Below are 72,089 nucleotides of genomic sequence, written 5' to 3'. Positions count from 1 at the left end.
TAAGATGCTCTAATTGCTTCATTTTGTTTTGGCAAACCGTGCCGGCGATCAACGATCATTGCTGTTCAGGAGCATATTTGAATCGGCGAGTGGTAGATGTATCAGACGACACCCGGGTGCCTTCGGAGACCTCGGGCGCCGCGGGCACATGCGCTCTCCTCCCGCGGCGGAAAACAAACAGTTCTGCAGGTCGTCGCAAGGATAGCAGCGCGCACGTTCACCAACCTCCTCTCCCAGGGTGAAATTATCGCGGCGCACGCTTCTGCTGCCGAATAAGTCCCCGAAAAAAAAATTGGTCTGAACCTACGTGTTACACAGTAAATGTCGTCGCAAGACGATAGTCTTGCGTCTGGAGAGAGTGAACAAGACGTTTATTGGATGTTCGGCGCAAGAAAATCGGTGAATGGTATTTTGAAGGCGCTGCGTTAGAGTGCCTAGAGCGTGTAACGGAGGCGAACAAGCGCTTCTAGGCACGTTAAACGCGATCGCCATCTGGCAGTTATCTTCGAAAACGAAGGCATGCGCGACCGCGGAGAAAGTCACGGAGGTGATAAGATGTAGAATGGAAAGCGACGGGCAGGTGCCACCACCATGCCGTCGTAGCAAAGCGTTGGAAACACCTTCTTGAGCATCGCGTTGCAGTGTCAGCACAGCGCTTTACACGCTATAGCCCTTAGAGTGTTGTGTGTGTGTCCTTTTCTAGTGTAAAGGCAGACATTGAAAACACAGACATGTTGCTATGGCGCCAAAGATATGCGCAATATTCGCTTTTTTTAATTGACAATCGCACAACTATGAAAGCTAAACCTTGAGCAATATTGGTGGGCGCTGCGGATGTGGTTGGCCGTTCGGTGCCGTTTGAGGTATCGTTAGGGTGGAAACACAGGCAAACTCTGGCGCGAGTTTGCTGGGCAACCATTACGTGCCATATACACGTACGAATAAATAGGGCAGGGCTACTTTAATGCTTACGTGCCATATACACGTACGAATAAATAGGGCAGAGCTACTTTAATGCTGGCAGGCAAAGCTTGCTTGGTGTTGACATAATTGCTATTGCGACAATAGAATCAAAAAAATTTATAGCACAACGGTGGTATCTGATGGTCGACAGAAGTAGACAAGTAAATAATTTCCATTATGCAGCAGGCTAACGCTGCTGTGAAACTGCCATTCGTATGGGAAAATGCGACATCCCAACTGTACTCCCTTAAACGTGTCGGCCTGCGAAGCTGTCGCCCCTTCCCTCAGGCATCCAATTCTAATCACAAAATTTCAGAATGTTTTGAGAAGTGTTCTAGTTACCTCATATAATCGGCGATGACATGCGTTGACATTACAGCGAAGGCTACTGAGGCGGATTGTCTGCATGCACATTTGCGTTCCTCCTCAAGAAGTAGGGCAGCTGCTCATTTCGTTTGCACTAACACTCATCGATAATGCGTTTAGGGCATTACGCAAACATTTCGATTGTTCATTGTACATTTTAGTGATATTGCTGTATATTGTTTTTCGAAAACAAAACAACGTGTTTGCAGCGACACATCTATACAATATGTCATAGACGCCATGTTCATATCGAAAGAGGGCATGCTTGGGATGCTTTGGTGACTTCTAAGAAGTGGGGAAAAAAAGGAAGGCGTTCTTTAAAACAGAACAACCACTGTACCCTGGCATCGCAAAGCGGCGGTAATTTTTATTCGTGTCAGTTCTAGCATTTTGTAATCCTAATGTTAAGGTGTATGCGTCTGATAGCCAGTTTATAGCATGTTCTATGGCGGTGCCCTGTATTATGATTGGCCGAAATCATCACGCCTTCGTGATGGCAGGCTACTAATAACATTTCCAGAGTCGAAGAAGACCTACGCACAGTTCAGTGGTCTCGCAACGCAGCATAGGCTTCGCCTTTTTGTTCTGTCGTGAGATTCGCCCTGTATGAGCAGGTGCGCTTTCCGAGGGTTTCTAATAAAGTTGTCCATTCATCGAAACTTAACATCATAAATTATATCACGCCATACCTCGAAGACTTTGCATCTGTTGGAAAACCTTCTGCTTGTCGCGTGAAAACAGGCGTGAAGACGGCGGACAAAGAGGAAGAGCCAAACACACATGCATCCCTGTGTGTGGCTGTCTGTCGTTATGAGAACCAGAAAAAAGATCGAGGATTGAAATTTCGCGTTATTCGAACTTTTCGCTTAGTGCCGGCAGCAAGATTTCTATACAACTACCTAATTTCCTTCAGATTTATCACATAACTATTTGAAGTAACTTCTGCTACACTTTAGTTGGCCCGGTCATTATTTGGTTGTCATTCAGATTTCATCACAAGAATAGTAGCTAATATAATCCGCTTATTTTGCTGACTGAAAGCAACGGTCCTGTTCTTGTAGACTGGATGCGTACAGGTGGTATGCGAAAGATTATTAACGACAAAGTCTTGAATGTCTCATGAAGCGCACAACTTGACCTACCGCCTCGGCCAATTTTGCATACGACCAGCAAATATACAGCCTGATACAAGTGATGTGTTATCGAGTACTCTAACTGAAAAACATATGAAATGCAGATGACTAACATTACTGAATACCTGAAAGTGCCAACGGGAGATAATTTTGAGCCTGCTAGCACTATTAAGGACAAGACAGAATAGACATGCGCACTTTGTTTTTGCATCGCATGAAAATGCACGAGACCGTCCTGAGAAAGACGAGTTAGTCAGGTGACTCACGATCAGTAAAATGACTTGATGCTCACTATATACCAGTACGTTTTACGTACGCAGCAGTGTGACCCTTTTCAGTATGTTTTAAAATAACATTACAAGTGCATTATACAATTTGAAATGAACAGGCAAGCGAAACAAATGACTGCTCTTTGAAAAGTCACTACACACTGCCTATATATATTTTCAGATTTTTGCAAGGGCCGCAATACTATGTCAGTACTCCAGATGCAGAGTAGCGAAAACAAAACTTCTCTACAATCATATTGCGTCGAGTGGGCAGTTTCGTTCGACGCAATGACCATGCACGAAGATCTTCAATGTGTTGCTAACACTCAAGTGCTATTTTATAATACGTGCCACGTGCCCTGTACAATACTCTAAGCCACGTTTTCAACAACCTAAGATAGCATAGCACAGCAAGCATACAAAAAGTTGTGTAAACACAATACTTCGCGTTTGCAACAAACAGCGTAATTGATGTTTAAGAAAAAAATATATTTCCACTTAAATACATATTACATGTCCTGAATGATTTATGAAAAGAAAAGCAGCATAGAGTCGACCCATTTTACATCACCGTATGCCGCGGCATAGGTTTCAAGGCTGCGTGTTTTACAAATTCAGTGAACAACATGTAAAATCATAGTGATTGTTAAGGTAATCGTAAAACCCACTGGTAAATTAAAGAGACCTATTGAGGTATAAAACTTGACCTTACCTCTTTCAATTCATTTTCCTTTATAAATATCGAAAAGCCATATTGCAAGATATAAGTCGTGGTAAGAACAACTACAAAAACTACGTCCCGTATTATCATTGTTGCACTGCTGACGCACACTGAGAAAACGAGAAATAAACGCGTATCACACATGGTTGCACCTTTAAATGTAGCATATGGCTACTAGAAGACATTTAACGTTGTTATTTTAAGCTTTGTTTCGACTTGTTGTCCAAAACAATGATTGCCTTCTGCTGTTTCGTGGAAATGTTCAAGAAGAAACAGTTGGTTGTACCAGTGCGAAAGTTTGTATCAGAGTATCTATGACATACGACGTTCCTTGAACAATGGTGAATCCACTGCAGACAGTTTGCACATGTGCGCAATCTTAGGCAAGAATAACTGGCGATGCCTTCCTTATCAGCACAATCCTATTATGAGCAGCAATAGCGTGTATGGGCTTTACCAGAAATGTATTCAGCAATATAAAGAAGCTTCGTAAGAAAACAAACACATATCTCCGGTAATTTTCATGTAAATTTTTCAATAAAAATTGGCCCCGCATTTGCATGTTTCTCGGCAAGTGTTGAGGAACGGGATTCTAATTACAATAAAAATACAACGTTAAATATGATTTGCTGCGCGAGTACATCGCTTAGTAGTATTCTTACCCCCGTATTCACAAACGCTTATCGAGTCGACTTTCACCCTTCACTTGACAGAATTGAGCACTGCGCCATTGCTCGGCTGAAAATGACGCTGTCGTACTCAAGAATCGCAGTAAATTATCTCTGATATGTAGTGCCTTGCCGTTCTTAGAGATGGCACTCCCATCGGCTTTCTCAGGTGAAGGTGAAGCGTTGAGTGAAGGTCCGTTCTAGAATACTGGGGTTAGTCTAGGATCCCATAGGAGCGGGCCACGGTCCTCGCACGTTTTCCGAGGGCCTCTTAGGTCTTCGGACTCGAGGTGGACAGAGCGGCCTCTCATGCTTCCGTGTTGCGTTGTGTCCCGGGTTGCAAAGGAGTTGTGTCGACATTCCCATACTGTGTGGTACAGGGTAGCTATTTTATTGGCGCAGAAGCGGCACTGTGGTGCGCGTACATGTATTGGGATCTATCTTTGACAGTACTCACGAATTGGGGTAGAAATATCAGTAGAGATATCAGCAGTCATGCAGACGCGGCGGAATCAGGGGGCCAACAAAACATATATAAACATCATGGAAGAAAAATTTCGAGGATTAACTACCACCATTGTGCTCCATAAACAAAGCGACAGAATACCAATCAAGAAGGGTATAAGACAAGGGGATACATTCGCCCCAATGTTATTTACCGCGAGCTTACAGGAGATTTTCAGAGGCCTAGAAGGGGAAGAGTTATGGATAAAAGTTAATAAGGAATACCTTAGTAACATGCGCTTCACCGTTGACATTGCCTTGCTGTGTAACTCAGGAGACGAATCGCAACTCACGCTTAATTAATCAGACAACGAGAGCAGATCGACAGGTCGTAAGATTATTTACAGAAAACGAAAGTACTGTAAAACTTCAGAAGAGAACAGCGTTCGAGATAGGTAATACTGCCCTTAAAGGTGTTGAAGACTACGTCTACTTACGACAGGTAATAACTGCGGAGCTGAACCACAAGATTGACATGACTGAAAAAATAAGATTGGGGCGGAGCACATATGGCGAGCACTCTCTAATTCTGATGGGTAGATTGCCGCCATCCCTCAAAAGGAAGGTATGTACCAGCTGCATCTTGGCAGTTTTTAGCTACGGAGAAGAAACCTGGAGGCTTACAAGGAAGGTTCAGTTTAAGTTGGTGACAACGACGCGAGTGATGGAAATGAATATGATAGGTGTAACCTTAAGAGACAATAAGAGAGCAGAGTGGATAAGGAAACAAATCGGGGTTAAGGATATCACAGTTGATATCACGAAGAAGAAATGTACATGAGCCTGGAATGCATCGCGTAGGCAGGATAACCACTGGTCACTAAAGACCACTGACCAGATTCTCAGAGAAGGCAAGCGGATTAGAGGGAGACAATATTAGGTGGGCAGACGAGATTGAGATATTTGCGGGTATAAAGTGGCAGCAGGAAGCAAAGGACCGAGTTGTATGGCAGATCATGGGAGACGTCATTGTCCTGCAGTGGACGTAGTCAAGATGATGAATATGATGATGATGATAATGATGATGATGACGTCTTGTGGTAGGACAACCTTTGTAGGCGACGGCACGCTACCTGTCAATTCATACGGAAGGGTTGCCATGGGTGTAAAAGTTTCTGTCGTTCGAGTCTTTGGTGTTCTAGAATCATCGCATACGGGAGAAGCGGGTCCATGACCACAGCTGAGGGCGGGTGCGATATGCTGGTTTGGAGGTCTGGAAGAGTAATTTTCGGGCTGAGGCATGGGCGAGCTCATTGCCTCTAACTCTGAATTGACCAAGTATTAATATCAGCTGTTGCGAGTCTCCCTCTGAACGTGGTGCTGGTAGCTGTGTAAGGGCTCGGTTCGAAATTGGTCATGTAGCCTTCATAGAAATTTCAGTAGATTGGTTGTGATTGTGTGAGAATAAAGGTGGGCCCGGGTTTCGTTGAGCGCGGGCAATTCCTGCTTCTTCCATGCTAGATGTGCCCCGGTGCTGTGCTGATATACAATATATCTGTTTTCCTAGATCAATAATGGTTGCCGTGTACTTGCCGCTCACTGGTCCAGCTGCATCAACAAAGAAGGCGCCTTCAGTGTCTTAGTACTTTTCGTGAGCCCATGCCCGACGTCGATGTTTCTGGAATCAAGGATGCATATTCCGTGGTAGTGGTTTTATGATAATGTCCTGCCTCCATTCAAGTGGCGTACGTTGTTTCCGCCTTCTGCGAATGGAGACTTCGCTGCCAAATTCTGATAATGTTTGCCGTCTTGGTTTATTGACGGCAAGGTATGTGTCTTGATCCATGTGGTGGGCTTAAAAAAGTTCAGACGAGGAATTGGGAAGCTCCATTTGAAGCATATGTTCCCATAGTGTGAGCGGAGAAAGGTTCAGAGCTTTGTTAAGAGTGACACGTATGAATGTCAATTTCTCGCTCGTCTGCTTTCAAGATCCTCAGATAAGGAAGTCTATAGGTTATGCGACTCATAACGAAAACCTGAATGAGTCATGTGATGAGGTTTATGGAACTAGCGAAGTCACAACTGGGTCTCAACGTTCGTGGTCTTTATGTCATGTACTTTCATCGTTCGGTGTCGATTCGGCTCACGGATAATCATAGGAGAAATGTGAAAACATGGAGTTCTTAGTTTATGTATTGCAAATGTGTTGTTGCCCTGATTATTGAAATAGGTCCATAAAACTCGGATGGTTTCAACCTCGTTAATTCAAGTTCCAATTTTTTAAAATGTTTTTAATTGTAACTTTCGCACCCATGTAACAAAAAAATTCGCAAACACTTGTTTGGTCCCATAGCCTAACTGGCTTGTAGAGGGACCAATTGTGTGACATACCTACATACTTGCGCAAGTGGTTACACAGCGACAAAGGACATCAACCTGGATACAATGTTTAAAAGTAGAAAAAAAACATGATTGAAATATACAAAAAACATAGCGCAGAACATAGCTACTTATTGCACAGAATATTAATAGCACTAGAATAATAATAATCATAATAATAATAATAACACTAAATGACCATACAGTCGTATTACTTAGAAAGTTCGCATGTACGTTGTAGCTGTACGTTGAGAGAGGTAGTGTAAGGTGCCTTACTTCTATATACAAGGATTTCGGATGTTGTGGGGGAGCACTCCAGACCACTCTTGCGCCTCGTCTCTTCAACGAAGGAGGCACCCCGTTTAAGGGTTCCTTCTATCTTGTCTAGATTGGCCGAGCGCCATCAGATGTAATGTCATCAGAATAGAGGGCATAACGTGCGTCTCAAGTTTATTCAGGGCCTCTGGGAGGCGCATAAGGGCAATATGGAAGATGAGCGGTGAAAGGATAGCCCCTTGAGGAACACCTATATCACCCGTCGTAATGGTCCTCGATATTAGGTCCTCTACGCGGATGGTGACCCGTCTGTAAGTAAGAAAGTCCCGCGCATTTGCGAAAAACTTGGGGCCACACTAGCGTGACCGTAAGCTTTAAACGATTCTTAAGTGCCGAGCGTTGGCAGAGGAACCCTTGAAATCAATTGCAAGAGTGACTCCCCCCCCCCCCCCCCTCGTGAGTGTTTCAACTGGGCCAGTGGACAATCTCATGTTGTATGTAGAGACGGATGTCTTGCACCGACAGATGGGGATGACAGCCGTAAATGGTGTCAGACAGGAGGCTCTATTCTTCTAGATATTCGGTTAGCCTTATTTGTATCACTTTTTCCCGTGTGCTCAGATTTGCGTGCATGTTAAAAAACCCCAGGTGGTCTAAATGTCCGGAGCCCTCCACTACGGCGTCTCTCATAATCATATAGTGGTTTTGGGACGTTAAACCCCACATATCAATCAATTTGTATCACTTTTTCTATTACCTTACCAGTGCATGACGAGAGAGGTATCGGATGAAGCTTATCAATGTTGAGCGCTTTGCTGGCTTTCGGGATGAAACTAAGCTCGGCAGATTTCCACTTCATAGGAAGCGTTTCGGCGTCTCAGTAGTGGTATATCTTATCGATTAGCAATTGCGTCATGTCATCGCTTTGGCTATAGGTGTAACCCTATCTATGCCTGATTGGGCCTCGGGGGAGAGCACTTTCCATGCTTTGTATCGTCGCTTCAACTTCGATTACCATGAACAGTTTTAAATGTTCGGGATTATCAGGGCCGTCATACAATGATGTGGGCACGTGATGCTACGTGGTGTTGACGTACTTGTACTGCACGGCGTAAGTCCATGTTATCGCCAGGAAAGCCACGTAGAACCCCCTGAAGGCGTCTCTGGTAGAATACGGGTGAATGAGGTGGCGCAGGAGGTGCCAGAAAGATTTGGTATGGAGATATCGCGTAAGAGAGTCATGTTTCGAGAAATATTTTTTTATCGAGTGCGATTGCGTATTTCTCTGCCTTAGCGGCGAGGGTGGAAATATGTGTCTTCAGTCGATGATTGAGTCTCGGTCGTTTCCAGTGTTTCGTGAGCCACCACCGTATCGTCTTAGCAAAGCAGAGGAAACACCCGCTTTTTCGTGCATATATGTTGTTGAATTGTCAGCGCAGCGTAATGAACGCCATGTTTATTAGATATATGTAGGCCTTTTATATTTTATGGAGAAACACCACAGATATTGACGTGTTGTTGAGCCTCAGACACGTCCAATATTTCCCTTTAATTGACAATATGCCGACGTATGAACGACGAAACCAGATAAATGATAGTGGGCACTGCGGATGTGGTTGGGTTTCAGCTGCTTCGGGTGACACATAGGCAAGTCGACCGATAGACAGAGAGACTAAGTTGTTTGTGTCAAAGTAACGCAAAAAAGACTATCATCTTCCAAAAGCTGCCAGGCTGATGCGGTTGGTAAGGGCCCCACTGATGACACACACTTGTGGGTTTAATCGTGCCCATGGAGGTGCAGAAATACACGGAGGTGTAATCGGGGTGCATGCGAGAAATCTAGAGGTTTTAGCTATAGATTCAACAGTGTGCCGAAGGAAAGCTGGGTAGGCAAAATTTCCGGAGCCTTTTTTACGGCGTATCTGAAACCATACCCTAAACCTTGTTCAAAAGTTTCAAAAATCACAATAATTCGTACATGCACATGAACGACGCTTGTTTAATTAAAGTGAAAAGCACCTTATTACACGTACAATGCTTGTTTGATGTTATTTATGTCACTACTTCTTTAAACACCAGAGCCGCCCATAGAAAATCAAGCATATGTCTGCGTAAGCTTGTGCGATAGCCAGCGCATTGCCTTCAATTACTATAAGCACATGCGGAGTGCTTCATCTGGGTGAACGAGAGAGGCCAAGGAGAGGAAAAAATAATTGTTGTGTTGTTTTTTTTTCTCTAAAAGTATTGACATACTTTTCTTACTTGCTTACGAGAGGTGAAAATTGACCTGCGGCATTTGTGCGGCTCAAGTGTGAGCAGACAATAGTTTCACCAGTAAACACAGCTGTCCGTCCAACAATTGGATACAGGGCCGACAAGGTGATTGATTGATTGATTGATCTATATGTGGGGTTTAACGTCCCACAACCACCATATGATTATGAGAGATGCCGTAGTGGAGGGCGCCGGAAATTTCGAACACCTGGGTTTCTTTAACGTGCACCCAAATCTGAGCCCACGGGCCTACAGTATTTCCACCTCCATCGGAAATGCAGCCGCCACAGCCGGGATTTAATCTCGCAACCTGCGAGTCACCAACCGAATACCTTCACCACTAGACCACCGCGGCGGGGTGGCAGACAAGGTGTAATGGTGCTGCGTGAGTGAAACAGCCATTGTGCCTTAGGTAGGAAGTTGTGAAAAGTGGCGTTAGCATTGGGAAACGACCCCGGAAGCATCTTCGCTTTAAATTCTGAATCTTGACAAATAGACCGCGTACAGTGAAAATAATCCCGCTGGTGGCCCAACCGAAAAGTTCACGGAATCTATCGCTCAGTGCACATGACGAAAATTAAATATATATTCATTCCAGAATTAAAAGTCGGATGATGAACTTGAGGGAGTTTTTTTTCTTTAGAATGATTGATTTTGTGGGGTTTAACGTCCCAAAACCACCATTTGATTATGAGAGACGCCGTAGTGAAGGGCTCCGGAAATTTTGACCACCTAAGGTTCTTTAACGTGCACCCAAATCTGAGTACACGGGCCTACAACATTTCCGCCTTCGTCGGAAATGCAGCCGCCGCAGCCGGGAATCAAACCCGCGACCTTCGGGTCAGCAGCCGAGTACGTTAGCCACTAGACCACCACGGCGGGGATTTTTTTCTTTAGAATAAGTATTCAAAACTTTGTGAGCGCGACTTCATTATGTTTCACTTGCAGAAAAAAACATTGTGCACATAAAATTTCAAAGAGCTCATGAACTTCCATTTTTAGAATAGAATGCTATAGCGTAATTAGTCCCTGTTCACACCGTTTTCTCTTTCGAGCACCCGAATAAGCTTCTTGGGTGTTTCCCGAAGTGTGCCTTAAAGAAAGGAACATATGTGAGTCTTTATACTGGCCTTTTCAAACTTTCATGGAATGTCTACTGTAGGTACAGTTGTGATGTCACAGGGCTGTGTACCTATGAACTTCTTTCCACTACGTATCAGTAGAGCGATACGCGCACCTGCGCAGCAGGACACGTTTATGATGTTGATAAGGAGAGCTAAATATTACAGTGCTTTCAAATTGATGTGTTTAAATCTATCAACCTTGACGGCTGGAGTGGTTCTACGCGTTTTACACAATAAGTTACGTGCGTTGATGATACTTCTTGAATTACGCAACATCAAATTCTTCACAAAGCGAATCCAAGCACAGGTATTGGCTTGGCCTGCTCTGTAAGATTTCTGGATTTAATTTGCGTGTAAATTGAAGATATTTTCATTCTTTCATTATTTGAGTCTGCCTCAAATTTTCGTCACAGACAGCACTGATTTTCGGCTCGCAGCCTAAAACGACGGCGCTGACCCAGGAAATTTTGTGAAACGTGTTCGTTCATGCTTTTGCTTTAAAGAAAGAACTATGAAGGAGGGAATGCTACTGTTCTCTGCTTGCGTATACCTTTTCAACGCATCTATCAACATTGCTGTGCAGCTGGGTTAGAAGAAGAATAGAAATGGGTTAGGGCATTAAGTTCGCGTGGTTGATTGCGCTGGCCTACCTCAAGAAATACAGATGGAAGCCGTTTCGAAGTATCAAGTGCGCCAGTCCAACTTCCAGACACCTTGACTATATTGTTGTCTCAAATGCAAATATAGAAAGAGAATCTCATTTTCACGAGGAATCACCAGACGTTCGAATGTACATAAAATTATTTGAGGTTTGCCGCGCTGGGATATAGCAGCCCATACGGTTATCGTTCTGCATAAAGAACTCCTTCGAAAACAGCGTTGTAGTTACCTCACCGTACATAAAAAATGTTTTTTTTGCTAACACACAAGCGTTCTGTTTAGGAAGAAAAATGTTTTTAGATATAAAGCATCTCTTGCTCAGGATAATGTCCCGCATTGTCGGCGCGGCCATCCGCATTCACATTACGCATGCATAACTCTCCTCCTTCATCTCCCCAACAGCTTCGCGTCACTCTCTCCACTTCTCTCCTAGCACCTGCTTGCGCTTGCTTCCCTCTCTCTTCTCTTGGTGGCGGTGGTGGTTAGAAGAGGAACAAGGCACTTAACTTCTGCAGCCCAGTAGAGAGCATGACACAGTGCCTACTTGGCTTCCCTCCAAGTAGCATTAACACCCTCCTTGCGCATGTGTGTCACTCCAACGCCGACTAAATTTCAAGGCCGAAAGGCTGCCGCAGTGACGTCAGAGGTTGGGGGCCCAGTTACGCCACGAACGCGGCGGAAAGCGTGTGTTTCAGTCACGTTTTAGGAGAACCAACGCTCCCGCTCTCGCAGCTGCTGTGGCTTGATTGGGCCGAATAAAAGACGTGCAAAAAAAAGTCTTACTGAGCATGCTCAGTTGGGCGACTGGGCCCCCCAACCTCTGACGTCACTGCGGCAGCCTTTCGGCCTTGAAATTTAGTCGGCGTTGGTCACTCCCGTCTGTCGCCTCGTAACGACAACACGCTCGAAGAAATAGCAGAAGCCCGAGAGAGAGCACAGTTTGCAAGGTTATCTACAACAAGGTCGGGGAGAATGATCCTGCAGGAGCTGGGCCAAAACCCAATGGCAATCAGGCACAATTACAATGATATCCCCGACAACATCATGGAGAATATCACGGTGTCTCCTATACCAAGAAACATGCATCCAGAACACAACGTCGGAAGAAGAGTGGCGAGGGCCAGGACTATACTTCGTCAAGTCTCAAACGAGGAACGGGGGGTCGTATTTGTTGACGCGGCTTCCTACGCCAATGGGAAAGCGTTTGTGGCAGTGGTGGTCGATGGGGCTGGCCATGTCGTCAACTCAGCGACGGTCAGGACGAAAGACCCAATCATTGCGGAACAGGTGGCCATCGCCTTAGCACTCAAGATGGATAACATTGAAGTCGTCTACAGTGATTCCATGGCAGCACTACGGGCGTTCGCCAAGAAGACGGTCTCTGAACAAACGCTGAGAATACTGCAAGGCAAGAACATAACGCATCATCTTCTGAGTTGGTTCCCAGCTCACCTTGGGCAAATCAACGATTCCCCTCCCAATCTCAATGAAGCAGCATACGAGGCGGTGCGAGAACTCTCCAACCACGCCTCCCCGGGGATGCGTTCTACCGGTGAAGGGGATAACCGGGAAATTCTTACAACATATAACGAGCTCACTAAACATTTCTACCTGTCTAGAAGGATTTTCCCTCCACCTCACAAAAATCTAACCCGGCCCCAAGCACTTACATTAAGGCTTTTGCAAACGCGGATGTACCCTACTTTGAAAATGTTACACATCATGCACCCTGACCTATACCCAAGTAATCTTTGTCCACATTGTGGGGAAATAGCTTCATTAGAACACATGCTCTGGCAGTGCACCAAATTCGCTCATATATCGAACATCACCTCTGCCAGATGGGAAGCGGCAATCCACAGCTCGTCCTTGGCAGATCATCTCAGTCCCCACGTGGGAGCTGCCCGCAACACAGTGATCTGTGTTTTGGAGGACCAAATAAAAGTTTATCCAATCCAATCCAATCGCCTCGTAACGCCGACGCCGGCAGCGTTTGCTAGCCTACGCTCGCCCTCACTCTCTCCAAGGCAATCCTTCCTTTGACGTTTACACCTCCATTGCGCATTAGCGTCCCCTCCCCCTCTTTCACCTCACAACGACGACACAAGCAGCGTCTGCTAGCGAGTTTCTTGAATGAAAAAATTGACAGATCCCACGTACAGTGGGAATCTATGATATGCGAAGCACGAATAAAAAAAGTTGATATGTCGCTTTAAAATCTGCACAACGTTCTGAGGTGGAGGTAAATTATGCCGTACATGACTTCCGTGTCATGATTATCATGTTTGAATGTGTCGGGGACCTTCGTCATCTATTCACGTCACGTGATACCAAGTTTAGTATATGTGGAGCTAGCGAAATGGTTATGAGCACGCTATGAGCGTGGTATATTGTCATGTTCTTACATGATACGCGTGTCAGGTTTACAATGTTTGCACCAGTAATATATTTTGCCATTCATTGACGTCACGTAACACCAAATTTGGCATATGTGGAGCTAGCAAAACGGCCGCGAGCGCATCATGAAGCGCCCATTATACTCCAATGTAGCGTTGACGCGCGCGCACGCTGGGCACAGCAACGCTACGTTAGCAAAACGCGACCACTCTAATAGTCCGACGCCAGGCGCGACCAGCGTCAGTCGGCGCGGGCCGACGGCAACCGGTGCAAAATGCGACATGTTGCATTTACCCCAACTCGAAAGTTATCATCACGGACTCCCGGAAAGCATGTGCTCATTACTTGGTAGGAGAGATATCCCCCCTAGCCAGCCAAATTCTAAAACGGGCTCTCGCTGATCCAGCCCCGAAACGCATCGTATGGGCTCCTGGCCATCAGGGCTTACGAGGTAATGAGGCCGCTGAAGCGGCCGCTCGAGCGCTTACCCATCGGGCTCCTCACCTTGGCTCTTATGACTCGGAGGCCAATACACTGCTGCTGCGGTTCAAAGAAATTCTGACCTATTATCGCGACACTCACCGCCTTTACTCGGCTCCTGCAAAGGGGCTGAGTAAGGCGGAAGAGCGAACTCTAAGGCGCCTGCAGACAGGTACTCTACTCTGTCCTGCAATCTTAAAACATTTCGATGCGAACACAGATGGGTGGTGCCCACACTGTGGGGAGACGTGTGGTATCTTCCACATGGTGTGGGCATGTCCTAAAAATCCCCACCTACCCCCTTCCCCTACCCCTTCCCGAGAGGCATGGGAGACTGCCCTTTTCAACTGCTCATCACTAGAGTCTCAACGGGCTCTGGTGAGACGGGCGCGAGTAGGGGCCTCGTCATGCGGTGTCCCGGACTAAGGACGCCGACCATGTAGCGGGGTCATGCTTTGGCCCCGCACCTCTCTCTTTTACAATAAATGTTTTTCATCATCATCATGTTGCATTTCGCGCCGATTCGTTACCTACACAACTCTGCGTCTCCCTCTTTTCGTGATAGAGGGACGCCGGACGCGCTGAAACGCACATGCGTCCAAGCAACGCAGCGCGGCGTGGATTGATTGATTGATTGATTTGTGTGGTTCAACGTCCCAAAACCACCATATGATTATGAGAGACGCCGTTGTGGAGGACTCCGGAAATTTTGACCTCCTGGGGTTCTTTAACATGAAGCGCGGCGTGGGCCTGCGAGTTTATGGCAGGACCGGCGCCTGGCCTGGCAACGCCACGTGATGCGGTGAAAGGAAGGCCAGCGAGCACGTGGACCGCGTCACGTCGCAACGTATTGGCACCTTGACTGTGGCATGTAGTAATGTTCTCGTATGTCACGCATCTCAGTATTATCATGTTTGCACCAGTCGCATACCTTCCTCATCCATTGGGGTCACGTAATACCGAATTTGGGATATGTGAAGCTAGCGAAGCAGCCGTGAGCGCATCATCAGTTTGGCATCTAGTCAGTGCTTCTGTCAGGGCTTCTGTCAGTCCCCTGAATTGTGCCCCTGCGACGCCAGGACAGCTACAAGAGGACGAGAGTTATAGCGCGAGAACAAAACGACGACACAGAGACAAGAAGGACACGAAAGACACGAGCGCTAGCACTTGTGTCTTTCGTGTATTTCTTGTCTTTGTGTCGTAGCTTTGTTCTCGCGCTATAACCATCGTCATGCCATACCAACTAGCCCAAGCTGCCGCACTTCTAAGCTACAAGAGGTGAAACGTCAAGAGCGAACATTTGATTGTGAACAGCCCCGTCAGCTTTTGGTGGTTCTAAAAACAACTCTTTGAATAAGGGAGGGGGGGGGGGGCACCTGTTGATTGGCGTGCCACCGGGTCACAAAAAATGGCACTCCATGACAAACACTCACAGAGCATGGGTTAGTGAGAGCTCTTTTAAGACCTGTTCACCTTATTACGACCCTAGCACATAATCTTGACTGGCCCGCCATTTTTACAGAACTTGGGGCATATTTTCATTGTCCTCTTCAGTTTTATTTGCTTTCGGGGTGCTGTGTTTTGTTCAACCTCATATTTTATAGGTTAATAACACCTAGGCCGACCACAGTGCGATAACGTGTTAACAACGAACACATGAGAGGATTATTTAGAGTAGTGCACAAGTTATTTATAACATGCAGCTATAGGCGTTCTTCAGAAAATGCAGAAATACATATCTGCGTTTTTCTCGAACCCTCGGCCTCTGTTCAAATTCAATCCGAACATTCGTGCTCTTACTCCATGGGGAAGTTCGGCAGACATGAATGATCAGTGTCATCCCTTCGGCTTTTTAAACTCAGCATGATGCCACTGGCGAGAACCCTAATATCAATACTAGACCTCAAATTTCCACCAAATGCACATTACAATATGCTCTTTATGAGAAGGAGCGCTTATGGTTCAAATAAAGCGACTCTGCGGATTGCCGCTGACGAAGTGGTGGTTTGTGCGGGTAACGTGAGTTGGGTCTGTGCACCCACTAAATCCAAACTGATCCTCCACCCTGCCCTTCGGAGCTCTAGAAAGCAGAATTTCGGTGTACAAATAACTCTGAAGAATACACCCGAACCCAAAGCTTACAGGCTCAGGGTGTTTAGACTACACATGCAATGAATTACACTAAACACAAACATGGTTCAGGCACTTCAGACAGCTAAGGACCACATCCCAATTTTTATAGGACGAATAAATAATAAGTATAAAGGGCTTTGAGAGGTAGAGCTCTTCCACCTCGTCTAAGCCTTTGTCCTTAATATTCTAACATATTCTCTCCCTTATCTGTCCCTTCTAAACTAGGAAGAAAATGACGTCGACGCGCCGTTACACAAAATCCACCGATTCGCTTTTGGGGTCTCCATTCGAACGTGCACCGCACGGCTCGTTGCGACAGGTACATTCAACACCGTAACTCTGTTAGTTGAAGCATACCTGCACCTACAATACGCCGTCTCATCAACACACAAACCCAGAGAGAGACACCTGAAACTCCCAGTATCAGAGACTCTTCAATCACTAATACCGAGCGCACTATTCCGCATGAAATACACATTATTTACATATTCCACGGCTGCCTAAAAACATGAACCCTGTTCTCCACGAGCAATGGTGACGACTACGTGCAAGAATTCTTGAAAAACAATTTTCTACTTCTAAAGAAGGGCTCTTCGTCGATGCTGCCGAGTACAGTAACCGTCCTTTTTTTGCCCTCTCAGTTGTCAACTCAGAAGGTCCGATAACTACTCCTGCTTCTATTTCAGCTCCTCAAGAGGTGGAGGAAGCAGCCATTGCTCTAGCCCTTACAATTTCAAGTTATGTGCCTATTATCAGCGATCACAGCACTGTCATCTACAATTTAGGACTGGGTAGGGTGTCTAAAACAACACTCTCCCTCCTGCTGGTCTATGCCCCGCAACAAGACACCGCTTCAATATGAACTCCCGCGCATGCAGGCCTTGCCGTTAAAGAAGTGGCTAACGCCAGCACCCGAAAACTTATGGTCCGGGCACAGGCGTTGGGAGAGCGAAGTTCCGTTTCGACAGTGGCACCGCTTGGTGCACTGAATCTTCTTCTTGCATTTAGCGACAACTAAAACCACTGCCGTCTCTTTCGTCGAACATTACCGCCGCTACTAAACAAATTCCCGCGAAGGCACGAAATACTATGGCTACAGCTGCAGACTCTAACATTTCCCTGTCGTCACCTTCTTCAACTCATGTATCCCTCTCTTTACCCATCCTCTTCCTGTAAATATTGTTCTTCAAGGAAAGCAGACCATAATTATATAATGTGGGGATGCCCTAAGCACCCGCCCTCCACGTCATTCCGAAAAAAAAATTCGCAGATCTCACATACAATGGGAATTGATGATATGCGAAGCATGAATGAGAAATTTTGATATGTCACTTTAAAATCGACACAACGTTACGAGGTGCAGGCAAATGATGCCGTACATGACTTCCATGTCATGATTGTCATGTTTGGATGTGTCGCATACCTTCGTCATCTATTCACTTCACGCTATAACAAACTTAGTATATGTGGAGCTTGCGAAATGGCTGTGAGCATGCTATGAGCGTGGTATGTTGTCATGTTCTTACATGACACGCGTGTCAGGATTATCATGTTAGCACCAGTCATATATTTCATCATGCATTGACGTCACGTAACACCAAATTTGGTATATGTGGATCTAGCAAAATGGCCGCGACAATAGTCAACCCCACATACTCCAATGTAGCGTTGACTGGCGCGCACGCTGGGCACAGCGACGCTACGTTAGCAAAACGCGAACACTCTATAGTCGGACGCCAGGCGCGACCGGCACGACCAGCGTCCGTCGGCGGCGCCAGACGGCAACCGGTGCGAATTGCGACATGCTGCATTTCGCGCCAAATCTTTACGCAGACATTACTGCGTATCCCTTCTTCGTCAAGGAGGGTGGCCGGACGCGTTAAAATGCGCATGCGTCAAAGCTACGCAGCGCGGCAGGCGCCTTCGAGTATATGGCAGTACCAGCGCCTGGCGTGCACCGCCAGCTTGACGCGATGAAATGAACGCCGGTGAGCACGCACACCGTGTCACGTCCAAATGTATTGGTGCCTTGACTGTGGCATGTAGTCATGTTCTTATATGACATGCATCTCATGATTATCATGTCTCATGATTACCAGTCACATACCTTCGTCATCCATTGGCGTCACGTGATACCAAATTTGGCATATGTGAAGCTAGTGAAACGGCCGCAAGTGCATCACGAGTGTGGTGTAGTCATGTTCTTACATGACGCGCATGTCGTGATTGTTATGTATGGATGTGTCATTTACCTATGCCGTCCGTTCGCGTAGCGTAATATCGCGTTTGGTACACGTGCAGCTAGCGAAACAGCCACGAGCGCATCATGAGCGTAGATGTTGTTGCATGACCCGCATCTCATGTTTACCATGTTTGCTTTACTATCATACCTGCGTCATCCATCACGTCCCGTAATACCAAATTTGGTATAAGTGAAGCTACCGAAATGGCCGCCAGCGCATCATGAGCGTGGCATTTAGTCATGTTGTTACATGACACGCATCTTATGATTATCATAATGTCACCAGTCACATACCTTCGTCATCTATTCACGTACCGTAACACCAAATTTGGTATATGGGACACTAGCAAGAGAGCCGTGAGTGCATCATGAGCGTGGCATGTAGTCATGTTGTTACATCAGACGCATGTCATGTTTTTCATGTTAAGCTCTGTCGCTTGTGTTCGCTATGCAATCTTGTCATATCATACCAGTTTTGCAACATGCCATGTGAACAAAACCACCCCAAAAGCTGCAGGACTACGAAATGTATATCATGACATTCATGACACACATGTTATGATTTTCATGTCATCACAAGTCGAATATGTTCTACATACAGTCATGTTATGCCATACCAAGTTTGGTATCTATACCATCCTCTAAACGGCCAGGAGAGGGAAAAGTCATAGGCGGCTAGATAGATAGATAGATAGATAGATAGATAAATAGATAGATAGATAGATAGATAGATAGATAGATAGATAGATACGCTCAAAGTCGCCGAAGTTCGCTAAGAAATGCTTTGCATTTAAAATAGTAAATGATGAGGAGCAGTGAGAGGCTGCCTGGCGCAACTTAAAAACTGATGTTCAGAAGGTCATCCTCGATTGGGCAGACAGGATTGCGTAGGACTACCAACTGTAGCAACCTTCCCTCATCTCTGTCCCCTTGCCAGTTTCTTTTCAAAAGACAGAAATATTGTTTTTACCTGCCTACCTACCTTACCATGCAGCTGGCGTAATCAAGGTGATAATGTGATGCTTTCGCTCAAAACCTGTAAGATATTTTCTGTGGCACTACCATCACCTAGTCTCGCCTTTTTATGAGCCACCACATACGAACACCTTCAGTGATGCTGCACCGTCTAGAAGTTCATTTTTATCCTATATCACCCTGCGGCAACAATACGAATTTCCCAGTCGTTAACTTCGGCTGTATGCTGACAGTTTCTGCTTTCATTGTGAGTGATTTCGTACATTATTTCAAACCTGTTGTTTGCGTATCTGTGAAGCTCGGCATATTTATGTTGCCCGTTGTGTTTTGCTTGAAATCTGCGGCAAACTCTGTAAGTGCTGTGCGTATTATATCACACATAGGAAATGCGACAACGATTCGTTCTTTTTACCAAGGGGCATTTAGTGCACAGGCTAGACAAGTTATACATCTCTGCCTCCAGTGGGTCTCGTGAACCACTAGATAAAGCTGTGATGTGCTACATACTTCCGCAGTACGCTTGACAGTTCACACGCTCGTGCTCCTGTATGTCTGCGACGTCTTCTGTCCTTGAAGATTTTTTTGTTGATGCGGATGCACTTGATAGAGGAGTTTTTGGCATACAGGCTCATAAGCTAGGCGTCCATGCTTTGCTTCAAGTTGAAAATAGTGTGAACAGGTTATCGAGGGGCGGCGATATCTTACAAGCGAGGCATTCCACATTCTCAAGTCATACCAAGCCTGTCCTGCAAAAACGAAAGCGTACTTAGTCACGTCTAGAAAAGAACACCTTATCGTAAGAAACACTGTCTTAAGAAAAAGCCGAATGCAAGAGTAACATGGTAGGATTGCCACCGTAAAGAAACCTAGGAGCAAGAGTACAGGACGTACCAAACAACTAATTCGTTTAATTTGTTATCGTCTAGCGCTCGCCGCAGCCCATTACCAGGCTTGTTGCTGAGAGTTGAAAAAAAAAACGCACACTGAACAAATACTACCATGGCATCGAGTGCAGTTAAATTGGAAGTATTACCGCCTTAAGATATTTGTATAACTGCAAGAGCGAACACCCAGATGTTATTTTATCATAAGACGCATTCTGATTTACTTAACCACATATTTGTGTTTGCTGAGGCTGCGACAAACTACCTCAACTTCATGAGCCTTAGTGAGTGCACGTAACTTATATAAAAGTGTCTCTGACAACACTTTCAGATGTACCATTTTCGACGACATTGTAGTTTTGCGTGAAGATGGATCTGACTTGCCCCGTCAGTCAGGCATCAACTTGCCAGCATTTCCTCAGGCAGCGCAAGATAGATTTGACGCTATGGCTATATATCCATCTGAGAATACAAATCTGAGTTTTCGGCGCGTGGCCGCTTGCTCTAGAGAGTCCGCGCCTAATGTCATCGCTCAATGAATTCAATGAAAGTCGGATTGGTGCTTATATTGGCAACTTAGCCCGAAGTTGACATCTGAAGAGTCGGTGGTCAAGTTTGAATCCGGGAACTTCTTGTTGTCAGCCAGACATGTACATTGGTGCAATCTGGTGAACTTTGACGGCGTGGTGAGTTGTTTAGTCAAATAAAGAAGGCCATATTATTTCAACGTGTCTATTGATGACAATGTGATACTTCAATGAGGAAGGTGCCATTTAAATAATAGTTAATGTAGCCGTCATTCGGATGAGTAAAAAATAGTATGATAAAGCGTGTTTCATAAGAATGATTATTAATTTCCTTCACATAAACATATAAAGCTAATTTTAAATTGTTGACTCACGTGGTCTGAAACGCTTTAACAAAATACATATTCTCAACATTATCTCGCTTCGCTAAAGAATAATTTTCGTTGTTAGAACCGCAGTCCATTGAAGCAACCCCAGTACTTCGTAGTGCTGCTCAGCCATGTGTTTAAGAAAATTGCATTCCCTGATGTCCTTTCCAGCATGAATGAAGCCCTGCTCCAATTTTAGATAAAACAGTTCTGTTATAAGTTATGACGTCGTGACGGTGCCAAAACAACAGGCTTCATAAGTGTGTCCTTTAATCATTAGATGAACATTGAAAGCCAATTGAAATATATCTATTGTATAGGACAGATGGTGGAGTTTGGAAGTTTAACTCATTAAAGACCTTAAAAGAATTACTGGTTGAATTAAATTAAGCTTTTGTGAATTTAAATAAATGCAATATACTACGACACAAACAAGTTTTCATGGAGTTTCTTAAGTTTCGCAGTAGTTATAATACTGTACTTTAGAAAGCACAATGGCCCAAGAGGTAGCAATAGAAAGCTGGTGAGGTGCGAGAATGGAGAGTACGCTAGACTTTTGCTAAAGAAATACAAAGGTCATCTTGGTTCAATCAAAGTATTGAAGCACTGACGCCTTATCGAAAACGTAACGTCACACTTTTTGCTACAATATATTTCAATGTATTGTGGCATACATGCATTGTTCTCTAAGCTCTGGGAAATAAAATGTAGGTATGAATGAGTTGAATATGGAGCACAGCGGACGCTAGACTTTTCGTGACACTTGTTTTAGCGACAAGAACTGTAATTGAGTGTCTTGATATTATGCTACTGAAGGACAACAGTCAACGCGTAAGATGTCTGCTGAAACATACAGTGCAGTTGCAGATCCCGTATGTGTTGTCTGCAAGCATTTGAATCATCTGGATAATTGTGGGCATTCACCACTACGTCTCAGTGATGAAATATCTCTAGTTATTAGCAGCATGTTTGAGGAGCTCAGCCAGTTCCGTGCCAATATTACAGCCGAGGAGAGTTGGTAATGTCACTATATTTTTCTCATTTTCTTTCCACTGGATAGTCACGTGGTTACGTAACATAAATACTACTTTGTTCTGGTGCGGCAGTATAGCAACTGTGCGTTTGTATTTGGCCTTAACAAAACAAAACTGAAACTAAAACTTAAACAATAATCCCCCATTTTTTCATTTTTTATTGTTCTCAGAAAGCACCCTTTGCGCCATCATCATTTCTCTTCTCCTTCTAAGAGAGAGAGACAGCAGCAGAGAGACATCTTAGAGACAGCAGTGACTATGGAAACGTCAACGGACTCTGGCATATTCACAGAATCTGTCGGAGCCTCGTGAGCTTCAGATAACAGAGAAAAAAAAACAGCATTCTTTTATAGGAAATAGCGGGTTCCATCTAGGAGGCAGCGCACAACATTAGGCATGTGTGTACTCCCACGAAGTCCCATTGTACTGTAAAAAGCACATGTTACACCTCCCAGTAAAGCTCTGCACTCTACACTCTTCTCGCGCTGTGCAAGGAATATATTGTTTTTTTCTGAAGCACAAGCAATTTCTAATTTAACGCAAAAATTGTAAAACCTGAAACAAACCAAATAAAATAAATACGGACCACGTCCGTTCAGCGGGCACTTGTTTTACTTACGATTAATGACCCTTGGAATGAAAAAAAACACATAATCAATATGCCAAGTTAGCAGCTGCCTTCCTCGACCCCCGAAATTCCAGTGAGAAAATCAGATTATTATTTTATCAATTTTTGTTCCCGAATAAGGAAGTGTACTTTGTAAAGTAGACTGCTTCTCAATGGTCTAATACAGATATGCCAATTTGGGAGAAACGCAACATAATCCGTAAGCTTAGCTCAAACATATGAGCAATATCACGGAATAATCACAATGACACGCTGATCTTTTACGAAGACCTATGGAACGAAATTGCAGTCAAAGAAAGCAGGCTATATGGAGTTGCAACGACTCTATAAATTTAAAACTTGCTATGTAGCGTACGCCATTATACGAAGTGAACAATAATAGTATTCAAACACTTGCGAGAGATCACTATTGAGATAGTAATCATTGACACATAGCTTGCAAGAAAACATGAACACTAACCACGATTAGGAAGCTTTGGAGTAACTTTAATCACAGCACAGAAGTTGTCCACGTCGAGATACAGGAGTTTGTGCCTGAAAACCACCTTCGAGCCTGAAAAAAAGGAGAGTAGGCTGTTATTATGTGGGTTACCAATGAATTGCGCAACAAGGTGCAATTCATTGTTGCATGAAATACTGTCACCTCTCATATTCTCTGATATAACTAGTTCCAAAATATTTCTCTATAACAATTTTTATAAAGGTATCTAAGCACGATTTCTTTTGTCACGTGACCCGACATCTTCTAAATCATTGTGAACTTGGCCGCAATGATGCAATGAAAACCTTTGATTATCAAACTCTCTAACATCAACCTAGTATGAATAGCAACACAATCTGCCGAAAAAAAAAATTACGCATTTACCACATGGATGAAGCAACGAATGCGACCACAGCAAATTGAAGTGTTACACGAAGTCAGGCTGCGAGCTAACTTTTAAATCCGATATCGCGCAACTTCAGAAAACGCTGTTGTTGAGGAATACGGCTGCTCTATCGAGATATTCCCTTTTCGTACAATCTCTTCACGTTGAGAGGGCGCCACGTAGGAGAGTATACAAGTCGGAAGCTGATGACTGCCGAGATAGCACATGCACCAGTGATGGCAATCACGCTTTTATAATCAAAGCTCGCAGTTCCTACTCGAGTGAGCGATTGCTCACAGTTGATCCTCTTCAATTGGAGAATGAAGACGGTCGAGTGTGGATTTCTCGATCCTATGTATTCTCTGCTGCGTGCTTCCCAACGTCCTACAGAACAAAGCCTTCTGCATTATCCGCAATTTTCAAAGGGCTCAACGGTTATTCCTAGGCATTTCAAAATATTTTTCCACATAATAACTGATGAAATGATGAAATGTATGTTACGTCATACGTACACGCAATCTCACATCAGGTTGAAAAGACAGGCCAGCCGTTTGGCTTGAAGGTAGTTCTTGTCTGCTATAAGAACAAGCTAGGCAGGCTATGTTAATTGGTCGGCAACAAGCTCGATAACGTCCGGACAATTGGTTGCACCATTACCCACTAAATTAGGTTCGTGTATTGCAAGGCCAACGTCATTTATTGCATCCCTCTGTCGTGTGGTCATGTCTATATTGGCCAGACAAGTCAATGTTTAAACAAGTGTGTAAGTAATCTTCAGTCGTCCTTGCGAGGGAAACCCCTTGCGCACATGTCCATACACTGCGCCTAATGCCAGTGCTATGCACAGTTCACCGCAACGGAGATATTGTTTAAACACCATGATCGCACGACATGAGAACTTGCTAAGGCTTTACATACATATTCACACGAAGGCTTCTATGTGCGTGAGTATTCGTTCTTTGGCCTTATCGGAAAAAGCAGTGAAACTACTCAAGGAAAAAGGGTGGCGCGTTTGGGGGGGGGGGGGCTGCAGCTGGTGTGTTTCTTCTGGATCGCCCACGAAGCGCATGTGCAGGTTTTAGTCAATCGTCAAGTTTAGATGCTATGTATTTTTTGTTCAAGCCATAAAGCTTTCAGTTGTGAGTAAGTGCTTGTGGTGTTCACTTTCTTGTCCCTGTCTTTTTTTGCGCTATATACTTCTGCACCACATTGAAAATTTGTTGTGGTGTTACCTCCCTAAGCATCTACTTGCATAACAGGTTTATTATCTTTCGCTATGTGCATTATCTGTGATGATGAGGAAATCAACTGTTGGGTATCTTTTATATCTCACTGCTGGTACATTACATTGCGGTAAAAAGTAATGCCAGCTCTTCGCAAGCCGGGCATGGAAATGTCAGAATCTGTTACCCTATCTTTTGGGGCCATTACTCTGGGATACTGCAATTGGAATATTTTCGTCGTGATTTAAAAACTAATTAACGAGGCTAAAATATTTTCTACCTGAATTCCTTGCTTGGAAAACTTCATTATTCATAACTAGTTCTTTGAATCAATGTGTTAACTATAGTGTCTTCCTAAAATAAACTAGAAATACAATTTGGTAAATTCACCCACTATTCGACCGGTTCCTTTCATTGGTTCTGATCCACGACCACAGAAAAGGCGCCGCCATGGTCGTGAAGTGGCTATGGTACTTGGCTGCTGACGCGCAGGTCGCGAGATCAAATCCCGGCTGCGGCAGCTGCAATTCCGATGAAGGCAGAAATGTTGTAGCCCCGCGTGATTAGATTTGGGTGCACGTTAAAGAACCCCAGGTGATCGAACTTTCTGGAGGCCTCCACTACAGCGTCTTTCATAATCATGTGGTGGTTTCGGGACGTTAAAACCAACATACCAACCAGCCAACCACAAGAAAAGCCAGCTACAACTAAACTCGACCCTACTTCTCGAATCTTATAGTGGCTATGTCTCGGCTCCTCGCCGCTTATTCGCTTACAAAACTTGTGGACAATGATAGAGCTAAGTGTTGAGATTTCCTGGTTTTCATACTATTCAGTTAGACGTTGTTACTTTGAGCGTTCGAAATCGAGAATACGTTTCGCAGTGAGTTGTGGTAACGAGTTATGGGCACATCTTAAGTATGGTGGTCAGCCATGGATTGTGTTAGTTGTATGCTTGTGCAGCGAACAATTAAAAAAACTATCGCTGCTCTGCGAGCATAGACACAATATTTCATGAGGTCATGGCATGGACTACAACATAAGTAGGCTTGTTCACGGTGAAACTCTGTATTTGGCTGAACTTGCAGCAGAAAAACGGAAACTCAAACTAGAGCAGGATATAAGCGCGCTGTACACGGACATGGGCGAACCAAGTGTCATCCGTCGTCGATCTGATCCGCGGAAAAGGGCCTGAGAATTAGTAGACAAGGCGTCAAAAGTTTGAATGTTATCGCTCGTAGTCTAATTTACTGCAGAATTGACTAAGCTGCTCGCGTTGTCTCCTTCACACCGAACAGATGATGAGAAAGCTGGTTTAGAATAATTTTAGACATTTCGGCGTGAATTTTACAGGAAGTATTTGCCCGTCCAATGTGCCCGAAACGTCAAATGAAGAAAGGAGCACGTGTGGCAATATAATATACCACGTTTGGGAGTGTCATTGCATGAACAAACTTCATATATTCATTACCTTGTGGTGTGGCAAGCATTTTATTGCTATATTTAAAGGCGCCTTCCATTTCAACGGAAACCCTGCAAACAAAATATACATGTTGAGTTGTGCTCAGGAACATATTGTGAAATAACACTATACTTTTGTTTCATCGTGGGGTCGACGTAGAAAGAGTGACAATAGAGGATATTTTCTTCCAGCATTTTTGTTGTGACGTCGACAATGCAGAAATTCTTGTTGTTCTTGTTGGTCGTGTTGACGGTCCATATAGGTTGCGTTGTGTTTAAGAACTGAAATAAAATGAAAGCCTATTAATTCACGTTGCTATTTGGCCTGTTAATAGCAATCTTACCTTTAAAGCACACGTTTCAATGTTTATAGAGGAAGTGTGGTTGAAAAAATCCTCGACATTTTGTGGATACCCCTTAGCATATACGCAATAGGTTCAACAAAAACAAGTGCTAGCATTGTGCAACAGGAGGTTCTCGTTTTGATGAAAGCCAAAAGTAAGCATGCTTTAAATGCATTTTAATCTCCATTTATCACTCCTACGTCAATAGTGTTACGTCGTTCGTTGAAATATGTCGGGCAAGCGAACTGCTATTTTTCATAACGAGTACAGTTGTATGTCAGAGAACCCACCATGCGAAAAAATATTTTTGTATTACTCATGTTACAGCATATTCGCTAGAACAAAGAGGGTAGGTGAACTCATTTTATACATTAAGTTGATCGTCATGGGATGGTGGCATTTTAAAACAAAAAACAAACTGGGGGAGCTTCGTGCTACTAGGGGCCCAGAAGAAAGCGAGTGAAGATCTAGGCAACCTTCGTTGTTTCTCGTGTGTTTTATTTTTCTTTCCTTCTCTCTTACTTTTTCTCCTTATCTGTTTTTCTGTCTTTGCTCATGTGCTCATGTGTTTCTAATAGCTTATTCATTTTTCTCTTTATCCGATCATTTTTATTCTTCCTACTTTTCTTTCCATAATTCCACTTTTTCTCGATTACAAATTTGGACTTACTTCCTGTTTTTGTTTTCTTTTTGAATATGTAGTTTTGCCGCTGTTATGCAAGGACAATAATTGTTTTTGCTGATGAAAATACGTGATGAACTTTAACGTGCGGGGGGAGCGAGCGGCAGAAGACATCTTCTTGGTGTGAGCGCACGCTGTCTAATAATCATCAAGGTACTCGAAGAACAAGACGGAGAAGATTTCTTCTTGTCGCGAGCGGACTCTGAATATGCTTTTTGTGGAGCGTTTTGTCGAGTAATGACAACAGCATGCGACAGCCTATAGCTGCCTAAAGTTTGACGCCCTTGAAGTTTTTGCAATGGAAGCTTGAGCGAGTTGGTACGCGTTCATCTTGGTTGTTACAGCACACACGAGACGACAAGGAAGGACTAGAAAAACAGTGTGGGCACTGATCTGTGTTTCTTACTTTTCGACGTCATCTCATGTGCACTGCATCAACGAAGATCCACCTAAAGTTGACGCAGCTTGAACAAAGTCGCACAAGTTATGTCATGAGAATCATAACAGAGACGGTGGGCTCAAAGCTGGCGAAGACAAAAGTGCAGAGGATTGTGAAGAGAGAGGTGCCGGTGTATAAAGATGAGTTTTTCTGCACTATACGCCGAATCACATTTGCCTTGCTGTTCTGTAGCATACATGGCTATGTTTTTTATCTTTTTAAATGGTTTGCTGTTGCGTTTGCCGCTTTATACTTTCTTCCGTCTCTATCTATTTAGTTTTCTGTTCTTCTCATTTTCTGTTTCTTTCATCTGCTACTTTCTCTGACTTTTTTTGGTGTATATTTCTTTATAGACTATATTAAAGTCTCTGTCTCTTATTTTTTATTCATTATTGCTTTCTCCATATCTATAGTTCTGCGGTAAATTTCTTGACTTTTATAGCTCTATGTTTTCCTTCCCTTTCCACGTTTGATTTCATTTATGTCTGTGTCTTTTTCTTTACGATTTCTTTTCAAACTGTAGCCGGTCTCTCACCTCCTGTGTTTTTCTATTAGTTAACTTCCTTTATGTCTATTTTTCTGCTTTTATTTCTTGATATACGTATGGAGTAGTGGTTGAGCGGTTACGATGTTCGGGCTGCTAACCTGACGGTCACAGGTCGGATCCCAGTCGTGGCGGTTGCATTTCGGTGAAGACGAAGCGCAATAGGCCCGTCTACTGTGCCATGTTGGTGCACGTCAAAATTTTTTGGAGCCCTGCAATACAGCGACCCAGATAATTCTATCGTTGTTTTGGGACGTTGAAACTGAGATAATAAAATATTAATAATATATGCAACAGTCTGTCTCTCCGTCTATACTCGGTCTCTCATTCTTCTTTGCGTCTCTTTGCTGACCCCCACTGCCATTTCCCACAATTTCGCTCTAATGTAATTTGCAAGGCATCGTTTTGTTCTGGCAGCGTGTCGAGACAACCAAGTGGTAACGACGCTCGAATTTAAATCATGGAGACGAGAGTCACAACCTAGCCTGAGCTGAAGACATTTCGCACCAAAACTTATCTCTTTTGCTTTCTTGCGAATCATTTTTTTCTTTTTATGTCTTTTAGAATTCGTTCATTTGCACATGAGAATCTTGTTGCTTGCCGGACAAATCAGCATACGTATTTTGATAAGAAATAGAAAGGGAAAAAGAGGAAGGCAATGACAAAGATAACGAGGCTGACACGTGTGGGGTCATGGTGACGATTATTTTCTATCTGTGACATATGACCACCTTGAAACTCAACTGTCACCGTGTGACAATACTGCAAAGTCAACAACAGCACACCTCATTTCAATTACAATAAAGTACTTACAGTGGTACGTAATATATGCCAGATGAGTATAGATTCAGTGATGCGCGTCCAATTTATTTGCTGTAGTCGTCCCTAACACCGTGATGTTCTGCTGTCCAAATAGGTTCGCACATCGAATCGCACATTTCTCAAGCATAGAGGTCACGCACCGGTAGTCATGTGAAGCAGCCGCAGGGCCAACATGAGGGCTGCTGTCTTTGGGGATCAATCCTTGCGTGATTTGCGCAGTACAATGTATTAGACGCTACCGCAACAAACAGTGTCACCTTGGTTATGTGTAGATGAGCAGACGATGCTGCAAGGGTGATGCGCACATGCAGAAAGCACGCGTGTTTAGTGTGGCTGATTCAGTAAACAAAGACTATCTTTCTAAATATATATCTTTTGTTTGGTTCGGATGCCTGAGAAATGCTGTGTACCTTTGTGCAATCAACCTCAAGATACTAACAGCGAATTAGGTAACGTTTTTTTTTTCAAAGTTTTTTCAACAATGATTTGAACTAACCGGAGAAATTCAGCTTAGCAAAAGCCGACTCTTCAGTTAAAACGACGCTTAGCGCAGAGCTACGCTGAATACAAATATGACGGTTGTCACGTAAAAACGTGCAGTTTGAAGACGCACATCTTGTGTGAAAAAGATGCTTATTTAGAAAAAAGTGCAGTACGGAAAGAATGACGACATAGCGGCCAATAGGCTTGGCCTAACAGTCTTGACGTGGGAGTCGCCCGCTGCGCGCTGACGCGCACCTTGCAGGACCACGATAAAGTTTTGCAACCAACCAACCAACCATTTGAGAATACGCTAAAAGTGGTTGTGAACTTTCACTCCTGAAATGTTAATGTGGAACCGTGGGCAGCCACACAAACTAGCTGGTGACGTCGGTCTAAGAATAGCAAACATGCATGGACGCTTTCGAGGCAAAGTCTCGATAACCCTATCGAGCATGGAAGCTTTACTACAATAATCATCAATAATCGACAAACATCGTCGCGCGGAGATCTTTGAACCTGCTTTGAAAACAATTAGACGTCGTTTGAAAATGTGTGTATTCTGTCTTTTGGTGTCCTAGTAGATTTAACGCAAGTTTCTAAGACGCTAACTTACGGTGAGTGCTGTTTGCACAGCTCGGAAAACAACTACACAAATTTTTATGAACACTATTGAGCCTTTAGTGTCACTAAAGAAAAAAAAACTGATAATGAAAGTAAGCGTGAGAGATGTGTTTCTTTGTCTATTGCACTGTATCAATTTTTACTCAAATATTGAATAAATCCAGTACCACACTGCTGCCTAATGTTTTCTCTGTTTAGTCGCTTAGGAAATTTGATAGCGCGCGTAATTAAACAGATATGCTCGTATATTTGACGTTTTAGTCATCACAATGCGTGCTTATAAAGTGAGGCAAAATACGAAAAACAATGACCATTGCTTACCACTTTGAATTCATTTTCCTTTATGAATATTGACTGGCTGGATCCTGTCATATAACATATGATAATCAAGGGAACTAAGATGTCATTCTCTATTTGCATGGTTCTCCTGTTGATGCTCGTCATAAAAGGTGGAAATAAAGATTTATCAGCGCCATAACTGGACCTTTATACGGAGGAAGCTATCGCAACTGTAATGTTGGTAATTTTATTTCTATGCACTATCTTCTTTCAATTTTAAGAAATAACAATGGCGACCTACTGTGTGCTCCAATCTTCAACGAAAAATGATTGATGACAAGTGTTTACAGCTTTACCTGCACTCTTTTTTTTTATAATGACAGCTGTGGTGGAGACCTTTCATTTATCAATGGTAAATATGGTGCTGACATTTTGAGCATATGCGCAATCGCATGTTTATACTGGTCAGTAACTCTCAAAAACAGACTTTTATTGCTTACTACATTGCGTGACCATAACACTTGTGTGCTTTATGAATAAAATGTTCGAAAATTGAACCAAGTTCTGTGCAGAACAAAGTTAAACATTCAATTTTACAAAGTTTTGTGCGAATTCAGCCTAATACGATTGCTTGAAGTAAACATAATGGCATATTTTTATAACGCATATGTTATCCACGTTGCGGACAACTTGGTGTGTCGGATAGAATAACAACAACGTTTAACCACATGTAGCCTTCCATGCATTTGACACTGGTGTTGCGACAAAGAACAAGCAAGGCTGTCGCCGAAAAGTATCGTACAGGAAGCAGGCACACATTGCGAGGAAAAATAAGCCAGGATTGAAGTAAATGCTTTGTCCACTAGCGCACTCCCCAATGAAGTTTTCATATAATCCGTACAGGTGCTGTAATTAATTCAATACTGTAAAAGACGTAGTCTCTGGTTCGATTGAGAGGAGTGCGCGCGGTTTACAAGCCATCCAGTAGCTTTTTCACGTAAGTATGAAACTAATTGTTTATGCCACATGAAACAAAAACAAATATTTCGCAGTACTAACATGCGCCAGGGAATATTTTTTTGCTTAGCATGGAACAAACAAGATCAGTTGGACGTGCACAAACGTGTACACAACATGTGCGAAGTATTACAAAGTTTACACTGTACGCCACTCAGCACTCTCACTCCCACCCACACTTTTGTTACCAGATGTATGTATAGGTAGGTGCAGTGCAAGACTTTTTTGTGTATGATGCAACAACCACCCATGGTAAAAGTGCCAAATTACAGTGGGCCACTGAATTCCACCCATTGTTTAATATAAACCCGTCTAACTGACAACACATTGTTAAATTGCGACTTCTGTTTATCGGCTGGCACCCTGTCCTATGGGCTGAATCCTGCTTAGGACTACTCTGCGTTAGTTCGTTCGGCTCACATAATCGCGCACAAAGCACTAGCGGCGGTAAACTAGCATTTCGGCAGTACACGTACACTAACCGCAGCACTCAACCAAACTATCTGCCTGTGGAAGTCAGCCTTAAGACTAGCCAGGAGTGTGACTAAACATTTCTGGGATCAGGATGAACATTTCTCAATGCAATAAAGTGAATGACCACGATTTGTTCTATGACATTAGTTATTTGCACGTTATTTTATTCAGTAGTTTGAAGGCACAGTTGGTGTGCAGTATAAATCATGTGAGCTGTAGCACTGCTTCATGTTTCAGTGCTGATAAATGAGCTTAACGAACAAAGACTGCCCCCGTTGTGCCAGAATCTTCCTGCACTTTATTATAAAATGTCGCATAGTTGCGATCATCGGGTATCTTAGTATTCTGAAAGAGCAATCAATTTATCCTTAGCGTCCCTGATAGTCGAGTGATTTCGAAAGAGTTCATAATCATTAAACGGTGCAGCCGAGGGACGGTAAACTCATACGATGAAGAATTGGTCTTCGAGTATTTTTCGTCATCTGTCTTTATGGTTCGTTGGTTGTGCCGTATCATAATCATTGTCCTTTAACTTCTCTGCATAATCCAGCACACCAATAATCAATAATTCACAAATAATTCAGCACATAAAACTATAAAGCCACGCCACTCTTAGAGTACATGAAAGCAGCAACATTAAGCAAACGCCTCTTAAACGCTGCGCTGCTGCGAAAGATGTCTCCGATTCTTCCTATATATTTCTCTTGTCCTTTTGCTCGTACATTCCCCTCTCCTCGTGTACGTTTTCGAAGCGAACGTAGTTTAGTTAATTACCCACTTTTACTTTATTTCCTCTCTATTTTTCTATTTCCTTCGAAAGATCCAGAGCTTGGAAGATTATTCTTGCTCTCCAGAGGGTTAATCTATGAGTTAGGAGTGCTGGTAATTTCACAACAAGAGGTTTTGATATACAAAATGACAAAATGCTCATATCCGCAATTATATTCGAGTTAGTATACGCTTCAGAAGAAAATGTAAAGGTCTTCACCTCTGCCAACTTTCTAGTGCACGACACCTCATCTTGTTTTCTTCAGAATTTGAAAGTACACATTGTATCGGCTAATTCATCAAACACATGTATTACCAGGTGGAATAAAATGTCTTTGAATTGGATATCTGGGAGCACGAGTAATCAATCTTATTGAAGTTTTGTTATTGACATTATTTTTGTTCTTGACAGCATATTGATGAAGGTAGGTTTGAAAGAGAAGCACAGGTCACAGTTGTGAGGCCATGAGGCCCAAATTCAATAAATGTAGAAGTCACACATGCAAGTGTTAATAAAGAATCTCAGGGAATAGACCTAGCAGCCCAACAACAATGAAGAAAACAAGATTGCAGCCAAGATGATAGATGTACATAGAAGCGAAAGTCAAATATAAAGCATAGAATAACAGAGCTGGGCTAACAGGTACTTATTCATTCTAAAAGACACGACGCGCAACCTAGGACACAATAAGGAATTCAAGACGCGTTTGTGGTATCCAGACCTCTGTTTAGTGTCCGTGTAGAATGCCCTGACTTTTAGATTGAGTAAAGTGTGATGTTGAAGTACGTGTACTCCAATATTTCAATGGAAGAAAGTTCGAACAGGAAACACATGCCGGAATGAAGCGGATAGTTCGCTCAGTTATTTTCATTGGTGCATCACCTCCATACTTCTTGCGTTTTGCTAAACAAATTCACTTGCTGTTCGAGTCAATAGCAACACGAAATCGTAGTTTCGCGAAAAAAAAATGGCTGCTCTAAGAAAGGGGTCTTCCGAGCCACATCTACTCTTTCCGAATTGTGCTAAGATGGCACTCATGCATGGGTAGCGACCGGCAACGTGCTCATAGCGTGCCTTGCTCTGCTCGAAATGAAAAAGAAATCTCCTCGAGGCTGAAACTGTAGCGCATCGAAAGGCAGCTTGTTTGCGTTCTCGAATTAACATCGAATCCAATTTGTTCTATCTGTCATTCCAGAAGAACGACTCCTCGTGGAGTTTCGGTGGCCTGAAAAACTTTACATTCCCAGATGGTAGAAATTAAAATGCACACCACCAAACGCTGTCGCTTCTAACGCTACAAGCTAGCGTCCCCAGAATCAGCGACCTTATACGGTTCTTGTGCAAACCACAGTTCTCAAAACTACGTTAGACGCCATGCCCAGTCAATCTACAAACATGGCCAGAGGTCTCCTTGCGTGGCCTCTGTGTTCGTTCATTAGCTTTCGGTGCTCTTGACCTGTATATTCAAACCGATGCCAGGGGCAAGTTCCTGGCTTTGTGGTGGAGGCGAAAAATGTGTAGGCCCGTGTGCTCATATTTGGGTGCACGTTAAAGAACACCAGGGGGTCGACATTTCTGAAGCCCACCACTACGGTGGCTCTCATTATTAAGTGGTGGCTTTGGCATGGTGAACCCCACAAAACAATCAATTAGCAAGTTCCTGGCTGCTGGTCTCTTCTTCGAGGACCTTCCCGCAGATATGATCCTGAGGGCTGGCTATTTACTTTTTGTAATTTAAAATAGAAGTTTCAAGCACTCTTTTCTACAATACTTAGCAGTAGTATTTCTGAGAAAGCAACCCTCAGAGCCGGGTTTTACAAGGCTAGAGCACTTAATCATGATTTATTGTGTTCAGCTCTGCCTAAAATATGAATTATTAGCGATGAAAATATGGGTTTGAACCTTTAAGCGTTTTACGATCAGATAAAATGCTCTATGTGTCGGGAAAGTTATTGTCGTTTTTGAAAATTCAGCCAGTCGGTCGATAAATGCGGGTCTTTTACTTAAAGAAGATGTGAAAAAAGGCCCAGGACCTGGTAAAATTTCCAGCGTTCTGCCGAGTGGTGTTCATTTTTTTTCTGTTGGACATTTTAACAAAATAACTTCAATCCGGTGACGTTCCGATAGATTTGAGGTGGGCCAAGGTAATACCAGTCCATGAACAGGGTCCCAAATATGACGTCACAAATTTCCGACTAATTTCCTTGACAAGTACTTGTTGTAAAACACTGGAGCACATTTTCACTACTCACCTAATGAAGTTTGTAGAAGAAAATGCTATTTCAGGTTATAATCAGCACGAGTTTCGCAAAGGGTATTCCAGAATTTAAAGCCATACTGAAGTTACGCATAAAATTGGTCAGTGTTTAGATCGAAAAGGTGAAGTAGACATCATATTTATTAATTTCCGAAAAGCATTCGATAAAATATTTCACAGAAAGTTGCTTAAAAGGTTGTCTTGTTTGGCTGGTGACAGTTAGCTATTAAAATGGATAGAGGCATATTTGTCAAATAGACAACAATTTGTTGAAATAAATAATGCCTCCAGTACCAATAGACCAGTCAGATCAGGCGTGCCGCAAGGGTCCGTAATAGGCCCTTTACTTTTCTCTATCTGTATTAGTGACATGGGTGCCGAATTTTCCCAGCAAATAGCTATAAAACATTATGCAGATGACACCATTGTGTACCCGAAGATGAGCTCCACTGTCAAGCAGCTGGGGCTTGATAGCCATTGACAAAAAAATTAGTCTTTGGTAAAAAATTAGTCTTTGGTGCGATGAGTGACAAATGAAACTGAATGCATCAAAAACTATCTTCATGCGCATGACACGTAAAAAAGACCCGTTATCCTTTTTTTACAGCATCAAAGGCACAGTGCTGACTGAAGTAAAGAATGTTAAGTATCTAGGTGTTCATCTAGCACATGACTTGAACTGGTCCATGCATGTTGACAGTGTTTGCAATAAAGCCATGCGTAAACTTTGGTCGTTACGACGAAAAATTCACGATGCTACCCCGGAAGCTAAAACAATGGCGAATAAAATGACTATCCTTCCAATACTGACGGACGCAAGTCATCTATGGGAACCATACACCAAAACAAATGCACTAAAATGTGAGCGTATACAAAACAAAGCCTTACGGTTCATCTTCAACTCCTATTTCAGAACTCAATCTATTAGTGAGCTTAGAGACAGAGCCGGTTTAATGATGGTGAAATGAAAAATGCAACATAATCGACTGATATTCTTTTTTCACATACTCAATTGAGACTACAAGGTTCGCCTAAGGGAACACATCGCACTACAGCCATTTACCACATACAGAACAAAACACTCGAAACATATCACACCACTTAGCTACAGAACAGATTTATTCAAGTATTTGTTTTTGGATCGGAGCATCGATGAGTGGAATCAATTACCTCAATACATAGTCGAACATTGCGATTTACAAAGGTTCGAAAAGGCTTTGTCATATTATTTGTGACAAAATTGCTTGTTCCTTGTTGGTTGAATATGTTCATGTACTATATCATTATGTTCCATATGTACTATATCACTTCAAATCTTTTTTCTCTTTTTGGTGACGTGTACGAGATGTACTCGAACATGTTTCTTTTATCCGTGACTTATGCGGGATCAATTCTGATATAGTTTTGCGTTTTTGTCTTGTTATTTTCATATAGTGTGCGTCTTGAGCGTACAGTGTGAAACTTGTTTCCACATATGTTCTTTGTACATGCCAGATATGTAACCCCAACTCCCGTCTTGGCCCTTGAACTGACAGTATCAATAAATAAAGAACTCATTTATTTTGGCCAGACAGCTTGATCTCTGGCAAGGCTGCTGAGGCGTTTCTATCCTCATCTTCAGGCCAAGCGAAAAATGGCTGTGCCAATGCTTTTTGACGAAAATGTGTGTACCCGAACTGTCAAATGAGCGGTGCTGGAATATTTAGCTTCTGGGTTCCTTACTAACTCTATCGCTAAAATAAAATGTAAGCAACTACCCCAAGCTCTCGTTACTGCAGAAATGTTTTTAATATATATTTGCTGTCGAGAAAGCGCAAGTGCATTGAACGTTGGCTGCGAGCGCCAGATTTCTGCGTTGCCACTAGAATTTCGTCCTCGAGAACTATCGTTATAAAGGGATACAACTTTAGATCAGTGTTTAGAAAAAAGCGGGTAGTTAATATAAACATAAATGAAGGAACGTATTTTAGCAGCAGGTTGCAAAACGCCTAATTCAGGGAGGACACATGTCAAACTATACATGGTCTTTTGTAATGTATGAAGACAGACCAAAGTATCTATGCTTAAGGATTCCAAGAAAAACCATTTTCTTGAAAAACGGTTGCAGATAGGCATGCTGTGCCGAGTGTTTGTTCTGCGCCGCGAAACTTATCTCAGCTATGCCCACGTCTACAGTCTGATGAATAGAAAAAAGGTCGGGGTGCAGTCCGTTCCACTCGGTCCATGGTCTGGTCCATGTGCCAGTAGCACAAAATCTGATACTGGCACATTTTGTGTAGCGTAACTAGGTGATAAGAAAACTTGAGGAAGGAACGTGGCAATATACTACATAAAATGTGCTAGTAGTCAAGCTTATGAATTTCTTCTATTCGGCGGAACGACTTACTTCAAGAGAACTGCACGGGCCCAGGCTTGACCCGCAGGCCGGTCGGACCGGGTAGCGAATTGCTGGATCAGGCCCGGTCCGGGCTCGGGCTCATCAGCCTCGAGCTCCAGTCGGCCGCAAGTTTGAGTCAGGCCTGTATTAGGCACTGGTGTCACATATTGGTATAAGGCCACGTTTATACGCTGTTTAGCTGTGTTGTTTGAACTTATTCAATTTATTTTGTCAACTAAAAAGCAACGCGATCTGTAATAAAGCTAAAAAGCAGTAAAATATGCCTGACTCACGTGAAATAGGCCTGTGCATTTGTGCTAACAATGTAGAATGTTGGCTTCTTCCTCATCTTCCACCTTTTCTTCCCCGCCATAGTCGCTGCTGTTTCTTTTCTGCCACACATCTGATTTTCGTCCACTGCCGCTACCGTGATCTGCAAGCTTGCAACCACATGCGTGAGCCATAGATGGCCAGACTTCACTAAACTGTTCTAACCAAGGCCTTCGGTTATTGGCGACTAAGCAACCTACTCTCCCTCTTCTGGTGCTTGTGTGGGATCGCTCTCTGGACACCCGACGCGCCCCTTTCGACGGGGAGTGCTAAAGAAGCCGCCGGCTGATTCACTTAGAAGCTCCCATACGCAATTGTTTTGGAGCGCCTTTGTCCATTCTGGCTTTAGGATAACTAAGATCGAAAGTTGTCAAACGAAGAAGACGAGGTAGGTATCTTCAGAAAACAAGGAGAACAGTGGCTCGCTCACTGACGGGTTCGGCTAGCTTGGGCAGATATATAGGTGGGTACACATGGCATCGAATGAAGCGAAAGCGGCTTTACCGAAAGCAAGCACGTAGTTGTTTGGGAAAAATGACCGCAAGTGGGGTGCGTACGCCCCAAAGAGATTTTGAATGTTTCGGCAGATGGCGTTGAACGAGCGAGAAGTGTGATTGCTGGTGTCGCGAGTCCCGCGTAGGCAGTGAGCATGCAATGTATGGGGCGGCTGTATTGAGTATGTGCGGCTGTAGCGGTGAGCATGCAGTATTGGGGCGGCTGAAACATCGGACATCCTCGTCGCCTACTAAGCTGGCGAGACCTCCAGCGGAACCCCGTCAACTCCCTTGCATACGTGAACCACGAGTTGAAATGGTCCGTAGGAAACTTTCTATTGTGATTTTTTTCTCGACAGTTATTTTGTTACACCATGTTTTTAAATATTGTGTTAGTGTGCGCTGCGTCACACGTTGAAACTTGGAATCTTCGAATCTCTTCGGTTTTCATCATGTGATTTCATTAGCATTCCGCTTTGTGTTTGCTTGTACCTGCTGTAATGTTTTTATAGAGCATAGTTTGATTTTGTAACTGTTCTTTTCATCGCGTATTTTTGTTGTGTGCTCTTATTTATTTCTGGTTAAATGTTGCTCTAGCCTTAAATAAATCCTTGTTTGTTTTTAACGAAACGGCCGTGCCTGCTGAATGAGTACGTCAGTCTGACTGAAAGGTCAGTACACGTGCAACCACTTAGGGCCGAGCAGCCAGGAAATGAATTTAAAAGTATAATTTTGGCAGCTTTTCAGGTGTAGCAGCCTAAACGTAAAGTGGAAGCCTGGGAGTGGAAGTGGCAGCCGATGTTAGGGGGGTGTGGCCTACGCCTAAGGGTGTTATAATTGCGAGGAGAGAGTTGTGCTTCAAGTGCCTTCGTGCTATAATGTTTTTTTTTCACGCTCGGAAGTTATTTTTATTATTATATAATGATCTTCAGTGTGGTCAAAATTAACGCATTTTTTCATTGCATTCAGCCCTATTACAGTGAATTTTAAAGAGCACCTCATGCCGCCTGCCTGTTCGTGCTCGACCAGTGAAGCAAACTGGTTAGGGCGAAGGAACGTGCAGTTACGACAACAATCTACGCCTTTCTGCTAATTTCTTCTGCACTTTACCAGTACCTTCCGAATGGCGTTGTTGTTCTACAAATTTTTGCAATCGGAACGTTGCGAAAGGAGTACGTACGTATTTTTTTCGATGTTCTTGTTTCGATCTGGCTGATAGAACCTGAAACACCCGAGTGCATTGAATTGCGTACGGCTAGTCCCTGAGCATAGCTGTGACTCAAGCGCTACTTAATGGGAAATCAAATTCATGTGTTTTGTTGAAGAAGCAACTCTATGTTGCTGACAGCGCAAGTAATAAAAATGGCGTAAAATGTTTGGAAACCATCACCACGTCAAAGATTCTGTCCAGAGCAGAGGCGATGGTGTGCTACTCGCTAAGGCCTACTACAGCGGCTGATCCGTCAGGCAGGCTCGGCACATATTATCTCGCAGTGCCGTTCAGTTCATACGTCAATTCCACTTCGCGCAGCTTTATGTACTACGCACAAAATTACGCAAGGCATCTTTATTACACGGTTGATCAGCTGACACCACCACCCTTCTCAGTGCGGCAAAAAATGTAGCAAACATTCAACTGTTCTTATCGTTTAGGAAAGTACTTCGGTTCTACATTAATACAATAATTTGACAATAAAGAGTTCATCCGGTGAAAGCGACACGGCACGTACGTTCATGCGTCCTCTTTTTTCATATGCGAGTTCACGGGTTGACTCTCTTCCCCCAGCCATCTTGAATTGCACCGCGCGCCACTTGTAGCCCACGGAATTCCAAACATGTAGCCCGTGAAATCGCAACAAGAGAATCGGTGATATGACATGTACGGCTTATACTTGCTGAGGATGGTAGCCTCTAATTGTCCTACATAGACCAATATCAGGGAATTGTGCTTAGGAGTAGACCTGACGTTAACCTGCGTGACAAGGAGCTGATATGTATTGTTTAAAAAATTTGATTGCTAACACTGCCACCACAATTGACGTTTCGCCCGCGGGACGCCTGAATGGGGTTTTTTCCCAAAGCAGTATCTAGACCTAACGTGGTTCATTGGTAGAATAATTGGTTGCCACGAAGAATTCGTGGGTTCCGTTCCTGATGCGACCCCTTAACGACTCATTGCATTCGTGAAGTCAGCACTGCCGCTATCAGTTTGCGTTAACGCTCTCGCATTGTCAATACGAATGTCCGTTAACGTCATTCCGAGAAAAATATAAGCTGATTGATTGATATGTGGGGTTTAACGTCCGAAAACCACCATATGATTACGAAAGACGCCGTAGTGGGGGACTCCGGTAATTTAGACCACCTGGGGTTCTTTAATATGCACCCAAATCTGAGCACATGGGCCTACAACAATTCAGCCTCCATCGGAAAATATATAAGCTGACAATCACCTGTGGCGCATAGCACGGGCTGCATACGTGCTACACATGCAAGTGTACGGGCATGTGCGATAGATGCTTATAATGATGATGAATAAAACTTTATTTTAGTCCAGAGTAGATGCAGGGCAGACCCCGCGTCACACGGATTATCTCACGTAGGAAATGACAAGGCAAGCTTAGTGTCTCGTTCACGGTCCTCCTGGATGGCCAAGGTTGGATCGGTAAGTTTGGGGCTGCGCAAAAGTGCTGCCCGCATGTCCTCACTGCAGCTGGAGCTGATGGCTTCACATTTCCACAACACATGATTTTATGTTGCCAATAGTCTCCAGGCAGGGCAGTCCATGCTGGGATACTGCTTCGGGTACGTGGCATGAAGAAGCGCAGGATTACGATACACACAGCACTTGCGATAGTGTAAGGGTAAGTGAATGCGCTCTGCAGGAGGCAGGGGGTCAGAGGGGGAAATACTGTTTCGACATATAGAAATGTTTTGTTGTTTCATTGGACGTGAGTAAGGGTTCCCTGCGAGGCAAAGGGACAGCGGAGGCGGCATGGTCAGTGAGTCCTCGTGCGGCCTTGTGTGCGCCCCCGTTAGGTTTAGAAGCAGAGCCCTCAATCGACCCAAGGTGAGTGGGAAACAAAGTGAGAATGGGGCGGCATACTCGTGACCCTTTGAAGAATGCGGTGCGGCTGAGGAGCAAGCATCTCGGTTTCGTAGGTCTTCATAGCCACCTGATAGTCACTGTAAATTCACCCTCTGCGACTATCTAGCACAACCAGAGCAATTACAACCTGTTCGGCTATCACAGGCTTCAATGTACGTACTGAGGCAAAGCAAGTGAGCCTGAAATTTGAATAATAACCATGGAAACACTGAATGTCTCCTGTAAGACGTATGGCACAGCATGCACCAGTTTTTTACGATGTGCGCGACAGGATTCTCGCGTTATTTATGTCCTGGCCAGCCAAAACTTTCACCAAACATTCTGACCTTCTTATGCTAATTTTGGTACCCCAAGGTAAGGAGGGGATCATGGGAGCACGCGGCATTGGTGGCTAGATATAACGGAGGCATAGATCGATACGGAGTTATAAATGGCCAAATTGCCTGCAGCTTGCCAAGAAATGCATTACATTTAAAAGATAATGTGGCAAATGACTCTGTATTGCTCTGTACGGTACCGGAGATTTCGCGTTGTTTTTTTAAGTGAGAAACACATCGTATTAAAGTCGCAAGAAAACCAGATGAATGCTCATATATAAAATATTTCCTGTATGCTACAGTTAGTCAAAGGCGTTGTGTACTGAACAAAGAGAAAAAAAAACAGCATTGGCCACGACCCCGTCATGCGAAATTGAATGTACAGAAGCTATAACTGCTTGCTTGATTATCCGGAGTGGCGTCATAGCTTTCTTAACGGCGTGGCTTGGTTCACGGCTTGTTGTGAGGCGCGGTACAGGAAGATTAGGTCACCTCCACTAGATGTACCGTAGCTGTCGCTACGAAGAATGTAGTTAAGACCCACCTTCTAGTATTCGTTGAGCTAGTATTCAGAAAAAAAGTTGCATTCTACGCATCGATAGCCATGAACGGCGTCACCGGTGACGGGTGCTTTGATTTTCCCAATAAGCGTTCGGCTTTTATAAATGCTTTAACGTATAACGCAGCATACAATCTGTATCTCCTAAGTACCACAATGCACATAATGTGCTTCGCGCATGCAATCTAATCAGCAGTTACGGAAACATTTAGTTTAGCATCAGTGTAGGGCAGCATACTGTTTCTGATGGACTAATTAACTTCCCCGCGTTTTATTTTTGTCCTCTTCCTTCAAACATTCAACAAAGTTCTGTGCGCTGTGCCGTCATGTGTAGATATTTAGGGCTTTCAATCACTGCCGAAACCGGAGTGAGTGCTATTGTCAGTATTACCAGACCCGTATTTTATTGTATGCTAATGCTGCTGCGTGCTTCTCCAGTGGAGCATAGAGGGCCGACACGAAGAAAAATAATAAAATATTTCTTGCAGCATTAGCACTAGGTAACGTCTAGATGCAAGCATAATTTCAAAACGCAACATTACATGTTGTATTTGCATACATGCCTTTTACAGTCTGATGGCTAACACGACATGGTTTCCACTTGCATTTACAAAATTACCCGTAGTTACGACACACAAAGTCGCGTGGGTTAATTCTTCCTTCGACATCCTGGTCCTGCGATGATTGTCCTTTTGCAAGTTCTTTCTGGCACATGCTTTTGTAAATGATATGCGCTGGTGTACTTGACCATCTTTGGAACACTGGAAGGCAAGGCTGCGCCGAGGAGGCTACATTAGATGTGTTCCAAACCCTCAGGTCTATCTTCTCAATATGGCCTGTGTATAAAAAGAACAAACGGAAGAAGCAAAGTGAAATTTTGCAGTGCGTGATTATTTTTTCATTACCTAAACACGGGTACTTAGGCCATCCTTTTTTCATCGCACAAAGATAACAATGGTGTATGTGATATAACTTCTTGAGGTTATCGCAGTGCCTCTGATTTTTCTAGCTCATCAAGGACGAGTGCACTCTGGGCAAGATATAACACATTTGAAAGAAACGTTGTGAGTGACAATTTTTCAGCAAGTGAAAGCCAAGTGCTCCCGTGGTATATTATTTTGCTGTGGGAGAAAAGTACTCCTATATGCCTGTTTAACAGTGTTCCCCAACGTACTCCCCATTGTGCTAAACATAAAATATATATCGTAGGTGAACCGATTCGGGCTTTGTGATCTATCTTGTGTTCTGTCCCGCACTCCAGTATACCAGAGACTGCAAAAAGCACCGGTAAGACGCAGATATGGCTGGCGCCTCTTAAGAGTTAAACTATTGCCGTGCGAGTAAACTGCACCTTGATAAATGAGCTAAGGCTCTCTTATTTCCTGACGTAGTTATATTACCTGTGGCCAAAAAATATCAAAATGTCGGAATAGTGGCGATCACACTTCAGCAACGCTTCTACGTGTACCTTTTCTCGCACATGTAATATTAAACTCTGATACCTCACATGAACACTTCTGAGGGGGTGCACTGGATGAACGGGCAGCAATAGCTCAGGGCATTCACCCAAAGCACTTTATATGTGCTCCTAACCTCATATTTGGGCTCAATGTGAAGGGTCGTAGTAACAATACGCCCTCAGTTTTTCACGCGCACTCTTTGCGCGAGAAACATGTGTTTATTGTGGCAGTTGGTCACCTAACTATACTTGCTGCTAGATTTTTGTGCATTATTATTATTATTATTATTATTATTATTATTATTATTATTATTATTATGATTATTATTATTATTATGATTATTATTATTAATGTTATTATTATTATTAATAATATTGCACAAATACACCTTGTCATTCTGTAAATAGCTAGGAACAGAGCTAATACCTGTCACCTAAAAAGGCACAAAGCCTGTCTGCGCTTTGATGAGGAGGGAATAGCGCAAAGCAAGATAGCAGAAAAGAAACTAGGAAAGTAAGCAACAAATATCAAACAGGCAAGGAGAAGAAGTAGGAACACAGCGAGAAGGCTTTACGGTATGGTAGGCCATATTGGTTTGGTTAAAGAAAGGTAGCCGGACTTGATTGTCCTATTCACATTGTGCTGCGCACCATTTCAGTAACAGGCAGTCATCGAGGGCCTTTCTAGTTGTTTTTAGTTGGCACCTATACATTAGGTTCCAACAGGACACTACAAGAGGCAGTAATTTCTGCACTCTTTTTTAACATAGTACTGAGGGAACTGTCTGACAAACTCGGCGACATCCCTTGCATAAACCATGCTATAGACGCAGATGACATCACCAACTGGTGCCAGGGAGGCTCCTTGGCGGAGATAGAGCAGGCCCTTCGAACCACTTTCAATACCACAGAGGCCTAACTAACAAACACTGGACTGCAACTAGCTGCCACCCACAAAATCAGGGTCGCTACTATAGCGGTCATCTCGCCAAGGTGTTCATAATTGAACGCCCTTATATGAACTACCCATAGCGCTACACGCCAAAGACGGGCAACGAATACCCCGCGTGGACGCCATGCGCATTCTCGGCCTCCTGATTGAGGCCACTGCTGCCATGCATGAATAATAACACACATCACAGCGAAAACGAAAAACATGCTCCGACTGATTCAGCGAGTCTCGGGTCGCAGGCGAGGCCTTGGAGAGACCAACCTTCTGCGCATATACCACGCGTTCCTGTGCGCCGCATCAATTACGTCGCCTCTGCCCACAACTGGATGAACGCGGAAAAGGTAAAACTAAACACACTCATCCGCAAAATCATTAAAAAAGTCCTTGGTTTACCTCAAAACATGAGTACTCCGCGTCTCGACCAATTTGGCATGCACAAAAACATCGATGAAGTGATCGAGGCCCAGACCACGGCCAGAGTGATACGCCTCTCCTCCTCCAAGCCAGGCCGCCAACTTCTCAGCGAGGCTTGCATGTTTCCACATCTCTACCTTGAATGAGCTGTAACCCTCCCCAGAGCTGTCCGCGCTACCTACATGGTAGATACATTTCCGCTAAATGCTCACCCGCAACACAACAAAGGCAGACACCTGGCCTGCGCTTGTGTGATCCCCAGCCGTACCGCTGCGAATCTCAACTCTACCGTCTTCGTCGATGCGGCACAATACAATAACTCCTCCGCCTTCGCACTAGTGGTAGTAGATGGCAACAGAGCCCTATGCTCATCCGCGTCGTTTAGGCTAGTAACGAGCGCCACAGCCGAGCAGGTTGCTATAGGATTAGCGATGGTCGACCCGTCACACACCCATGTCTTCAGAGACCCTCGCGCTGCAATTTGGGCTTACGAAAGCGGCAACATCGCTCGAAAAGTAACCCACATTCTAAAAACACACATATGCATCTGCTTGCACTAGCTCTCTTGGTTTCCTGGCCACATGGGCAAAGAGGTCCACCCACAGAAACCCAACCGCAACGAAATGGCTCAACATAGAGCGCGAGAACTGACCCGCCGCGACGATCAGTCAGCCACCAAAGAGCTGGGCCCAGACGTACAGTTTATTGATCCTTTACTCACCTTTCACGAAATTACCTCATACTACCGAAACGATAGAAGCCAATATCCTTTACCACATGCAAAGCTCGAACGCGCGCAAGAGGTAGCTTTTCGCATGCTACAAACGAGATCGTTCTTTCACGGGGCCGACTCAGCTGTTACAACTCAGACATAGATTCCCAATGCCCAGACTGCTCAGAAGTGTACTGTTTACTCGAACACATGCTCCGGCGATGTCGCGCGTTACCTCGAGGATCTCTCACTAGTGAGTCCGACTGGGAGGAGGCACTCAGGGGTCCCAGTCTCAGAAACCAGCAGAAGACAGTCCAGAGGGCCAAAAAAACTGGCAGAACGCCATCACGTGCCAGCCCCTACTTGGGCGTCGCCTACAGTAGCAGCTGCTAGAATGTCCCTCGTGGACACCCTGGTGGCTTAAATTGCTCGGACAATTTATTAAAGTCCTTGACTGACCGACTTACTTCATGGTCGATGCGTAATATTATGAATAAAGTGTGCCACGCCACTCAGGAGCCGCAATATACTGAATGACCTATTCGGAAACACTTGAAGGTGCAAGGTTTATTCTACTTGATAAAATACACCATACGAAGAACAAATACCATTATAACCGTGTGCTGCCCTATTTCGTAGCTATCAGTATGAAGGTACCACATCCTTCCTAAATAAGAATTAGATTATTATCCTGATTCTCAGAAAAAGTGCAGGGTGTACTACGTAATAATCGAAAGCTTGCTAATGAAGTATTCATGTATTCATCTTATCATTACAATATAAATTATTTTACAATAATATCGAAACGTATCATTATCAATATATATATATATATATATATATATATATATATATATTATCATTTTTGAGAATAGTGCAGTATAGGAAGCAAAACAATAATTTATTTATACTAACAGTCTCGGCTTGTCCACCAGCCGAGATAGTTAGTTTAAATAAATTATTGTTTTGGTTCCTCTACTGCACTATTCTCTAAGTTTATAATTTATATTGTGGTTGCCAAAAGAAACTCTGATCATCTATTTCATCTCTACTGCGTGCAAGTTAGTCGCGCATCAGTTTTTAAAAACTTTGAAAGTTGCACGTATTTCGAAATATTCAGCATCAAATGATAAGGTCGAAAGCGAGAAAGCTAGCGCGGCTTGTCTGTTACGCCAGACCGCAACGGCTCGTAACTAGGAGGTGACGATATTTAAATGAAGACGTGTCTTGGAGGTTTCTTTTAGCGAAAAGTGTCAAGCGAGCGATATAGTCTTGCCTTGGTGTCTGCTGTGAGGCGCTACTATAGGCGTCGAGGAGACTCCTGCCCTTACTTGACATTCATAGAGCATTTTTTTTCGAAATATATTTCGAACAAGTGCGTTTCTTTGTGATAGAACACCTGCTTGACATGTACAACGGCTTTGTTTGATCTTTCTGAACTTTGTAATCACTAACGGCGCTGATATTTCTCCTATTGCAAATGAAGCCGACACCAGAATTCTTCGTAACGAGCTTCTCAAACACTATATTATCTGAAATTTTTACGTGTCAAAAGCACAATACGACTGCGAGAGGCACTGTAAATGAGGGCTGTGAAAATTTTGTCTATCTGGTGTCGTTTTTTTTGGTAACCTGACATCACACAGCACATGAGCCTCCAACATTTTTCCTTCAACGAAATGGAACCGCATCAGTCAAGATCGAACCCGCAACCTGGTGAGCTGCCGAGAATGGTAACCTCTACAACAATATGGCGAACTTTTTTCAAGCAGACGAAATGTCTGCTCAATGACAGTTGAGTGACTAGGCGAGGGTTAGTAGTTAAGAACTGCGCAAAAACAAAAGAGGATACATAAATTATGAGAACATAACTACGAGCGCCAGTCCTTGTGTTCTGATAGTCGTATGTCCGCGGTTTTTTGCGCCGTTCTTTACTGTGAAAGCATCTGTTCATTCGTTACAAAAGAAACACATAGGCACTGGTCTTCGCGCTCATAGAGTAAGCTGTCCATTATTGCGATAGCAATTATATGGCCACTCTCAGCTAGATCTTGCCGCAGGTGTCGGCGTCGACGTCACTCCCCTTATATGTATACGTACCGATGTATATAAAAATGCAATAAAGAAAAAATTCCGAAAAAAGACTCTGGCACACCAAATAAACTTGGGTCCTCTGATTCGTGAGTTCGAGGCGTTTAGCACTGAGCCATTGAGGAGCACGTCCTTCAAAGTTCAAACAGCAAGCTATTTATATACAGCACGTACCGTCACTGTAGTGATCTCAGGGGGAATTATCGTGTGGTCAGCATTACAGCAACATGGTGCAAGGAGCGCACGTCGCCACGTCACGCGGCGGTGCACGCTCTAATCTCCCACGCGTACTTTGCCTTGCTTAGAGGAGGGGGGTGAAGCTCTCTCGCGCACTCTTACGTCGAGGTGAGGAGGATTGCACGTCTTGGCTGGCCTCGGGTATTCACCTGGAACGATTCTGTTGTAGTTACCAGGCGCACAAAGGTCACTGCAACCATTGCAGTCTTGGTTTGTGAGAAGCGCGCGCTTTTCAGACACAGCGCAGTAACAGCTGAGACGCTTTTTCGCATGCATCTGTTCCTGTGCTACGTTTCGTGCGTCATTTGTGAGTGGAAAACGCAGGGCACGTTTCGATCTGCTTTACATTCTGCGCGTGATCTACAAATTCGTTGCTATCGCGTTCATTGCTTCGCCTTTGCGGCAAAGCTGTGACATTTTAACTGTGAAGTATTTATATGTGAACTTTGGCGAGTATCAATCTATCTATCTATCTATCTATCTATCTATCTATCTATCTATCTATCTATCTATCTATCTATCTATCTATCTATCTATCTATCTATCTATCTATCTATCTATCTATCTATCGATCTATCTATCTATCTATCTATCTATCTATCTATCTATCTATCTATCTATCTATCTATCTATCTATCTATCTATCTATCTATCTATCTATCTATCTATCTATCTATAACATAAGTAGAAGCCCCTCACGTGAAAATCACGACATGAGTATCATGTAAGAGCATGAGTACATTCCACGCTCACGAAGCACTCGTGGTCGTTTCTCTAGCTTCACATACACTAAATTTGGTGTTACGTGACGTGAATGGATGATGAAGATACATACTAGTGAAAACTTGATATTCATTACATGCATCTCATGTAAGAACAATACTACATGCGAAGCCCATGATGCGCTTGGTCTCGTTTCGTTGGCTTCACATACACCAGTTTCGGAATAAGGTGACATGAATTGACGACGAAAGTATATGACTGCTGCAAACATCATAATCTTGACATGCATGCCATGGGAGAACATGACTACATGCCCTGCTCATGATGCGCTCGCGGCCGTCTCGATAGCTTCACATTTACCCACTTTGTTATTACGTGACGTGAATGAACGACGACGGTTAATGACATGTCCAAACATGATAATCGTAATATGCGTGTCATGTAAGACAGTACTACATGCTACGCTCATAGCACGCTCCCGGCCGTTTCACTAGCTTCAGATATACCAAATTAGGTATTACATGACGTGAATGAACGACGAATGTAAATGACACGTCTAAACATGCTTATCATGACATGGAAGTCATGTATGGCATATTTCTATCTGCCTGGTAACAATGTGATGATGTTAAAGTGACATATCAACCTTTCTCATTCGTGCTTCGCATATCATCGATTACCACTGTACGTGGGATCTGCCATTTTTGTGTTCTATAATAATGGAAGTTTTTCCCGATCATACCCTGCTTCAGCACACTGTGATTCGAATTTCGTCAGTCTTTTGTCAAGTGTAGTACCAGTTCTACACTCTAAGCCAAAACGGAGCAACAGGGGTATAGGGGTTGCTCCTTTCAGGGAGCAATTGCATTGCCACTCCCATTACTCTCCTAAAAGGAGTAACTGCAGAGGGAGGAACCGTTGCTCTCCTTTCAGTTCCTCCTTCGGGGGATGAACAGTTACTCCCTCCAGTTCCTCCCTGCAGACCAACAGTTACTCCCACCAGTTGCTCCCTGCCGACCAACCATTACTCCCACCAGTTGCTCTTCTAAGAGCAACAGTTACTCTTTACCGTTCCTCCCACGTGTTCGCAGTTACTCTCTGAAAACCAACTGCACATGCTTCCAGTTACTCCTTGGGGAAATGAGTATTTATCTCGAGTATGCTTGTCACACGCTTAACACATGGCGAGAGCTCCTTGGAAGAGCACTGCTTGGGTGCTTCTAACACAAAAAGTGGACAATATTGAAAGGAAAATAAATGCTTTATTGTTCTTTTTATGAGGCGACGTGTGACCACACGTAAAAGTAGACTTCGCCACACCACAGCCAGCACTAAACAAACACCATAATACATCAAAGGTTTTCTGCGTCATCCGTGGAAAAACAATCTTGAATTTCTAGCATAGGGCAGTCTGTGTCATCATTGGTGAGAGAAGGGCAACTTCTCCAATTCTGAAGAACTCAAGTTTCGCAGCTGGTGTTTCCATCACGCTAGCGCAGCAGAACGTCACCGCAGGCATATTTGAAGCATGTCATTCCTGCAAGAAAAAAAATAGAAGTGTGAGGTTAAACATGCCAGAATCAATTCATAACAATGAGTCACACACACTGCAGCAGCGCTTACATTCTAGGATGTCTACTGCAAAACGAAATGTGAAAAAAAGGAAGGTTCGGCCAAACGTTACTTGGCAAGCCATATAAATGCTGATGTGGTAGACGCTCTTCACATGATGTCTCAGACAGCAATATTCTGGAAGAAAATGTGCAGCACCTCAACAAGGCATATTTGTAGCAGTTAAAGATACCCTTAGGTTCAGTTAACTTGTTTCCTATACACAGCTGAGTGACATTTCTATGAGCCAATTCACCAATGGGCATTCTAAATTAGGTCATGTGTGTGGCAAATAACACGTACTGTCCGCTCATGTTAAAATACTTATTTAGCTCGTGCACATAGTTGCTCTCGATTCTACTGTTCTATCATACGCTGCTGCGTCTTGAATTGTGCAATACCTGTAGGCACAAGCCAAGCATGCAAAGCCTGCTTGAAAGCAACCATTTGCAGAGGCTACATGATAATCTTCAGTATATTTCTTTGTACCTGACGCAAACGGCTGGACAAAACTATAGACAAATAAATGTAGACCGTGCTACCTTCAAAAAATGCTTTAAATTTAGAAAACTAGGGTGCATTTGTTCACTCGGTTGACGAGTCACAGCCACGAGATATGTAAACGAAGCAATATATCAATATATATTAAGGCATGCACAGATATTCTGATTCTTTGTTTGACAGTGTCACAGATAGCTTGCCAATACATATATATTTGAGAGCAACAAGATGTGAAGCTTTTATTAGCTCAACGTCTTGTTGGTTCACAGCCAAACAGGTTACTGCTTGTTAGACAAATTGGAATGAGCACACCATGGTTTCCAAAAAAAAAAGCATTATTAGAAGTTAGCTCCCGGTGTGAATGTCTGCCTATTTATTTTGTACTGCCTTCTACATGTGCCACAAAGACATTTGTTGAGGATGTGCTACCAGTCAAGCCAAGATCGCATACTTGGTCAATGTGATGGAAATACAAACATTAGAAACACTGCCACCTCTAGTAAGAGCATAACACTTCAGTATCTTGGACTAGCAAAGAGGTGCACAAGAAAGTTAAGCCCACTCTTGTGAAACTTTGAACGCGAATATTTCAGAGTGGTGGAGGTCAACATGCTGTGGCACTTTTAAACCCACGAAACATCTGCAGAAAACAGGGTAAAGGCAAGTCAAGAAACGCTGTTATGAAGGCCTGCGCATGGACAGCTTTGTGAATCTAGGCCCAAGTGTTATGCTTTGTGCAAGCCAAAATCCATGTAAATAGGGAAAGCATACTTTTAGGAGTACCAGCGTAAACAAATCTTGGCAGTTGGCTTTTTAGTACAAACAGCAATCCCTGCAATGAAAACATAAACATTTTATCTTAACGGTAACAGTGTGAGCACACACACGGGCCAGCGGAGCCATGTCGAATTGTCAGTGCCAGTGTAACCATGTGGCATAATGAACTATTCTCTGGCCAACACATGCACAGTTTGCCCCTAAAAAGTGATGCTTTCATATACGTAGTACAAAAAGTCTGCACTTACCAAAATTCTCTTGCTTTCTGTACATTAGCATCGTTGGGAGCATCTTTATCTGCAGTATAACCAAATTTGTGTCATATCCCTGAAAAAAAAGTAAAAGACATGCATCAAATATTGTTTCATTTGGTAGCAGTGAAGTCAGGTTAAGAACAGCCAAGTGGGAATCAGCCTAATTATGTGCATGCGGCAAATCCCAAACGGCGTTATTGAGGTTGTCGAAATTTTCGTCGATTGGTATTAACGTCGATATGTGACTTCAACGGCATGCTAAGTTTTCACAGCGCATAAAGATTTCATGATGCAGAATAATGACAGCGCTAACGAGAACATACAGCATTTATGATTGTCTTTTACAATATTCAGTTTTGCTAAGGTTTTGCATCACTAAAGAAATCTGAAAGATATGGGTCATTCCTCCTCCAATTGTTCTGTCAATATGTAAACAGAACATGTAAACTGCTCGCTTGATGGTGCGCTTATAAAATAGTACGTTCAGCGCAGAGGTGAAGCAAGTGACGCAGTGATGTGGGCAGATTTTTTTTTTTAAGGCGTGCGGGGAGGGGGGGGGGGGGGGTAGGTCCGCTTATCTGAATAGGCCCGGCAAGCGAATATGGTCGTCAACTTGGGCTCCCTACGCCCGGCCTAAAAAAATTCTGTGCGCAACCGCCTGGCTATGCCAGTGAAGTGAGGCGACAATGATTTGTTTACTTACTGATTTACATACACTTTACATCTCTAAAAAATGCGGCCCAAGGCCCCAACACTCAGCCGTTAACATTACATAAAGCCAATGGTAGAAAAGTGCCAGTATGAATGCAGCTACAACCCCGCCCCAATGTTTTTTCAAGCGAGGTAGTGTTGCGGAAATGAACTTTTAACTGCAAAAGTACACTGGCACTGCAGTGGTGACAGGGGAAGCAAGAGGGTATGCAGGCGGTAATAGAGGTAATTTAGTCCGATACGGCTTGCAATGGATACGGTGAATAAGAGCAAATCATTTCTCTTTCAATAGCGCAACCACTCAACAATGTATTGTAAGAGCATTAAATGTTGCTGGAAATGCCACTCACCTGCACGCTGATGCATGCACAGTCCTTTGTCCGACGAGCGAACAGGCTTGCAGATAGCTGAAGTGTTTACGATGTGTTTGTTCCACCCAGCAGCAAAATCCACAACTACTTCGCGCTCCATAAAGATAAATATACACTAACCTTCATCACGAATAAGTAGAAACGCAAATCTGCGACACACACACACGATCAAAACATAGCTCACAGCTCGCACGTCCATGTGCTCGCCAACCACAGACCATATGAAAATGAGTAAGTAGTGCGAACGCGAACCTAGTTGCGCCGAAAAAAAAAAAAAAAAACGTCGAGCAGTGGCAGCACAGGCGTCAGCGCAATAATTTCAGCGTGTTCTCCTAATACAATTATAAAAACAAACTGAGGTACACTAAAACTCATAAATAAATATAAAAAGTTGAGTGTACCTTTTATTTAGTGCTAGTCAACATAAACACTGAATAAAAATTACTTTGTAACTTACATCGTTTGCTACTCTGGCGCCACACTTGTCGTGCGGGCGCAGATGGCGCAGATTTGTCATTCTGCCCTCAACCTACACGGTGAAGCGTGCTACTAAGTGTATGGCTGATGAGAAGCGCGTCTGGGTCCGCTTTTTTTTTTTCTTCTCCGATATATTTGGGCGGGGGGGGGGGGGGGGCTCCTAATGCACGTGTTTCGGTGCTTGATCGACTTTGACGCCCTTACTTCGCGGACGAACGGCGTGTCTAGGCTTTTTTTATCGTTGTTTTGCACGTGTTTCGGCGTTCGGTCCGCTTTGACGTGCCAACTCTCCATTCTGCTGCTGCGTGTGTTAGGTATTTGCCGTACTGTATTCTCAGGCCTTCTGTGTTCAGCCAGCGCTGCTATCTTATTATCTACGGATGCTAAAATAAATCACTGTTTTGGTTTGGTGAAGTTTGGCACACAGAACAAACAATAATCTGGCCCATGAATATCAATGTGGGCGGCATGCATATTTGTGTGCGGTGTTCTGCCGGGGAGTAACCGTTGCGTGACGAGAGCATTTACAGCGGTTCCTCCTTCCGTTGCTCCCTTACAAACTTAAGATGAATACAGTTGCTCCCCCATTCTCGAACAAGTCGGCCATCTTGTTCCGCTTGGTCTTTTCGGAGAGTAACAGTCGGTCTGAAGGAGTAAAAACAGCCGTTGCTCCCATTTTGGCCATTTTTGGCTTAGAGTGTAAGTAACGAAAAGGCCACTCTTTCTGTGTGCCTGATATTACATTTGGCTATGAATATATCGAATAACGTCCAATTTTTGTGATTTCTAAACGAAAAAGTCACAGTTTTGCAACATGGTCGAAGCAATCAATGTGACTGCATTAACTTGGAATTTAACGCTGAAAACGGCTAGCAGATCGATACGTGCAGCACGCTGCTCACGCACAAGTGACGCACTTAAACACACACAGGATGCGAGCAAACTAACACCGTTTACAACTCGACGCTTAACGCGCTCTTTTAACAAAAACGACACACGAGACGTGATCACAGGTACAGATATAAGCGCGAACTAACGAGTGTCCCAGTTGTTACTACAATGTGTTTGAAAAGCGGGCTCTTTGCGCAAATGGGACCTGCCCAGTGAGCGAAGTTGAACTTTGTAACTCTGGGGACTAACGCAATCATTTCGAAGGAATGCCAAGGTGCATGATTGTCCCCACCGAAGGATACGCGCTAGCACACAGGCACATACGCCCCCTCTCCTTACCCCCATGCGTAGGGCAAAGTAAGCGTAGGAGATGAATACGCGTTGGCGCGTCGCGACGAGCTGGGGGCCGAGCGCGGGTGGCTTTTTTATTGAGATAGCAATTATATGAACACACTCGGCTGGATTTTGCCACCAGCGTCGGCGTCACTCACCGTATATGTATGCTCACGGCAAATTATCTTTTCACCTCTTTTTTTTTTCTTCACATTTTACATTACAATGTATCTAATAACTTCCCCTATACATTCCTTGGTATAAATGTTTGTTATATCTTATTATTGCTGTGTCAAAACATGAAAAAACGAGCCCTTAAGTATACGCATAAGTATACTCAATCGTGAGAGTAAGGTGTTAACCTCTGAGCCACCGAGGAGCTTTTCTTTTTTTGACTACAGGTCAAGTTAATCTGACAATCGCAGATCACATCTCCTTCACCGTTCAAATGGCAAGCTTATTATATCTACCACTTACCACTGCTGACGGGTAACTCGGGGGACTTATCGTGTTTTCAGCATTACCAGCAAGATGGCGCAACATCACGCGCATCGCAACATCACATGCCGGTGTACGCTCTAATTTGCCACGCGTACTTTGCCCCGTTTAGAGGAGGGAGTGACGTTGCCTCGTGCGCCTTTATCGCGTGGTAGGAAGAAAAGGAGAATCGTAACTGCTAGCTGGCCTCGGGTTTTACCTGGAACAATCCTGGTATAGTTAAAGGACGCACAAAGGTCACTGCAATCATTGCACTCTCTGTTTGCTAAAATCACGCGCTTCTGAGACACAGCAAAGTTACAACTGAGACGCTCATTCGCGTGCATCTGTGCCTGTGAATAAAATTAGTGCGTCATTTGTGCGGGAGAAACGCAGGGCACGTTTCGATCTGCTTTCCATTTTGCACGTTACCTTCCAATTTCACGCTATTGCGTTGATTGCTTTGGTTTTGTGGCAAAGCAGTGACTTAAATTGAGTACTGACCTCCAGACAATAGGTAAAAAACAAAATAACAAGCGTTGGGTACTTAGTTTCGCAAGCTTCATTTTAGTTTTGACAAACCTAATTTGCCTAGAGTACATGTGCGAAAATACCAAACCTTTTGTATAAAATATGCATTGTCTAAAAAAACATTAGTTAGGTTCGATGCGAAACAAGACTTGTGGTTGAATAACCTTCCGTGGGTGGTATTCAACGGTGAATTTCTGGGCCGGGGTTGCGAATGAAAAGTGTGCCACGTGTAAATCACGCCTAGTAGTACAATGTAAGCTAATGAAACACTCTGGTATATCTGGAGACATCTTTTAGTCGTGTTCGGCAGAACACCTGGAAAGTGATTGTGGCCGCTTCTTCAGAATGAAACAATTCTTGAGAACCTACCTCCAGGGGAAATCATCGATGCCACTTTTACCACAGCACAATTCACTTGTTTGTCAAAGTACACAATCTTGTGTTTTACTACGTTTTGAGATCCTAAAAAGTAGCAGAAAAGAAAAGGGTAAGTAGCACGCACTAAATTCCTGTAGTTTTCGTTAGTCGTTTCATACTTTTCTAAATCACTGAAGATAAAATGTGAAGCGCACAAGTTATGTGGAAAAATAACAAATGAAATGGCATGAAGAGCCCGCTGTGGGGCTTGTACAAGAAAAAAAAACGCGGCAATGTTTTTATTCACGCAGACAGCATATATGCGTGATTGCGGGGGAAGTGCATGTTGTAAGTTTTTCGCGCAGTGCGATACATTCGTAGGCTTTTTTGTTGGACAATCATGGTTACCCTGATGCTTTGTTATACTGCTCTTCAGGTGCAAAGGGTGCAGAAACAAACAAAATATATGTTTTGGCAACGTGATGCTACGTCGAGTTTCTTCGCTGTGCACGTGTTGTTTTCCGACTCCCGGCGCGTCATGGAGTTCACGGGCATCAAATCTAGACGGACTCTGACATTTCGTGTTAAAATTTCAATACCAGTAAGGCTAACAGTCTATTTGTGAAGAACTAGTCAACTACGTGTATTTGTACAGGAGTGTGGGATATAGGAAGGAGGGGGTGGGATGACGGAATACGCGGAGCGATGAGCTAGGCGCGCCGTCTCTGTTGTGGTAACGAGAGAGAGAGTGTGTGTAGTGGAGATTAAGAGCAGACCGGGCTAACCAGTTATAATCTAGTTTGCTATGCGGCACTGCGGTGAGGAAGTAGAAGCAAGAAGAGTATGTAGAAAGAGGGAAAAAAATTGTCCTGAATCTTCATGTTACACTGTAAATGTCGTCAAAACACGATAGTCTTGCGTATGGAGAGAGTGAACGAAACGTTTATTTGATGTTCTGCGCAAGAAAATTGGTGAATGATATTCTGAAGGCGCTGCGTTAGAGTGCCTCGAGCCCGTAGCGGAGGTGAACAAGCGCATCTAGGCACGTTCGATACTGGCGCCATCTGGCAGTTATCTTCGAAAACGAAGGCGTGCGTGACCGCGGAGAAAGATGCGCGCCAGTCTCGGAAGTAATAAGGTGTAGAATAGTAAGTGACGGGCCGGGGCCACCACCGTGAAGTCGTAGCAAAGCGTTGGAAACACCTTATTGAGCATTGCGTTGCACCGGCAGCGCAGCGCGATAAACGCTAGTCCTTAGAGTTGCTTGTGCGTGCCTCTTCTAGTATAAAGGCAGATATTCAAAGCTTGACGTCTTGTTATGGCACCTCAGTTGTGCGCAATATTTGCTTTTTTAATTGACAATCACAAAACTTTGAATGCTAAACCTTGAGCAGTATTGGTGGTCGCTGCGGATGGGGTTGACCGTTTAATGCCGTTTGAGGTATTGTTAGGGCGGACAAACAGAGAAATGTACAGACAGACAGACAGACAGGCAGACAGACAGACAGACAGACAGACAGACAGACAGACAGACAGACAGACAGACAGACAGACAGACAGACAGACAGACAGACAGACAGACAGACCAGAATTTTTCCGTCGACGGTGCCCAAGAAAGACTATCGTCTTTAAAAAGAGAAAACAAATGCACATACACGCACGATAAAAAAAAACTACCGCACACATAGGACGCGCGTTTTGACTACAATAATTCAAAGAGGCCGGTCGATCACAACAAGGTGCAGTTGCGCTTGTAAGACTTTCTTCTGTGACGTTTCATCCTGACCATGGTGTAAAATTTTTTCCCCTGACAGAGGATGGTCATCTGGCTTCTTGAGCATGTTGCAAACGCATAATAACGGTGAAATATACTGTAGGCAGTCGCAAAAGACGTGTCTACTTGTTATGAGGTTACCACAATTGTCACAGGCTACAGTGTCGGCCATAACAATGCGGAAAACATAGTTTTTGGTAAGTGCTTCGCCCAACCATAGAATACGCAAAAAGGCCTCGTTTACTTAACGTAGCATCAAATGAAGTGGAGCCAGACATGCTCAGAGTGCGGCTCTTTCCATTGTGTCGTGGTGTATTGGCAGGTAAGCAAGCGCAGCTTCCATGCAGCGTCCGTCCTAGAAAGCGGTAGTAGTATTTCATGGTCATCTGCGTTATCTGAGTGGGAAGCTTGATCGGCAAGTTCACCTGATTTTTCTACAGTGACTGGGTAATGACTGAAAACAGTTTGATATTCTTTCTCACTTGGGTGCTGTATAACCTCTGCTGTCTCTAGTACCAGGTCTTCGTGTGGTGTGCGGCGTAAGCCTGACAAAGACGCTACAGAGTCACCTTTGAGTCACAGAAGATAGCCCACTTGTGTGGCTGTTGGTCAATGAAGAAAGGAAACGCTGTACGAAGGGCTGTCGTTGATGTTGTTGCGTGGGCTGCCTTCAATGTATTCGTCGTGACCAATTCTGATGTCACGACAGCTCCGGTTGAGGCGTTCGGCAGTACGGACCCATCAGTGTAGATACGTATGGACTCTTGGTGCAGTGATATTCATACAATAAAAACAGAGTGATTGGCTTCATTCCGGTGACAACACATCAGATCATTTTTCTGGTGGCCAGTTATGGTAACGTTGATAGTTTAGAGGAATCATCCTAGAGGAATCAGAGCTCTAGTAGCAGGAGTTAAGGAAGTTGGCATTGATGGACCATGCTCGGCCATAGTTTGGCAATAAAATATACTTGGTCGATCCGCTGGTAGAAGGGCTAGGTGACAGCGGGAAGTCATAACGCAAACACGCTGAAGTCACTGAGCTCTGTGTACCACTGACAGCCAATTAGGCATATAGGCAGCTCACCACTAGTACTTTCAAAAACGAACGGTTTGTGGTTGAGTTGTAGGGCACCAAGCGATCACCAGTGAAAGGTTGTAAATTCACCTCATAGTGACGGTACTTTTTCTTATTTTTTTTCACGCGCCAGTAGACACGTTACTTCGTCATGTCTATGACTAAAATCATTCAGTGAAGCCGTGGTAGCCCCCGGCATAAAATACCTTTGTGTTAGAAAAGCTAATTGGAGCACAAAAATTATATAAAAACCAGTATATACCAAACTAACACTTTGGTGACTAAAGAAAAATTGCTTTCTGCCTTGTCCAGAAAGCATTTGTTTGCTGCCCCAGAAATTCATTCATTTCGAATTGCTATATATAAAATGATTGAAGCAGAATCAGTGTCTCGAAACGTGTTATTTCGAACAACAAGCTTACTGAAACATAAAAAAGACGAAATGAAAGATTGATGAAACAAAAAGAACGTACACAGGAGCATCAATGCTAATCTGAATAGAATAATCAGTAAGAAATCATGTATGCCTTTTGGACAAAATACGCTTATAATAATGCTGAATATGTCAGCTCTGCCAGCACAAATTTTGTTTACATACATATGAACAAAACTCGGCAGATTCCACGTACCGCTGGAGTCAATTATCTGTGAAGGATGCACAAGGAAAATCTCTATGCGGCACTTTTAAAATGAGCAAAAGTTATGGGGTGGCTGGAAGTAGTACTCAGTAAACATCTGAATACATTTTCACAGGCATATTTTAAAGCGGTGGTGCCATCGAATTTCGAGACTAAGACAAGCCTCTTGCGGCTTTTCTCTGTATGCTTGGAGACTCCACACGAACCGTCGGGCACAGCAAACGTCCAGAATATATTTTATTTCCCCTCCAAAGATTGCCGGAATGCTCATTGTCTTCGGACCGAAGCCCATCGCAAGTGTGTACAGAACTGTCATTGCTCTGTAAAAAGGTCAACGAAAGTTGCAGTGGCATCACAACAGATTTTCAGTAAGCGTAGACGTGCGCAGGTTTCCCGTTGAGTGGGAGCAAAGGTTCATCGCAGCACACCACCTGTCTATAATGTCAATCTATGGATGTAACTTCACACCCCCCTCCTAACTCGCAGCGCCACCTCCCCATTACTTCAATGTGTGGGGCTGTGTTCTAAACTCATTTTCGTAAGTGATTAGGATAGCGGCCGCCACCTCATCCCCTTTCCGTGTGCACGCCGATTGTAGTGAGGTGAGTTACTTCAATCTGCCCTGCACCACGGCTGCTACGCGTTTGCTTTGGAGGTGCTTGTGCGGCACCTGTTTGCAAGAAAACCAGCGAGAGCAGACGTCAATCAGCGCGACGTGCGTCACAGCCTTGCGTGGCCTCGTGACCACGGTACACTGGTTCTGCACAGCCCAATTCGGCGCGCAGGAACCGAAACCAAAATTGTCCACACAAAAAGCGTAATATTTCCAGCTATAATAGATCAATCTTAGTGCGTGCATCATGCTTCTTGGAGCTTTAAGAAACGCTTGCAGCAAAGAAAACGCAAACCACAAAAATGGTGGCACCACCCCTTTAAAGCGTTTGTATTGTTCGCATTTTCTTTTCTTTTGCAATGGTTCTTCCCGACAGAACCTACTTCCGTTGAACCCCGGATTTCAACATTAATACGCTTATTACGTATCTAGAAAACAAGAGAATGCCAGAAGTGGTTTTTCATAGTTGCGAAACGACGCTATCCCAAACGTACGCAGTAACAACACCATCAATGGTAGGCTGATATATTCTCGCATTAGGCTCCGATAACTTTTAGCCGACGCAGAATACTGCCGCATATGCAGATCTTTTCAGCTTTCAGGCAAGGTCTAACGAGTTTGATCGACGTTAAGTGCAGTATTTGTGTGCACATGTGGTTTCGGGAATGTTCACTGCACTGCCGCCTTATGGTTAATAATAATTATATGGGGCAACCTAATGTTTATTATATTGCCAGCATGAAAGTTAGAGCATAGACACTCGTAATAATCAAACGAAGTGTGCTTTATGGTATCACGATGTAAATATCACACGTAAAGTGCACTGGCGAGTTCAGGCGGGCACAAGCAACTTTTCAATATAGTGTCGCGAGAGCAATGTTTCGCGGAAACCCTTGTTCTTTTACGGCTCACAAGCGGAGCAGTCAAGGTCGCCCCCGTTTGAGATTAGAAGGGGAAAGCTTACTCGGAAAAGCGTCTAGCAAGAGGCAGGTCTGGCGCCACCGTCTGAGTTTAAGCCATTGTCGGCAGGCACGCGTGTCATTGAGAATGACATGGGGACGCGACCACTTAGCCGGACCGAGACAAAGTGGCGGCAGGTAAACGACCATATTCTCCCCCGCTGTTGTTATGATGTCGGGGCGCCTCACTGTCGCATGTACACCTGGTAAGCGCACGGAGCTCAATGGTGTACCCATCGCTCTTAAGGACGCTTCTAGAAAGCAACAATTAACGAAAGAACTGACTGGGCTCGAGCGTGAGAACGGCCGCCGACTGAAGTTGGCCGATGGAGGCAGCACGAGTAATGTTGGGCAGCACGGCCTGGCATGGGAGAGAGTGTCACGTGCGGAGAACCTATCCCGTTGCGTGTTTCATTTGGTAAGGAGGTTTTTACAAATGTAGTGCCTTTTATGAAAGTGTTTCTGTGATTTGTTGTGATGATGCGAGTCCCAACATGTGATTGGTTTTTGTGAAGACTCTTTGTTCGACCAAGGGTTAAAAAGAGGATGTTTGAATTTGAAAAGGAGGCGGAGTCGGGGAAACAGCGGAACTCACCACCGGAGACCATGCCATGCAGGCCGAGGGGTATGCCACCATTTTCTATGTTTTGTCTTTGTGACCTAGTGCATTTTCTAAATTGAAGTTGTGTTAGCCAAATAAACCCCCAATGAGTGCTCCCCGAAATCATCGTGTTGACTTCTCATCGATTGCCTCCACGGAGTTTCACCCACACTTATTCGTCTCTCTGGTCGTCCGATGTGCCTAACTTTGAACAACCCCGACGTTTCGCTACAAAGTGGTGGAGGTTGCTCGGTAACGATAGTCCCGCTCTGAAATTATGCCCCGAGTCAACAACAAATATCAGGAACCTACCTCTGACAGCTCTACTATGACGGAACCCCCTACCTTCTTCTCTGCTATGTCTACCCCCCCAGCTAAACCATTCGTCGGACCACCAGTCTTTAGAGGCGCGCCGGAGGAATCTATTTCCGAGTGGCTACCTTGCTACAAACAAGTAGCGTCGCTTAATAATTGGGACCAAGCCACGAAGGTGAAATTTCTATATCTGGCTTTAGAGGGAGATGCGAAAAAGTGGCACACTACTCAAATTCTAACCGGTGCCCCTAATACATAAGAAGAATGGGCGGCGCTACTAAAAACGTCCTTTACGAGTCGCCACTCAGTTGAGATCGCCCATTTGCGGCTACAAAACCGCACCCAATTGCCGTTCGAAACCCCCGAGCAGTACTACTATGACGTCGTACAGCTGTGTGCCAGAGTGAACCCGTCTATGACGGAAGATGATCGGTTGCGGCACCTTATGCACGGTTTGCGTCCGGATATTCTGGAGAAGATGATAATCGCAAACCCGGAGAGCTGCACTGCATTCCTCCAAATTTTGCAACGCATAAATCTGGCAGCTTTGATGAGCCGTGCGTCAGCGCCACAACCGATTGGCGTCCAGTATTCTACCGGATTGCAGTCGTGGATGCAAAACATCGCGCATCCCGTGGGGTTCGCACCCGCCGCAGCGACAGGGCACTCTCCTCCTACGTGCGTCGCCACCTGCGCCGCGGCCGAATTGCGTTGCCCACGGGAGGCTGCCGACCGCGAAAGAGACCTGAAAGCGATTGCGGACTCGATCACCTTGCTATCTGACCGGCTAAAAAGCATCGAAGACGAGATGCGTCGCCCCCCAGTGCAATGGCCTCAGAGAAATTCCCGTGCCAACGACGGGCGTCCCCGATGCCAGATTTGCCGCCGCATAGGTCACATAGCACAACAGTGCTGGCAGCAGTTCCGAGATGACAGGAACGATGAGGCTGAGCTCCAAGGCAATCAGAATGTGCAGCCTAATCCTTCGGGAAACGAGAACGGCCGGGCCTAGGGGGCCAGCCCGGTCGCCCCTGCGGCACATTGTCGGAAGTTCAGCTTCTCACAGTCCCCACACGAGCCAACGGTACAGAAACAAAACTTGTAATTGACACCGGCTCGTCCGTAAATGTCATCTTAGAAGAATTAGCTAACAAAATATGTGCTTCATTCAAATCGAGAAAATACATATTCATCCGAGGAATTGGCGGAGACTTGCTGACCCCCAATGGTGAAGCTGAAATAAAGCTTGAATTTGGCACCACCAAAGTTCACGAGACGTTTCTAGTGGTCAAGGATTGCTCGTACGAGCTACTTGGTGGTCTTCCTTTTTGTCGAGCAGCCCGGCTTCTTAATGATTTCTCCAAAAAAAAGCTGCAACTAAACGGTGAAATTTTCCGGCTACGTATAGACTCAAGTGCCCCCGAACACAATGATGTACTTACGGTGCGGTGCCACGAGCAAATTCGCATTGAAGCTCGCACAGAAGTCGCTATTGAAGTAAATGTCGCAAGGGACGGAATTCACCTCGTCGAACCGAACAGCACGCTCAGAAACGGACTTCAGGTTGCACGCACAATAACGAGGATCGTGCATGGGAGAGGCCTCATTCGCATAGCTAATCCTACCATGTCGCCAGTAAACCTGCTCAGCGGAACAAAGCTTGGATGGGCTTCAGCTATTCATGACCCACAGCTGGCAATCACGGCCCCCGAGAACAATCGCGTGCCTCAAGAGTTTGACATAGAGACTGGGGATCACCTACAGCCATCTGAGCGGGATGAACTGCTGTCGCTCATGGAGAAATACCGCCATCTATTTACGAGCAGTGACAACCCCATCCGGCAGACTCATGTCGCTGAACATGTGATCGACACAGGTGATTCTCGACCAATTCATCAGCACCCATATCGTCATTCCCCTTTTGAAAGACAAGAGATTGAGCAACAAGTAGAAGAAATGCTGCGCGATGGGATAATTAGAGAGTCTCACAGTCCTTGGTCATCACCTGTCGTCCTCGTGAAGAAGTCAAATGGGACTTGGCGTTTCTGCGTCGATTTCCGCAGAGTCAATGAGGTCACTAAAAAAAAGATGTGCACCCACTGCCACGAATTGATGACATTCTCGACGTGCTACAGGGGTCAAAATACTTCACCACACTTGATCTAACATCAGGCTACTGGCAAGTGGGCATCAAGGAGGAAGATAAGCAAAAGACCACATTTGCCTGTGGACCCGGCCTGTACGAATTCAATGTTGTCCCTTTCGGCCTGTGCAGCGCCCTTGCCACATTCCAGAAAATGATTAACAAAGTCCTCAGTGGTCTTCTCTGGAGAGTTTGTTTGGCCTACTTGGACGACATCGTTCTTTTTTCGAAAACTATGGCAGCTCATTTGCAAAATTTGGAAAGTGTGTTTTCGGCTTTGGACGCGGCAAACTTACGACTGAAGTCCGAGAAATGCAGCTTCGCCCGCCAGAAGATTAAATATCTTGGACACATTCTCACAGGTGAAAGCATCCGGCCGGACCCAGACAAAGTAGCAGCAATCGAAAAATTCCCCAAGCCACGAAACAAGAAAGGTGTACAGAGCTTTCTCGGAATCTGTAACTACTATCGGCGATTCATCAAAGATTTCTCTCGCATTTCTCGACCTCTGACCAACTTAACCAAAGAGGATGTTCCTTTCGTCTGGGATGCAGCATGCGATGTGGCCATGCAATCCCTCAAAGAAAAGCTGATCACAGCCCCAATTCTGCGTCAGTTTGAGCCGAGGAAGCCGATAGAGGTGCAAACTGATGCCTGTGATTACGGCATTGGCGCCGTACTTGTACAGAAAATTGGAACTCAAGAGAGAGTCGTCGCCGATGCCAGCCGCCACCTTAACAAAGCTGAGATGAACTACAGTACAACTGAGAAAGAATGCCTCGCCGTTGTGTACGCCTGCGGACAGTTTCGGCCATACGTCTTTGGTGCTAGGTTCACGGTCTTGACTGATCAAGCCAGCCTGGCTTGGCTAATGAAAGTAAGGAATCCGAACGGTCGTCTTATGCGATGGTCTCTGTTGCTTCAGGAATTCGACATAACGTTGCGACACCGCCCTGGCCTCAACAATGGAAATGCCGAACGCTTTTTCACCTTCCTCATGATCCCGCGCCTGTAAGCGAAGAAAACCCCTTACCGTTGCTGGTTCTGGATCAGGTGGATGTTGGAAAAAAGCAGAGGGCAGACCCATGGATGGAAGAAATTATGCAGCACCTCGAGCACCCGGATGCGCCCGTTGTCAGGAAAACTAAAAGAACGGCACGGAGCTTTCGGTTGATCGACGGTGTACTGTATCGAAGGACGAGAGGGTTTCAGGAGGATCGTGCGGCTCTCGTTGTCCCCAAGTGCTTGAGATCTGAGATATTAAGGTACTGCCATGACGCCACCACGGCAGGCCACATAGGTGTCAAGTGCACATGGGGGAAAGTTCGTTGCCGATATTTCTGGCCGAAGATGTTCTCGTACGTAAGCAAGTACGTTCTCTCCTGCCCCGACTGCCAGACACGAAAGCAACCACCGGGGAGGCCGGTCGGTTTCCTCCAACCGATCCGACCTGCAGGTCGACCTTTTCAGCAGGTGGGCATGGACTTCACTGGGCCTTTTACTAATTCCAAAGCAGGGAACCGCTACATCGTTGTGATTACCGACTACCATACGAAATGGGTCGAGGCTGTCGCGTGTCCAGCGGCCACTGCCGCAGAAGCAGCAAGAGCTTTCGTCGAACAAATCGTCCTACGTCATGGTGCCCCGGAGAAAGTAATAAGCGATCGTGGGCAGCACTTTGTCGCCAACTTTACCGAAGAAATATTCCGGCTCGTGGGTAGCGAGCATGCCACCACAACAGCATATCACCCACATGCCAACGGCTTGTGCGAGCGTTTTAACCGCACGTTGGCTGACATGCTCAGCATATACGTTTCCTCACACCACCGCCACTGGGATGAATTCCTACCGTACGTTCTTTTTGCATACAATTCTTCCACCCACGAGACGACTGGATTCACTCCCTTCTTTCTTCTTCATGGACATGAACCAACACTACCGGTGGATGTAGGGTCGGGCGCGCAACGCGGATTCGACTACACCCTGGATGCAATGAAAGTGGCCCGCAGGCTGCGGCAGGCTCGAAAAATAGTAAATGAACGGGAGAAGCGTCAGCAGGAGAAGAACAAGCGCAGCTATGATGCTAGGCGATGAAGTGTTGTGTATCATCAGGGCGACTTGGTGTACTTGTGGGCTCCCTCCCAGGCGAAAGGGAAGACGACGAAGTTTCTTCACAAATATCACGGACCTTTCCGTCTTGTGCGCCGGGTAGCCGAGAACAACTGGAAGGTGGTAGACCAAACTGGGAAAAAACGTGACGTTGTGAATGTGGCGCGTTTAAAGCCCTGCCACGTTCGATTGGGCTCCGATGCCGACGACGCGGATGATGAGTCTGATGATAATCATGAGGTGCGCGATAACGGTGGTGATGTGCGCGAGGGCAGTGCCAGGAGAGATGACCACGGATTGCATCGAAGTGTTGTGCGCGAGTGCAGTGCAAGGAGAGATGACCATGGATTGCATCGAAGTGTTGTGCGCGAGTGCGGCTCCAATGGTGATGTGCGCGAGTGCGGTTCGCGAGTGGGTCAAGAACTCCGTTTGCAACATTGTGTGCGCGGGACACAGACCAGTGTTCCAGTACAGCAGTGCGAAAGCTACGACACGGACACTGAACTTTGCTCGGACTGGAAGACATTTTCAAGTAATAACAACGCACAACAGAATGTCAGTGCTTACGAAACGGACACCGAGTTGTATTGCAGTACCGACGAGTGAACCTATATATTTCTGTGCCCAATGATTTTGTTTTGTTTTTTTTCATCTGTTGTTTTATGTAATTTTTTAAAGCCTCTCACCTTTTATACACATGCATAAGTGTCTTAAAGTAAGCATCACATACACTTGTTGAATGCAAAACCTTTCTGTATAATTAGTCTATTTCTTGTCGTGTTTTGCAGATAAAACGAGTGGGACACTCTTTTTCGTAGGGGGGAGGTGTCGCGAGAGCAATGTTTCGCGGAAACCCTTGTTCTTTTACGGCTCACAAGCGGAGCAGTCAAGGTCTCCCCCGTTCGGGATTAGAAGGGGAAAGCTTACTCGGAAAAGCGTCTAGCAAGAGGCAGATCCGGCGCCACCGTCTGAGTTTAAGCCATTGTCGGCAGGCACACGTGTCATTGAGAATGACATGGGGACGCGACCACTTAGCCGGACCGAGACATAGTGGCGGCAGGTAAACGACCATATTCTCCCCCGCTGTTGTTATGATGTCGGGGCACCTCGCTGTCGCATGCACACCTGGTAAGCGCACGGAGCCCAATGATGTACCCATCGCTCTTATAGACGCTTCTAGAAAGCAACAATTAACGAAAGAACTGACGGGGCTCGAGCGTGGGAACGGCCGCCGACTGAAGTCGGCCGATGGCGGCAGCACGAGTAATGTTGGGCAGCATGGCCTGGCTTGGGATAGAGTGTCACGTGCGGAGAACCTATCCCTTTGCGTGTTTCATTTGGTAAGGAGGTTTTTACAAATGTAGTGCCTTTTATGAAAGTGTTTCTGTGATTGGTTGTGATGATGCGAGTCCCAACATGTGATTGGTTTTTGTGAAGGCTCTTTGTTCGACCAAGGGTTAAAAAGAGGATGTTTGAATTCGAAAAGGGGGCGGAGTCGGGGAAACAGCGGAACTCAACACCAGAGACCATGCCATGCAGGCCGAGGGGTATGCCACCATTTTCTATGTTTTGTCTTTGTGACCTAGTGCATTTTGTAAATTGAAGTTGTGTTAGCCAAATAAACCCCCCATGAGTGCTCCCCGAAATCATCGTGTTGACTTCTCATCGATTGCCTCCGCGGAGTTTCACCCACACTTATTCGTCTCTCTGGTCGTCCGATGTGCCTAACTTTGAACAACCCCGACGTTTCGCTACAATAGCTTGACGAGTGATAGGTATACAATTGTGTAGTTACCTATACCATATCATATGGTGTTGACAGTCACACCACGATTGACGTTGAACGTCTGCGTTATGGCTTCATTTGTGTATTATTAGTTGCTTTGTTACATAAGCAGATAACAAGCACTGCAGCCCCAATTAAAGCTGCAACAACACTGCGATGACATAATGTCTTTTTAGAAGGCAGTTCGAAGACCTGGTGTGACACTGCGGTTTCAATTCTACATTACCCCGCAGATCACTTGGGGTCAAATACTACTAACATCATTGCTATTTTTGTATTTGCATTGGTCACCTCTTCACTGCCAATGGAATTTTCTCTTAGCGCTTTCCCTTTTAAGGTATAGCAATATCTGTCGTCTCCTTCCGAGGTACCTATTAAATGTAAATCGCCTGTGGTGCGTACCTGCGTACCGTCGACCGTTGCAAAAGGTTATATACGCAACATGACTTTAGTGCGATAGCAATTACATGAACATTTTCGGCTGAATTTTGCCGCCGGCACCGGCGTCGAAGTCGGCGTCGGCGTCACTCAGCGTATACGTATACGTATCTGTATATATGAAAACGCAAAAAAAGAAAAATATAGAAAAAGACTCCGGTGAGCGGAATCCAACTTGGGTCGTCTGGATAGTGAGTTTGGCGCGTTATCCACTCAGCCACCGAGGAGCACGTTTTTCAACGTTCATACAGCAAGCTATCTATATCTACCTCTTACCGCTGCTGACGGGCATCTCGGGGGAGAACTATCGTGTTTTCAGCATTATCAGCAAGATGGCGCAATGAGCATGCGTAGCAATATCGTCCCGACGCGGTGGCTGCGCTCTCATCTCCCACGCGCCCTTTACCCCGCAAAGAGCAGCAGGTCCCCGCTTACTCGCACGGCCTTATCTCGTGGTAGGGGCGATGGTACGTCTTAGATGGCGTTCCGTTTTTACGGGAGCGATTGCGTTGTAATTAACGAGTGCACAAAGGTCGCTGCAATGGTTGCACAATCAACATTGCGAAAAGAGCGCGCTTTCCAGATATAGCGAAGTACCAACTTAGACGCTTATATGCATTCATTTGTATTCGAGAGGACGTTTCGTGTGTCTTTTGTGTGGAAGAAATGCGGGGCCCGTTTCGAACTGCGGGCTATTCTGTGAGGGACATTCCAATTAGCTGCTATCGCGTTCATTGCTTCGCTTTTGCGGCAAAGCTGGCACTTTTTTTATGTTATTCACATCATGACCAGACAGTCAGATTCATCAGACTTTCTTACTCCCCTCTACAACTTATGGTCTACATCAAGAGAAAGTGAATATCAAGAGATGATCATAATGTAGACGATAGGTACTAGCGGATACTTGATATTTTATGTAGTGGTTTTGACCCACTGTAGTCATCCGCACTGAGCTCTGAGAAATCGAGGTAGTCTGCAGGGGCTGTGTTGATACCATCACCCAAATCATAATGCCCAGATTCATCAAAATTCAGCAAAATTTACCGTTATTGTGGAACATCCGCGAGAGACGTCAATGCCACAACGAAAATCCTGAGTGCTCACATCCTCTATTACAAATATTTTATAACCCCTTTCCCCTCGTAGTGGCAGAAGGAAACTCAAGCATTAACCTGATAAAATACAGTCTCTTCTTTACTTTAAAAGGCCGCAGTGGTCCGAAAACGCCAAGAGATTGCCAAAGTTTTAACGCGAAGCCCTTGCTAACGTACAGATGATGTCAGTGAGCGTGGTCACAAAAATGTTGAACCGCGTTAATCGTACTTTTACTATGTATTAAGGCAGCCAAGCTTCGCTCTTCCTCCAGTCATGAAATCTCTAGTGTGAAGATCCCTTACATTTTTAAGCGACCAAAGACCTTAGGGCGTCTGCTTTTACTGCTAAGCGCCTAGGTACGGCATTTAGAGCTGACCTTGCTCAGGCGATCTCGGCGTACAGCCAGACAAGCCACCGCCGGACGACAGCCTACCACCCACCAGCGCTCGTCCTCACTGAGCGGCTAAACTCGACCATCGCTGACACGCTGGCTATGTAAATCGACGTCGAACACAAGACGAGGGACGTCATCTTTCCGTACGTTACCTTCGCATACCAAACAGCGGTGCAGGAGACGACGCAGATGGCGCTATGCAAGTTGGTCTACGGAGGGCACCCGGAAACGAGGCGGTGCCACACTGTTTAACGTCACTGACGAAGAAAACCTTAACGTCACAGTCTGCCTTCAGCGGGAAGCAGACGCTCGTTAACTCGCATGCCTGCGCATCGAGAATCAGCAGATGACCAGAAGCCGCCGTTACAATCTTGGACAAAACTTCGTGGAACACCGATTTGGCGACTGCGTTTGGTTATGGAAGGCAATACGCCGAAGTGGATTTAGTTAGTGAAAAACTTCTTCGGTGATACTTTGGGTGCGTACAATGCACTTCGTCGCCTAGGCAATTTAGACTACAAGCTTATGACCGGACGGAATTACGAATTCTCAATGGCACCATGCGCAGCCCAAGAACGTGCATATCGTGCACCTTAAGCCGTTTTGCGCGTGTTAGAAAACTTGTGAACAGTAATTTTTACTTTATTAGTAAAATTTGTTGCTTGAATTTATTACTTTATTTTGTCTTCTGTTAAAGCGTCAGGACGATGTCTTCAAAAGGCGGCAATGCCACACTCCTGTCTCAAGTTTTGCTATCGCCCCATGACACGTGTAAGCGCTGCGTTGAGCAATCACGCCGATTCACCAATAACCATAGAGGTAATTGTAGAAACTTCCGATTTAACTTCGCGCACACCTCGAACACTACAGATTCTTCTGGAAATTACGCGGCTGCTAGAAATGACGCTAGAGTATTTGATGGCACGTGTATAAATGCTAACATGCATCGCCGCTTGAAGTTGATTGACTGCTGAATCTCCGCTCACCGCTTTCAGTGCCATTGTGTTACTGTAACCAGACAATACATATAGCAGCTACAAGTTCGACCAAATAAATAGCTTCATCTTCGACATATAGTCTGCTGCCTTCGTCAACGTCCTGACCACATGACGATATCGCGGTTTTTACCCCGAACTTCACTCCGTGTTTACTGAATACCCCGACTGTAATGAACACGTGTGCCTTCTAGCCGGAATCGCATAAACATTGTTACTGGGGTAACATAAATAATCATAACATGAAAGAGCTATGACAGTTTAGGAATGAAACAATTACGTCTCTTACCATGTGAACGCACATATACGACGTTCTTCTTAAGAAACCTTCCCTTCATGCTTACGCGTTTTCTGTAAAAAAAGGACACTTTAATAAGCAATACTCAAGATTTACGAGACGTTGCATTACTTGGTTTGCCCTTGGCTGAGGAAGTAATGCGAGTAAAAAATTTCTCTTTCATCGATATAATACGTCACGTCCGCTTGACACAAACATTGGCTGCCTGATGTGGTAGCGTATGTCCATATGGCATGGCGTGTCTGCAAAAACTAAAAAAAAACGAATAAGAAAGTACATTTTAGCTTTATAGGGTGTATCAAAATTCTTGGAAGTTTTACTTCATGAGTACGTATAAATAATTCCGAGTTATATTTACTTGAAGACGAAAATGCAGGTTATCGCGCAGTTTGCTACGTCGCCATTCAATCAGTAAAACCCTAAAATCCTAACAGGCGCGTACGCATGTCCTTCTGGTGGCAAAACTCAAACAGTGGCAACAGACACGCACATGACCTTAGTAACATTGCTGATTGGTGAGCTTGCTTTCTCGTTAAGATTACAGGAAACATTGGATCGCTAAA

General features: G+C 44.6%; 2 protein-coding genes and 2 long non-coding RNA genes across 8 annotated transcripts in view; all 4 read right to left on the bottom strand.

The window, feature by feature from the left end:
* Positions 1–3,605, bottom strand: part of LOC119167329 (uncharacterized) — an 18,664-nt gene extending 15,059 nt beyond the window's left edge. The window contains exon 1 of one of the 2 annotated variants that reach the window (XR_012883984.1): positions 3,444–3,605. This is a non-coding gene — a long non-coding RNA (uncharacterized LOC119167329). The remainder of the gene's footprint in view (positions 1–3,443) is intronic. The other variant, XR_005109205.2, reaches the window with a different exon arrangement.
* A 16,301-nt stretch (positions 3,606–19,906) lies between these two features.
* On the bottom strand, positions 19,907–30,906 carry LOC119167333 (uncharacterized). 3 transcript variants are annotated; one of them, XM_075866682.1, is made up of 6 exons: positions 30,752–30,899; positions 28,606–28,716; positions 26,629–26,777; positions 26,506–26,567; positions 23,406–23,498; positions 19,907–20,250 (listed from the first exon to the last, which is right to left on the bottom strand). In XM_075866682.1, the coding sequence occupies exons 3-6, from the start codon at positions 26,688–26,690 to the stop codon at positions 20,033–20,035; spliced, it is 435 nt and encodes a 144-aa protein (XP_075722797.1). In that variant the 5' UTR covers positions 26,691–26,777; positions 28,606–28,716; positions 30,752–30,899; the 3' UTR covers positions 19,907–20,032. The 3 variants fall into 3 exon arrangements, with proteins under 3 accessions (XP_075722797.1, XP_037274695.1, XP_075722796.1); XM_037418798.2 differs by lacking the exon at positions 28,606–28,716 and having other exon boundaries at positions 30,752–30,906; XM_075866681.1 differs by lacking the exon at positions 28,606–28,716 and having other exon boundaries at positions 19,907–20,245; positions 30,752–30,906.
* Positions 30,907–42,935: 12,029 nt separating this feature from the next.
* On the bottom strand, positions 42,936–71,576 carry LOC142765540 (uncharacterized). Its single transcript, XM_075866680.1, has 3 exons — positions 71,518–71,576; positions 56,304–56,396; positions 42,936–43,248 (listed from the first exon to the last, which is right to left on the bottom strand). Exons 1-3 carry the CDS (start codon positions 71,564–71,566, stop codon positions 43,028–43,030), a joined length of 363 nt encoding a protein of 120 aa, XP_075722795.1. The 5' UTR covers positions 71,567–71,576; the 3' UTR covers positions 42,936–43,027.
* On the bottom strand, positions 50,243–53,191 carry LOC142765541 (uncharacterized). Of its 2 annotated transcripts, none has more exons than XR_012884304.1 (2): positions 52,138–53,191; positions 50,243–51,944 (listed from the first exon to the last, which is right to left on the bottom strand). It is a non-coding gene; the product is annotated as an uncharacterized LOC142765541 (long non-coding RNA). The 2 variants fall into 2 exon arrangements; XR_012884303.1 differs by having other exon boundaries at positions 50,243–50,537.
* Positions 71,577–72,089: the final 513 nt, after the last annotated feature.

Source organism: Rhipicephalus microplus, chromosome 6 (assembly GCF_043290135.1).
Source record: "Rhipicephalus microplus isolate Deutch F79 chromosome 6, USDA_Rmic, whole genome shotgun sequence".
Classification (NCBI taxonomy): domain Eukaryota; kingdom Metazoa; phylum Arthropoda; class Arachnida; order Ixodida; family Ixodidae; genus Rhipicephalus; species Rhipicephalus microplus.
This window is presented reverse-complemented; position numbering and strand designations above follow the sequence as displayed.

Coding starts and splice junctions, on each gene's coding strand:
- LOC119167333 (XM_037418798.2), bottom strand. CDS start 30,874: ATGACGAGCATCAACAGGAGAACCATGCAAATAGAGAATGACATCTTA. Junction 26,568..26,628: donor GACCCCACGATGAAACAAAA/GTATAGTGTTAT, acceptor TTTTGTTTGCAG/GGTTTCCGTTGAAATGGAAG. Junction 20,251..23,405: donor TCCAAAGCTTCCTAATCGTG/GTTAGTGTTCAT, acceptor TCGTTTTTGCAG/GACAGGCTTGGTATGACTTG.
- LOC142765540 (XM_075866680.1), bottom strand. CDS start 71,566: ATGAAGGGAAGGTTTCTTAAGAAGAACGTCGTATATGTGCGTTCACAT. Junction 56,397..71,517: donor CGTATATGTGCGTTCACATG/GTAAGAGACGTA, acceptor GCTACTTTTTAG/GATCTCAAAACGTAGTAAAA. Junction 43,249..56,303: donor ATCGATGATTTCCCCTGGAG/GTAGGTTCTCAA, acceptor TTTTATACACAG/GCCATATTGAGAAGATAGAC.